A 72,089-nucleotide genomic window follows, 5' to 3' on the forward strand; every position below is an offset into this window, starting at 1 on the left:
TTGTGGCCCACTTCCTGCAGAATCTGGTCCGACAACTCCGGCTTTGAGATCCTAATTGGGAGAAAGAAGAGTCTTCTTTTACTGAGGTTTTACAAGTTAAGGCTATGTGAGGGACTCTCATGGGTCTTCATTCATAGGAAACAGAGTTTGTTGGTCAAACCTTGATTATTAGTGACTGGTTTACCGCCCCAGGCTTCAGGTCTCCCTGCTGACCTCTAAAGTTATAAAGATTTAACTATCCAACATCTTAAGGCTGGTTTACCTTTTAAGTATCATTGTGAGGCCATCGTGAAATCAGAGACGTGTGTGTCAGTAGGAACAGTCGGAGATGAGTTGGTAATTCCTCGGTTTATAGAATAAGGGCCCCAATGATTTGCTGTAGGAGATCAGGCACGCTAGCTCTGTTTCCCCTTACAAATCTCTCTTAAAATCACAGTTGTTCAGAATAAATTCCTTCAAGTCCGTTTTTCTCTGTTTAAAACAAAAACATTTCAGTATTTCACACTCTTTTTCATTAAAACTGTATAAATTCTGGTTTTGTTTTATTTGTTTGTCTTCTCAACATGTTTTGCATTGAGCAAATGATTTACATCTGGCTGAGTGATTGGACAGCTGTTTATGCACTACATATTCCCATACAGTCAAACCTCACACGTAGGGATGTTGACAGTGTCTCAGCGCTCTGTCAACACCCCTACTGGCTGCTGTAAATATTCACAAAGCCTCCTTGATAATCAAACAGATTGCTGATAAGACCAGAAAGAAGACAAAGATAATTACCCGATAAATGTTTTAAAAATCCTGCAAAGACAGTAGACCTCACACACATACAGTTATTATACATTATACTTAGTATACAATAAATATAATGTTGCATTGCTGCAGAAATGTAATAAGCTAAATATGTAAGAGGCACAAACTTGCAAAGGTTTATTAAGTTCATAACTACAGTATGTGACAAAGGAATGTCGTTATATCTTTGTATTAACTCATAACTACAGGGCGTAAAAGATAACTCTGGTTCCCAAATATGCAAGTGTGTTATACAAGATAAACTATGCAAGTACACTAAGTTAAGAAAATCGTATCTTTCCTCTGTGACCAGACGTCTGTTAATGTGATACTTATGTTTTATTGCTAGTTTTATATTGCATTATGATTTTGATTGGAGAATCACTATATTGTGGATGAATGTGTTTTGGTATTATCACACAGTATAAAAGGATGGTACGGAAACCCTTAGACGCAAGCTAGAAAATAACATGTTGTTTTCTATTGTGTTAATGACTTAATGAAAAAGCCTATAATATTTCTAAGTTACTTAAAGGGGGGGTATGTAATTCATTTCGGAAACACTTTTTGTTATATTCCATGGAATGCTCTTAACATCCCGATAGCAATGAATAAATGAAATGCTTTGACAATAAATACATACAAAAATGTCATCTGTGGAAGCCGTAGTACTATAAAAACCACGACCAATCATCTGAGCCGGCCCGGCTAAAGTAACTGGATGGCCTACCTGCCTGTCAGCCTTCCATCTGTGCACAAACTTATCTCATGCCCTCATTGGTCATGTGCGTGTTCGTGTGTGTTGGAGGAGAGGCTCTGTAAGGAAGTCTGAAGGAAGAGGCAGATTTTTTCCGATTGTGTTTTTCCAAATTCTACTGGTTTCTCTTACCTACCCTACCTTTAAGGAAAGGAATGTATCTGTGAAGCAGGTGTTTGTTGTTGTAATACTAATTTCGGCCACAACTTGCAGAACTTTATGTCTTAGTTATGACAGTCATGTAACGTAATTTGCACACAATATATGATGTGTATAATTCATGGAGAAATTAATATTCACCTGAAATAAAACATTGTTTTAGAGATATTTATATTTAGGGCAGCTGTGGCTAAGTGGATAGAGTGCTGGACTTCAAATCAGGGGGTAGCAAGTTCGAGTCCCACCGCAGTCAGCATGTTGTAATCTAAGTTAATAGACCATCAACATATGATTATTCTCTTAACAAGTGACAGTTTGACATGTAGAGCTAACATGAGGATTAATTCCTAGGTGTGAGAAAAATAAATAGAAACAAAGCAGAATAAACACAGACAGAGACAGACAAATACACACACACACACACTGACTCACTGCAGAAGCCTCATGCCAGCTGTGGCTCCCAGGTACACAGGTGTGCATGGGTGTCTCTCTTCGGGGATGTCCTCCACCGCCTGGTCTAGACATGCTTCTAGGCTCCGCCCTGCTGCTCCCTGTCGGCCTGCATAGCTGGAGATACCTTCACCTGAGCGACAACAAAACCCGAAAAGCAGCTGATTACATTATCGACGTGCAGAATCTTGTTCCTATGTTTCATTTTGTAACCTCATGTGCATCATGACGTAACTCGATCACACCCAGGTGACTCAAGATTTTCAGGGGAAAAAACGGCACGGCAATATGTTAACAACTCTTGACATGTAACGTTCAAAGTTCATTTCTGATTGAAATTTCAATTATGGAAGATGGCAGTTGAAACACCAAGACCATGACTAATCGGAGAAACAAGCATTTGTTTATAAAAGACACATTAAGACCCTTTGACAGCACAGGAGTGGCAGAGCACAGAGCTCAACTCTGACTCATTCCTGATTCATGATCGCCCGGTAACAAACATTGGCCTCACTTGTAATTACATCATCCAGCTGGCACTCCTCCAGTTCCTCCCACCCACAGGGCAATAAACAAGAAAAATCTCTCCCGATATACTCTCAAGAGAAGATTAAAGGTATATTCAACGAAAACCTGTGTTTTGAATATAAAAAGTTCACGTTTAGGGTTTAAAAGAAGTCTGGAACATTCACATTCAACTTGACACTCGTGGTTATAATATGTAAGGGTTCAAAATACTATGCATGGTAGATATAGCCCTATTAAATGCTTTATATTGAACCATCGACTTGAATTGCCCTCATTATGATTTGAGGTTGGATCACCTTTACAACTTTCACAGGCAGTGAGTGTGGCATTACAGTAACAAAGGAGTCCAAAGTCCATTCAAACTTTTCAAACCACTCCCACAACGTATTCTACTCCTTGCCCATCTCTGTATAGTTTGAATCCTTGCATTTTCATCATAATAGAGGAACATTTGGAAAGATATACAGCTTTTCTTTCAGTCTAGAGCAGAATCCTGTGCAAAGAAAGTGCTAATAAATGTTGAACCCCTCCTACAGCATATATATATATATATATTATTATTCTCTGTTTATATTGCTGTATCTTTCATAAAACATGCAGCCCAAAGTGATTCACATTTAAAAAAAGGAATGATAAGATAAGAAAGAGTTACAAGGATAAATGGCTAGTAATACAATATGAGAATTTGAGCAGCTTTCTGAGAAAAACAGATTAGACTGCGAAGATATTGTCAAACAAATAGGAACATGGGGAAAAAAGGTATATTTCTCTTGCTGCTTTGAGTCATATTGAAAGCATTTCGTTTTTTTCCTTATTTAGCTTTAAACAGTTTCAAAAGATCCATACAATAACGACAGTGAGACAAACAATGACGTTATGCAGGGCCTTAGGGGTGATTCTGTTCAATTGTGTATCATCAGTGCAGGATTAAAACGTTAATCAAATTGGTTACTTCCCAATTTTGTAGCTATGTGTTTAGCTTTAGCCTAAGGTGTATGACTCTGTGATGAAATAGAGTCATACACTTTTCAGATCCAACACTCAATTGTACGAGTTGGAGTATTGGTACCATTTGATTTGTGGTTATTGGTGGAGAAAGTGATCATTCTTACCTCTTACATGGCATTCAGTGTGCTGGGTGACCACGCCTGTTCCATTCAGCTTGTCTGCGGGCCACTTGTAAATATACAGAGCTGTGTGCGAAGATCCAGCATCCAAGACAATCCCATACTACAGAGAGAAACAGGCAGAAAAGAAACATCAAGAGAGGTATTTGTGCTGAAGGCCTTGAGAAGGGGAGTCTAAAGACATGTACGCTTCATGTTGGCATCTGGAAGCCATTTGACTGCAGACTAAGTTCACTAGTCACGTTGATCTTCAAAGACACCCCTAGGAGGGATACTTTGGACAGAAACGGATGCATACCATTTCTACTTCACCTATACAGTATAAACACTACAAAGCATTTAAGTATTTGACATCACCAACTTTGCGTGACAGAAAAGGTTTGATGGCTTTGCTTTCACTGATCATCACCAAGGGAAAAGTTAAGTAAATGTAGACGAAGGTTTTACTTTGAAATACAAATGTTAACCTTACTGATTTACTCACATGACATTACAAATTGCACCTTTCTCACAACACTAATTATGATTTAGGGACTGAGATGTGAAACTTTGGTATTGTTTTAGAGGATTAGCAAAAAGAGTAGTCTTCTTTAAAATGCACGTCTCACATCTAGTCATTTGAAAGGGATAACCAACAAGTGTGTGTGTACTCATGAGGCCTGTTTGTGCATTGAGGGCAAATATCAGGGCATAAATTAATTCCATAAACTTCATGATCTGAAACTTTTAAACTCTTACAATCGTTTTATATTAAAGAACAGGTCACAGCAATGAAATCCTGGATAAGTGCTTTATTTCTCACCCTGCCACTGATCTGTCCCGATAATCCTGTGAGCGTACTTAATGTCCAATTTCACATAAATAAAAGGAATTCAGTGGAGTACTGGTTGTACCAATCAGGCACATCAATGCAAGAGAAACAATTGTAATAATAATAATAATAATAATATATAATATTTGTATAGCGCCTTTCAGGAAACCCAAGGTCGCTTTACAAGTCGGGTAGGGGGGGGGGGAGTAGGGAAAAAAAAGGCAGACAGGTTAAGGGGGTGGGGAGGAAGTAGCGGAAAAATAAACCTATTAAACTAACTATACAGTGGGGAAAGCCTTGGTAAAAAGGTGCGTAAATATCAATCAACAATTCTAAACCTTCAGTTTGTTCTGTTGGGTGTCTAACCATGTATCAGAGGTTAGGGTTAGGGTTTAGGCATTGTAGAGGTAATTACTACTTACAAACTCTGTAAGTTAGTTCTGACTTTCCCACTTGTTTAGCCCTACATCTTCCCTAAAATACCATGGTCTACTTACTGGGATGGAAACTCTGTTGCCCTGACTTTCACTACCACGTAGAATATCAAGAAACTTTAATCTCTGCTCAACTGAAAGCACAAACACACACAGGCGAGAATCCGCATGCAAAAGTAGATACACTTTCAAATTCTATACTCAGGCATTTGCCAAACACTCAATATTTCAAATCAGTGCAACAGGTGAGTAGCACAATTGCGTTCCTCCTAATTTTGTCAAAAAAAGATCTCATTATCGCTGTGCAGTGAGTTGTAAGGACTCGCTCTAACACTGCCAAAAACAGAGAGCAGCTCCAAATGATCTGCTTTGTCCTTTAGTTTGATAAACTATGGGAACTCTTGTACTTACTCTCCCTGCAAAACCCCACTGTATCTTTTTTTGGGACTGTTCCACCACATTGATACAGAGTGAAAGGGCGGCTACATTATACTAAAAAAAGGAACCATGGGATATTTAGACGGTAACACAAAAAGAGGTAGCAAGGGGAGCAGAGGGAACAGAAGCTCCAGCTGACCTGTGGAGCAATCCCCCTCTGAATGCCAAAGCAATTAAAGCTTGATTCCCATTCCAAATGTATATTGCAGTCTCTTAAATCTTTCATTACAATGAGGCTACCAACGGTGTATCAGTGTTTCAGCCATGAGATCATCTGTGCCGATGGCCTCTTCCTAGGCAAGACAAAACATATTTTATTTCACAAAGTTTCTTCAGGAACAAGTTTTCCCTCCATAATCCTCAAATACTGCCGCTTTGTTAACAACCCCCTGGAGAGTGGAGACACATCAATAGACTTTACTTTGCTGAGGTTGGGGCGTAAAAACGACTTGGTTGGGGTCTGGGAAATGTCAAGGTTTGGGTTAAGCACATGACTTTGGTTAGGTATATCAGGTAAGTTAAGTTATGTACATAAGTTAGAGTAAGTTAACTTTGCCTTTTGGTTTCACAGAGACCCTTCCATCCAAATAAACCTCCTGCCTACCCAGACTCTGTCGCCCTTTATACTACGTCACCTGACTTGCTCTTTTACTCCAATCATAAGAACTGCATTGGAGGGTAAAACTAAAACAATGGTTGTTTCATGCTATTGTCATTAAAATTGCTATATTTCAATATGAATGTGGTCCTACTAATGGTGCGTTCACACCGGACGCGATGCGATCTTTCGGGGCAGCACGATTACATGTAAAGTCAATGCAGAGCCGCGGACAGATGCAAATTCGCTCCGCCAGCGCGCATGAAGCGGCTGATGCGAATGCCGCGTCGCGATTGAACGGGGCCACGATAACCACTCCAGTCTATTCAAAGCTCAAATTCCCGTGACGCGATCTCGCGGTAGCCAATCAGCGGTGAGGATCTCAGCCAGCCGTCAGTGACATTGAACCAGAAAACCAAAATATCAGCCGTTAGCTGTTAGCACTCAGGGCTCACAGCTCCTCATACACTGAACACAAATATAAACGCAACACTTTTGTCTTTGCTCCCATTTTTTATGAGATGAACTCAAAGATCTAAAACATTTTCTATATACACAAAATAACCATTTCTCTCAAATATTGTTCACAAATCTGAAAAAAATCTGTGATAGTGAGCACTTCTCCTTTGCCGAGATAATCCATCCCACCTCACAGGTGTGGCATATCAAGATGCTGATTAGACAGCATGATTATTGCACAGGTGTGCCTTAGGCTGGCCACAATAAAAAGTCACTCGGAAACGTACAGTTTTGCTTTATTGGGGGGGTCTGGGGGGGGTTCGAAAACCAGTCAGTATCTGATGTGACCACCATTTGCCTCACGCAGTGCAACACATCTCCTTCGCATAGAGTTGATCAGGTTGTTGATCGTGGCCTGTGGAATGTTGGTCCACTCCTCTTCAATGGCTGTGCAAAGTTGCTGGATATTGGCAGGAACTGGAACACGCTGTCGTATACGCCGATCCAGAGCATCCCAAACATGCTCAATGGGTGACATGCTGTGAGTATGCTGGCCATGCAAGAACTGGGATGTTTTCAGCCTCCAGGAATTGTGTACAGATCCTTGCAACATGGGACCGTGCATTATCATGCTGCAACATGAGGTGATGGTCGTGGATGAATGGCACAACCATGGGCCTCAGGATCTCGTCACGGTATCTCTGTGCATTCACAATGCCATCAATAAAATGCACCTGTGTTCGTCGTCCATAACATACGCCTGCCCATACCATAACCACACCACCACCACCATGGGCCACTCGATTCACAACATTGACATCAGAAAACCGCTCACCCACACGACGCCACACACGCTGTCTGCCATCTGCCCTGAACAGTGAAAACCGGGATTCATCCGTGAAGAGAACACCTCTCCAACGTGCCAGACGCCATCGAATGTGAGCATTTGCCCACTCAAGTCGGTTACGACGACGAAGAAGAGTCAGGTCGAGACCCCGATGAGGACGACGAGCATGCAGATGAGCTTCCCTGAGACGGTTTCTGACAGTTTGTGCAGAAATTCTTTGGTTATGTAAACCAATTGTTGCAGCAGCAGTCCGAGTGGCTGGTCTCAGACGATCTTGGAGGTGAACATGCTGGATGTGGAGGTCCTGGGCTGGTGTGGTTACACATGGTCTGCGGTTGTGAGGCCGGTTGGATGTACTGCCAAATTCTCTGAAACGCCTTTGGAGACGGCTTATGGTAGAGAAATGAACATTCAATTCACGGGCAACAGCTCTGGTGGACATTCCTGCTGTCAGCATGCCAATTGCACGCTCCCTCAAAACTTGCGACATCTGTGGCATTGTGCTGTGTGATAAAACTGAACATTTTAGAGTGACTTTTTATTGTGGCCAGCCTAAGACACACCTGTGCAATAATCATGCTGTCTAATCAGCATCTTGATATGCCACACCTGTGAGGTGGGATGGATTATCTCGGCAAAGGAGAAGTGCTCCCTATCACAGATTTTTTTCAGATTTGTGAACAATACTTGAGAGAAATGGTTATTTTGTGTTTATAGAAAATGTTTTAGATCTTTGAGTTCATCTCATGAAAAATGGGAGCAAAAGCAAAAGTGTTGCATTTATATTTTTGTTCAGTGTATCTGTTCAGAAACTAGACAAAAGTTAAAGATGTACAAATGACATACTGTCTGTGTCATGGCGAATACAGTCGCTGGTTTATTTACGTCTGTAGGCCATTGTTGTGAGCGTGGACGGAGCATATACAACGTTAGCTTAGCCTGATCGATCCGATCTCCATTCAGAAAACACGCATTTCAAAAGATTTTTCGCCTGCCGTCTTGTCTGCAGACTTGTCAAAGCATTAATTCATGGTTTTTACTAAACGGTATCAGTAGGTTATTACTTCGGCATCATTTTGAAACGTGTATTACAATTAAATCACGGTACAATAGGTTCATTTTGTTGTAGTTGTAGCCCCCTGGCCAACGCTTCTTGTTTGAATAATGCGAGTAAACACAGCTGACAGCCGCGGTGAAACTCGAGCATTTAGAGCGATACGATAAGAGGAGGAATCATGGAAGGGAAACCTAATTATTTTAATAACAGCAACCGCCTTTGGCTTGAGCCATTCATTTACCAACGTTTAACAGAGACAACAGAGACATTTAGGAGGAACTCCAGTGCCCTGAAGCTAGGTTTACATAAACTGGATGACATTTGCACAATTGTCAAAGGTTAGGTCAGAAATAACACAGTAATAAATCAATGTGAGCCATACTGAGAATGTGAATATGGAAGACAAAATGGAATACAAAGGGATACGTTTTACTAAATTAGACCATTAATTATATAATCGTGAGAAATAATTATGACATTTAAGGCACATTTTTGGTGTTTTTTTTAGAATTCAAATATAAATATACATTTAAACCGTTTGGAAAGTAAGGACATTTACTTACTTAAAGTGCCAGTGAAGTGCATTTTTTTGCGCCAAAATGAAATGGCAGTTTCATTCCTTACATATCATTGTGCCTGTTCATGGCTAAAATAATTTTAATTATTGATTAATTCATTATGAAAAATTAAAAAATATTTTTTAATAATAACGGCCGTCTGAGCCTACCGGAAGTTGCAGACGATAGCGGCGGTGACGTCACAAGATGGGCCCAGTTGTGATTGTAAACATGGCGGAGACTTTGGAAAGTGATACAAGTGTGAGAGAAATGATTGATTTTGACAGTTTTTCTCAATTTAATTCCATTTCCTGCCTTTCTACAAATATATTAGGGACTATAGTGTTAACAAATCCAAGAAAAATGTGTAATGTACATAATGAGTGTGCACACTTATCTAGTATCCTATCCATGTGAACCTGTTTTATTTGTGATGACCTCACACCCTCACCCGGGAAGATGTTTTTCTTTAAATTGAAGTTAAAGGCATCAATCTGGTGCACTTTGAGGGCAACATTAAGAGATTTATGGATACAGCTCTCAACACTCATATCAAACATATATTTCAATAATCAAAAAACATTGGAAGGATTTCTTAACCTATTTTATACAACTAACATAGATGGAAATATTTGTTTACATAGATGACCAAACCAACTGAGATAACTTAGGCTACAGTTTACAATCTAATCACTCAGAGTCCTTTACCTCCCTGAGCTGACATTATCTCTCTCAGTCCAACAGGAGAGGACTCTCCCTCTTGAAACAGCTAATCTCCGTTAGCTCCGAGCTAGCACTAGATGCTAACAACAACCCTGTAACTCTCTCAGTCTCTCTTTCTCTCTCTCTCTCTCTCTCTCGAATCGACCAGTGGCCTTTATTTGTCATGAACAATCAACGAATCTACGAAACAATGACACCAGCCAGACTCACCTTCATCTTTTGGGAACAGAAACATCGCCACTTCGGCAGACTTGACATTACTACAGCCAGCTGCAATGCATCGCTTCCCGTGTGTTTTTCCTCCCTTTTTCTTCACTGTCGCCTCCATTGTCAGGTTTTCTCGATTGGCAATCACTTCCAGTCGACTCCGACACACTTTCCAGTAAAATACTCGCTCAAAAACTTTGATAAATTCGACTTTGAAACAGAGAAACAATACACTGTGATGAATGTAAACACTTCGGAGGCGACCATCTCGTGACGTCACGCAGTAGATCGCAAGCCACGCCCACGAAGGCGGAGGTCAACTGCGGATTTCACGGCAGCAAATTCAAAACTCATCAAATTAGTTGCTATTCCAACATCTTTTGATATGGGTTTCAATGGACAATTTTGGTCATTACTATATGTATTAGCATAACAGATCATGCACATGCACACACTTCACGGGGTCTTTAAGTAAATATCTGTATACCTTCTAGCAGTATGCTTGGTCTTAGTATGTCTACACTGATGTATTTCTACTTTTTATTAATTTATATTACTCCAGCTGAGCAGAAATAGGGCTGCAATAGCAAACTTAAAAAAAATTATAATAATTGAACAACAAACATACAGGTAGCCTTTTAATGTCCAGGGGCAGACTTGACCTATAGGCACGACAAGCAACTGCCTGGGGCCCCCAGCCAAAAGAAACAGCCAGAACATTTATTATGATAAGATATAAATCAAATATTGGATTATATTAATGTTCTAGCTTGTGCATTATCATTGTACAACTGAAAGCCTGTAAAGGCGACTCTTAACCTCTTCAAGTTTTTAGTACTTACTTTTTCTTCTACCACTGCCAAAACCAACACTCCCAGTTAGAGAGATGGTGAAAAGTAAACAAGATGATGTTTGCCTGGGGCTCCCAAATCACTAGATCCGCCCCTGCTAATGTGACAGAATCCACAACTAGCACCCTGTCTGCACCCTGGCCGGAACAGTTTGGGTTACCGTCTCCAAATAACTCTTACTAACAGGAATACAAAAATACCCCAAAATATCACAAAAGACTTCAAAGCACTTTGAAATAAATTATGCAACTCAACTTAATTAACTATTGTGATTCAGAAAGATAATCCATAATACCAGAATGAGCCCTAACATATTTAACAATTAAAAAATGCAAGCTTTAAATGGAACACATGTTAAGTACATGTTGTAACATTAGGCTGTTATGGAAGTATTTTATTAATAAGATATTAGTTTTACTTCAAAAAGAGTTTTTAGTATGCATACTTATAGGTTCCACCTTGAACAGACGTAAAGTACATTAAAGTACATCGCCCTGATAAGGCTTCTTTTCCACTCTTCACTTGAAGTAAACACAATACTTTATCTTTGAGGAAATACTACTTTTAATTCAGAAACTTTTGAGTATGCCCATCTGGCCCCCGAATCACTAGATCCGCCCCTGCTAATGTGACAGAATCTACTACTAACACCTTCTTTACCTCTCTACACCTTGGCCAGCACAGCTTGGGTTACTCTACCCCGACAACTTATACCCTGAGTCCAGAAATACCCAACCTTACCATGAACCCCGGCGGCTCCTGGACGTCTTCAGTGGGGATAGTCAGGAGCAGGATGGCAACAAGTCCGAACACCAGCAGCGCGATGGGCACCGCGGGGTGAGCGGAGCGATGAGCCATGAAGAAGATAAGGGGCCACGCGCAGCTCCTCTCTGCGCCTGCTGGAAATGTGAGAGTTGACTTAACAGTGGCCACGTGGGAGTTGTGGTTGACTGGCCGGTGTTATCTGCTGCCTGCCTGCCTCCTGCTTTACATTTCACTTGAGATAGCAAAGTCTTACCGGAATTTATGTTTCCACCGCTGTCAAACCCTCCTCCATGTGCCCCCTCGATCAGTGAATGAAAGCAGCACCAAGGCTACTGGTGCCATGGTGGGAAAAATGTTTGTATCATGGTGAGAGCTGGTAGAGAAGGTGCTGCACATTCACCGGCTGTAGCTGTATGGCTATACACTTCCTTGTTTCTAGAAATTAACACATGAATCATATTTATTCAAACAACAATGGGGAAATAAGGGGTGGCTTCTCCTGGCAGGAGTCTACATTTGCTGCACTTGAGGAGCTGCAGAGCTAGTTGTTGTGTTAGTCCAGTATTTGCATGTCAATGGGTGCAGTTTAAACCTGACTTGCAAATTGTACCCCTCATTTGAATATCTAAGTAAAGCATGGGAATTACTGAGGCATACACTTCTTTGTGCATGTACTTTTTGTGCAAGGCTATTTTTTGATGAAACCCTTTTGTGACAGTGTCTAACATGTTTTGAAGAAGCTTCTGAATATTGCACTTGAGTTATTCTTCAAGTCTCACTTTTATCAGTGTATGCTTTGCAATATGCTAGATGCTGAAAAATATAGGCTAATGTTGTAACTATCAATATTACATCTGATTTTATAAATCTTCTGGGATATAAATGCCAGAATAGATTAGAATAGCTCAAGCTCTTTTATTATGGATGTTTTAAACACAGCTGAATTGCTGCCTCAAGTCTCATGTCTGAAGTTTGGGTGATGATAACTGATGTCCTGTGTCCAAATAACATAGGCTACTTTCAATTCATGGACATGTAAATGTTTGACATCATTCCATTTTTGGCTTTATCAGGTCTTACACAAATGTAGTGAACACGACAACACATACGTTAAAGGTGGGGTAGGTAAGTTTGAGAAACCGGCTCGAGATACACTTTTTGTTATATTCCATGGAATGCTCTTAACATCCCGATAGCAATGAATATCTGAAGTGCTTTGACAAAAAAATCCATGACAAAAATGTCATCTGTGGAAGCCGTAGTACTGTAAAAAGCACGACCAATCATTTTAGCCGGCCCGGCTAAAATAACTTGATGGCCTACCTGCCTGTCAGCCTTCCATCATTGGTCATGTGCGCGTTCATGTGTGTTGAAATTCTAGCGCACTCGAGCTGGTTTCACCAAAATTACCTACTTTAAGGGAAGCTCAGACGACAGAAATAATAAAGAATGATCCTGTCATAAATAGTAGTTTAGTCACAGTTGACTTGCATATTCTGACTTTTAGCCTCGAGAAAAATTACAATATACAGTATATATATATATATATATATATATAATATACTGTATGATAGTAAACACATCCTACATACTTCCCATAATGCAACTCAATAGCGCGTTTCGTTGTGACACAGGCATTCTGTTAAAATTACAATTTTATTCTGATGTTTTGCAGTAAAAAAATGAGGACGATTGTCACAGAGCGCTTCACCCCCAAAGTTTCCATTATTTCAATTGTGACCCTGTTTATTGCTGACCATTTGATGCAACCAATCAAATGACAGCTGTATATGCTAATGCTAGCAGGTGATGTAAGCAGTGGCGACTGGTCATTAGGGGCAGGTGGGGCACAGCCCCACCTAGTGTCAGCAGAAAGTATTAAAATAATGATTACAACAAAATGCAAAAAATAAATTAAAAAATATATAAAATATATTTTAAGATCATGTTTAATCATCTGATTCGTCTGTACATTGCTGTTTTAGTCTGTGCTCTTCTAATTAGTGTCTACAGTGTGTGCCTATTGAGCTGTTTAGAGCCATGTGGGACAAAACCTGATCCTGCCCCTCCCTCTGACTGTCTAAGTGAACGGTGACTGCAAAAACTACACTGCGCATGCTCAGAGTATTTTCCTATTTAATGTGTGTGGCAAAAAATAATGACCATAGGGGCAAAGTGCTGCCATCCCCACCATACGTCATCTCACATAATTCAGAGCTGATTGGCTGTAAATACGTGTGCCGCGAAAAGTGTGGTGTGTGAAGAGGAGGAGAGAGAGCTGCAGTGAGGCGTCCTAAAACCAGGAAGTAAGCTGCGCATGGCTTTCCTCCACAAAAAAGCAACCAGATTTCTCCATAGGATTTTAGAAAATAGCTCAAAATAAGATCTGTGGGAAACGTAGCTGTTAGATAAATGCACGTTTTGTTCAGCCGGATAATATCCACATGTCTACCCTACTTTTATCATTTTCGAATCAAACATCTATTGATTAGATTAGATTTATGATAGACTTTTGAAACTACAAGAAGATAAGGAGGACTTTTACAAACAAGTAATAGAGATTGTTGTCCAGAAGGATAGGCAAATGGACTTCATCTTCAAGTCAAGGTAAGACTGCAATTTTATTGAAAATGGGATCTTACTAAGAGAGAACAATTCAATATTTAAATGATAAAATTACATTTTTTTTGGGTATCCTTCTGTTGAACTGTCTGTTTAAAAGTTATTGAAGCATCAGACAAAAAAAGCTTTTGAAAATAATATTATATTTTGATTTAATATATTTGTAAACCTGAAGAGTCAGTGCCAGTGCCTCACCAGCCATGAACCTCTCTGCAGAAGCTTATATATAGACATCTGAGTTTTTTGTGCCCCACCACTTTTGTACATATAGAAACGCCACTGGATGTAAGTAACCACAGACACTGGGGTTACGTAATGTAACCCAGCTTCTATGAGTATATGCGCAGCCCTCTAAGGCTATCGCTATTGGGTTAATCCCCACTGCACGTGTGCAGCACTGACAGATTTATTCCACGCCCATCCACTTATACTTCCGTATAAATACAATCCACTCCAACAGCTTTTCTTCAGCTATTCACGGAGTCAATGGGGCCCGAACCTTAGAGGGCTGCGCCTATACTCATAGAAGCTGGGTTACATTACGTAACCCCAGTCTATATCGTATAACGCTTCGCCCTCTAAGGCTATCGCTATTGGGTTAAGGGCGAAGCAGGATGTAGTCTACGCCCCACTGGTTCCGTCCGTTACCAGAAGCACAAAACACACCTACTCAGTTAATAACCCATGTCCATTTCGCCGTGCGTAAATGGAGCATCCCATTCCCATGGAATATAGCATTAAAAAATGAATATTTCTCCATCAGGGAACGAAGGTAGGCTTACTCGGGCTACCTGTCGTTTATAAAAAGTAGAGATCGAGTCTCACTTGTTAAAAACCATCAAGAGAGGGGAACAAAAGGCCGCTCTCTAAGTGCAGACAGGCAGGAGAGAGGGCATGCAATTGACAACCCCCGACATTACTCATTCTGGCAGGCTATTCAGTACTGAATGTGTCAGAGAGCAATGGGAGACATCCCTCAAATAAAAACGAATAAAAGAACAGGGTGAAGACCAAGATGCAGCAATGCAAATGTCTTCCACTGTCATTCCTCCGTGCAACGCCGCAGAAGTTGATATTCTCCTGGTGCTGTGCGCTTTAATGTTTTCTGGGGGACCCACCCCAGAGGAGACATACGCCTGTGACACCGCCTCACACAGCCAGTGTGACAGGCGCTGTGCAGATAGAGGCTGCCCATAGAGCGCTCTCTGTAATGCACAAACAGACGCTGGGATTTGCGTAAAGCAGCCGTGCGTGCAACATAGCATGCCAGCGCGCGCACGGGACAGAGGAGATGAGATGTGGCTTCCTCCTCTGTGTGAGGAGGAGGAAAGAAGCCCTCCAAGGTTATCACTCTCGATCTAAACGAGCTTCTGATCACCTTTGGCATAAAAACCGGGTTAGGGCGCAAAACAGCTGAGCTGCCATCTCCTTGGATCCGGAGACATGACGGAGCCACAGAGAGCAGACACATCACTCACCCTTTAGCTGACGTCAGAGCCAGGAGCAGAGCTACTTTGGCTGACAAGACCTTCAGGGGAACCTGATCTAAAGGTTCAAATGGAGCTTTACTCAGTGCGCTCTCCACTGTCTGTGGGCCAGAGGGAGACGGACACAATGTGTGCACGACACCTGGGGAGTGAGAGCCGCGTTTGCGTGCTCTAATCCCCGGCAAAACTCTGTCTAAGGACAGAGGGTGTCGTGTTGTCATACTGATGTTCTGTACAAACTGTGAAGACCACTGAGACAAATGTAACATTTGTGATATTGGGCTATATAAATAAACATTGATTGATTGACACCGTGAGCTCCGGTCGTAACTCATATGTCGGGTTGACACTGGGCCCCCACCCTGTTTCCCCCATCCGGAGGAGAGGGAGGATGGGCCCAGGGGAACCAGGAATGTTTGCTCTTTTAGTAAGTAGCTCTTAAAAGAACTTGTTTTGCCTGTCAATGCTTCTGCAACAGAGTGCTGAAGAAAGGTAGGAGTGGATTGTAGGGCCTACTTCCTATTTATACGGAAGTGAGCCTGGAGGTGGGGCCCACGTCGTAGGTGGGCGTGGAATAAGTCTGTCAGTGCTGCACACGTGCAGTGGGGATTACCCCAATAGCGATAGCCTTAGAGGGCGAAGCCTTATACGATATAGAACTATACTTAACCTGTTTGTTTTTTTTATCGGAAAGCTCTGTTCCCAACCTTGCTTTGAACAAAGAGCAAATGACGTATCGTGAATGCAGATTAATAACCAGTTGAGCCCCAAGTCTGTTTTTCATGCCTCAGGCTCGACATCTTCACTTCTAAAAGGGGTACATTAATAATCTTTTTTCTCAAAGCAATGATAAACCTGTGAGTTGGATGTAGAAAAGTCAGAATCAATATAGAATATTTTTATTTTAAAGTAAATTCAGATTGAACATGGTAAAAAAATGTATAGTGTCCGTCCAAAAAAACCACATTACTTATAGTGAAAACCACCCTTGAATGATGGGATAGTACTAAAAGCTTGGAATCCAAACTATAACATATAATAAGTATCAAGATTGATGCAAAACAAGTGACATTTGACCCCTCTAGAGAGATTTAGAAAAAGAAACCCATTTCTGGGGTCATTTGGGTGCATTTTCCATATCTATGACCCCCTTGGTCGGTTTTGATGATTGACACCTCTTTTTAACCGTTAGAGCCAATATAATCAAGGGGAAGTTCCTAAAATCCATCTAAATATTACCCATTGGTGAATGAGTGATGCGCAGCCAGAATGCCCAAACCCGGAAGCTGTCATACACTCTCGTAGCAGCTAATATGAAATCTCCGTGATTGACATAAATATGAAGATGGATTATCAGTAATCATTTCAAAGTGACACAGACACATTGGATTAACCTATGGATTAACCTTCAGCAGCGTTGTTATCGTTTTAATGCCATTAAACACAACTTTTGATCAGAACAACAGTAAGAATTTCTCCCGTGTTTCCTCCGTGAAGCTACGTGTTGTGATGTTCGCTCAGTGATGATACTTATATCTCAATCTCAATCTTTATTTATTTATATAGCACATTTAAAACAACCTTCGGCTGACCAAAGTGCTGTACAGGGCAGGCAGTAACTACAATAGTGAATAACCCAATGGGAGTACGATAATAAAAACAATAATTAAAAACATAATAAAAAGCACAATAACTAGAAACATATAAAAAATAAATAAATAAAAAACACATACAAATATAAAAATGTAATGCTCAACTAGTATTAAAAGCCAGTGCAAAGAGGTGAGTTTTTAGCTGGGATTTAAAAAGTTCAATAGACTCAACAGTCCGGATATGTGCTGGGAGGCTGTTCCACAGTCTGGGAGCTGCAACACTGAAGGCCCTGTCACCTCTGGTTTTTTTCCTGCTCCGAGGAACCACCAACATATTCTGCTGAGCTGAGCGCAATGCTCTAGCAGGAGCATGGCGGTGCAACAACTCAGACAGGTAATGTGGTGCCAGTCCATGCAATGATTTAAAAACAACAAGTAAGTACTTGAACTGGATCCTGTAACTGACAGGAAGCCAATGAAGGTCTGCCAGAACGGGTGTGATGTGGTCATAACGTCTCTTCCCAGTAAGAAGGCGTGCAGCCGCATTTTGGACCAGCTGCAGGCGACGGATCAAGCACTTGTCAACACCAATATAGAGGGAGTTACAGTAGTCTAAACGAGACGTGATAAATAAGTGGATTAGCTGTTCAAATTCCTTACTAGGAAGATAGGCTTTTACCTTCCCCAGAAGCCGCAGCTGGAAGAAGCTTGTCTTGACAACTGAGCTTATCTGTTTGTCAAATTTAAAACAGTTGTCAAAGATGACTCCAAGATTTCTGACAGAGGGACGGCTGTAGGAGGCTAAGGGGCCGAGTACACTATTAAAGCCATCCAGGAGTTCAGACTGTCCAAATATTATAATCTCTGTCTTCTTTTCATTAAGAGTCAAGAAGTTGATTTCCATCCATGATTTTATGTCTTTCAGACAGCTAAGCAAGGCAATCCTAGATTCCTTATTTGCTGTTATAGGCAGGTATACCTGCAGATCATCTGCAAAGCAATGGTAAGAAATGTTGTGCTTTTTAAAAATTGACCCCAGAGGTAGTAAATACAGACTGAACAAAATGGGGCCCAGGACAGAGCCTTGTGGGACCCCATATGCTAGTGGGGCTGCAGCTGAAGAATACTGGCCAAGATGCACAGAAAAGGTCCTTTCTGACAGATAGGATTTAAACCATTTTAGGACGTTACCTTTAATACCGACACACAGTTCAAGGCGTGATAACAAAATGTGGTGGTCAATGGTGTCAAAAGCAGCAGACAAATCTAAAAGCACAAGCACAGCAGAATTCCCAGAATCAGCAGTTAAAAGAAGATCATTCAAAACTCTTAGAAGAGCAGTTTCCGTGCTGTGGCGTGATTTAAAACCAGACTGAAACTTCTCTGATATGCAGTTTAAAACAAGGTGTGACTGCAGTTGTGCTAAAACCAATTTCTCTAGGACTTTAGACAGGAAGGGAAGCTTAGAGATAGGTCTAAAGTTGGAGAGAACAGAATGATCAAGGTTTTGTTTTTTGATAAGAGGCTGCACTACAGCATGTTTAAAAAAGGTTGGAACGTAGCCTGAGGTGAGAGAGATATTTATCAAAGTTAAAATATATGACCCAAATAGTATTAAAAACGTCTTTCAGTAGTCTGGGAGGAATACTGTCAAAGGGGTATTGTGAAGGTTTCAATTTTCTAACCACCTCAGATAACTCGGACAGTGAAACCAGGTCAAACTGCTCGAAGATAGCTGAGCACACAGGAGACACTGCTGGGTCTAAGGTGAGAGGAGGAGGTGAAGATCTGATGGCCAAGACTTTATCATTAAAGAATGAAAGAAACTGTTCACATAGAGTAGGTGATGGCACAACACAGGGAGAGTTACAGGGATTTAAAAGAGAATTAAGAGTGGTAAAAAGGAACTGGGGCCTATTTCTGTTTTTGAAATAAAATGAGTTTTTGCACATTTAACAGCCTCTCTCTTGTATGTCTCTCTTAAGAGAGAGATACAATCTTTTAGGGTCTTTACTGTTCTTATGTTACTAGAGTCTGTTCAGTCCTAAAAACTTGGTAACAAGAAAATAATTTCAAACTCCAACTCTCAATCCCTCTGCGTCTTCCTATGGGTTCAAACCATGGTTCAAACCAGTAATTACCCTCAGGTTGTTATCCACATGCAGGACAGAGTCACATTAATCTCTCTGACAGAGGGTGACAGTGTCAGCTGTGATCATGGCAGAAGATAAATGGACCCGAGCAGATGATTCACCTGACAATACCCTGTGACACAACTCGGTTTCATCAAAGTCTGTCATTAATTACCAAAGACAGCCGTGATCTTATTAACTTCTCAGTCATAATTTAATTAAAGATTATACCAACTGTGACTGTGACTGGGTCCCTATGGTACCAGGTTTAACCTTCACATGCTATGGCTGTTTTAAAAAACGGTTTTTGGGTGTTTCTTCTAGTTTTTCTTTCATCATTTGTGTATGATGCTTGATGCAAACACATTTCCGAAACACTATTAGCTGCGTTTAGTTTAAATATCTTTATAAACATTCACCTGACAAAGCGCTATAATGATCCTATTGGAGAGGGTTTGTGTCCCCATGATTAATGTCCAGTATCCACTCTGGTTTTGATTTAACTCCTGAGAGGAACATGGACTTTCAGCTTCTCCACAAGTTTCTCATGTTTTCTCTGTGACTCTCTGCTGCCTCCTGCTGGACAGGTGTTGCTTACTTACAGGTTAAAAACACTCAGCAGGTAATCGCTTATAGTTTCACAGTATATACTATATTACTTTACCATTTAGGAGTCAACCATACTGTCTAAAGGCGGACCAAATTCAGCTTTACAGGAAGAGAAAAATAGTTACTAAATGCTCTCTAGTTTCTCTGATATTCAAATTATCTCTTAGTACCTGCTTACCTTACAATCTTTCATTTTTAACTTTGAAACCCCCAAGAAAGCAGTTGTAGAAGTGCAAACATTTGACTAACTCCATCATTTGTAAACAATTCGTAATCCATTAGTCATTCCATGGAAAAGTAATTGACAATAATTGAAGGCTGTCTACTTTTTTGATTTCTCATATGCAACCATGATTTGTTCCTTTTTTTCCCATTGTTAATTAAATAGGTCCATTTTGTAATGTTGTTTTTGAAGTTATCATTATGCATTGTGAGTTTTTGATGGACATTTCTCAGAATTCCTTCATGTGACAATATCATACATGGATTGACCCAAAAATAAATGTAACAGATGTATTTATAATGTTGTTGCGAGCCATTAAACAACTATAACATCATAGGATTGGGTAGACTTGGCAATGCAAGTATATTTTATTTACAGTTGTATAAACAAGATGATTCAATGCAAGATCATTACTTGAAAAGGTAAGAAAAACAAGTGATGGTGTGTGTTGGTGTGTGTTTGTGTATGTGTGTGTTTGTTTCATGCCATTGAATCACAACTGTTGTTGATGTGTGTTACTAGACATTCTCAGCTGCAGTCGTAATACAAGCGGTACAATCTCCTCAAACCTATCTACACCACATCTATTTACAGGGAGTGCTCCACACAGCTGACTGTACACGGCAACAACACGCATCCAAAAACAAACCCAAGCACTGTTAGTAACACGTAAGCATGCAAAGGCCGGAATGAGAACATGATCAGAAAACAAACTCCTGGTTCGAGTTAGAAAACCAAATTCTGATTTGCACTTTGTGAAGTTGTTTCAATGGTCATTAGTAATCTTCTAAAGGCTGTGTAGATACTGTATCTGAAGTTAATATGTCTGACTGATGTTACTCTGTTGTAGTTTCTCGACTAATCGATATTCTTATTTGACTGTTTGGGAGACGCCTCGGCATAAAGTGCTATGCAGTGCCAGAGAGCAGACACGAGGTGATTCAACAAACAGCAGTGGTTTCTCAGCTCCAGAAAATGGGAAACGGCCTGTTTTTACGCCTAACCAAGACCATGCTTTGAATTCACTCGGGGTTCCTTCGTGAAAAACTGTCCGGCGTTACGCCTGGACGAGGTTTTGCATGAAAGACCGAGTGGCGGTTAAGTTAAAAATCTGGCCCTTTGATGCAGCCCCTTAGAGACTGGAAATGAGAAAGACTGCTGCGGCAGGAGAGAGGACGAGAGAGGGCGCCCCCAAAAGCAACATGGCTCACGAATGAGAACATGTTACATACATAAGAACACCAGTCTTAACGGTTTGATCAGATCTCCAAATATTCAGTGCGTTCAGCTTGCACCTTGCTTTGAATGGCAGTTAAGCTTAACAGAATGTCTTTGAGTTCTTAGAAGAACACAAAAACATGCATTTGGTTGATAAGTGCACGATTAAAGGGGAAAACAACTATAGAATCTGGTATACAGCCTTCAAAATAAAAATGTCATCATTCAGATACATAAAGCTCTTATTCATATACAAGCGCTCACATGCTCCCATCATCTTCACAAGTTCCTTATCCTTAGTGCCATTAATAGTGCTTCTCAAAGAAAGCAACATCTTCTAAAAACCTTTAAAGTGTAGATAAAAACATAGGTAGTTTGCATTAAAAAAATAATTGATATCGATTGAAGCTTACAGTACGTCTTGTATTGCGGTATATGCTGTTTGTGTATCACTATGGTATTTAAGCCCTAATTAAAGTGATATGTTAAGTACAGTACTTCCTTAAACTTAACTAACTAAACCTGGCTTGCTAAACTTATACAGCGGGTCAGGAACTTTGAACATCAAACATTAAGTCTCTGTGAGTGAGCAAAATGACAAAAAACAAGGTTAAATAAGTTTGCTAATAATATACAGAAGGAAAAGATTGTATATGTGAGTCAGATGGGTTCTTCTGTGCATGCTCAGGGACCCTACAGATATCTAACGCCAGGTAATCCTGACTATCAAAAAGGTGCAAGTTCAGTCAGACACTTCTTCAGCAAGCAAGTTTCCTCCGAAGCTTCCCTCGACTGGCGGTGAAATGAAAGCCTCAACTTGAGTGGTGAAGGGAACGAGGAGATGGCTTCTCTCTTCTCCTTCTCCCCGTCCACTTCTTCCTCTCCTTTTCTTTCCCTCGTCTCGTTTCCTCTCTCCTCTGGGAGCGGACCTCGGCGTCTCCCCTCTCTTTAAACCACGGTGCTGACAGACGGGTCAGACAAGTTGAGCTGGCCCGTGATGTCAGTAGGTGGGTACTGCTGCAGAGACGAAGAGAAATGGGGAGGGAGGAAGAAGACAGACAGTCATTTCTAGACAAAAGCAGCATTTGCCAGAACGTTGGCATACTTATCTAGACATTCATATCTTATTTTAAGAACACCGGTGCTTCATTTCGGCAGAAATAAGGAAGCATGAGGGTTCTCTAACCCCTCTCGGGCAAACCACAGTTTTGTCGTTTTATTTTGTTGGATCAGTTTGGATTTTTTGCTAAGGTTGTGCCTGAGGTGGGCTAGTTGGGAGAAGACGTAAAGTCCGGAGTCTCGAGACAACAGCACATTTGAATCAGGCATCATTTTTTTTCCGGGTGATAATCTCCTGCCAAGGGAAAACAGGCAGGTCATTTATCTCCCCAGTCATTTGTACGCATGCAGACAGGCGGCCCATTCTAATTTTAGCTCATGGACAAGAAGATGAATCTCTGAATTTCAAAGTGCTGTTGTGCCGGACTTTTACGTCCATTCCCGGCTCCAATGTGCTTCTTATAAAGCAGAGTGCGTTGAATTGTTAGGCGTCTACAGTGCTGAGAGGGGGAAACAAGATCCCGTTTTCATGCAGGTGCTTAGTTTCTATGGCAACTGTGATTCTGTCTTGAGTATTTTGAGAGTGTGTGGTCTGACAGCCGTAAGCCATATTTTGCAGTGCTGAGGCTGCTTCTCCTGCTAACAAGTGCACATATAGAAACAATCTCTGGTTATCATTGTGAGTGTAGTCGATTGCATCATACTTAGAGCTTGTAACATGCATTTCTTTAAAGAATAGGCTCATGTTTTGGAACACGGATTGGGTCCAATGTGCCAGCATAATCCTGACTCACTGACTCACGGCACTATGTTGGAAAATCCTGTTTCAATAATCCAGTGTGCAAGAGAGCATCTTTTGTTTACTTAATGCATTACTAATGAATAGTTGACATTGCGTAACCAAAACACTGAAGAGTCTTCAGTGTACCCATCTTAAATGTACTTTTTGTTTGTCATTCTCAATTGAGCAAGATTTTAGGATTAACGTGCCTCTCTTTTTAAGCCGATAGAGCCAATACATTCAAGCATACGAGCTTAAGAAGCTGTTATGATGCAACCAACATGCTGACAGACGGAGCGACATCCATTCTGAATTGAGAAACGTCATGTTTTCTGAGAGTCAGAGTGAATGTCCCTCATCTCCTTGACCCGCAGGTTGCATCATCATCATATGGCTTACAGCCCCCATGTGGGTCTCCTCATGTCTTGTACCTTGAGGGCCTGCTAACAGCGCACCCTGCTGGGGTCAAGTGGACCAGCAAACTACAGGTAATGGTTGTAAAGCTATGTATGCAACACAGCTATGGTGATTCTTCTTAGGATATAACTACAGAGGTTATTTCTGTTGCTACAGCTAGGACAGGTACAGTCGTCGGCATGCTTGCAGAGGGAGAGAGGAGCAGTGTGGCATGTGGGTGAGGGACACTGACACTCAAGTCCATTGATATCCATTAATATAAAAGAAGAACATTTATATAAAATCAAAATAATGGTCAAAGACTGGGAATGGGACATCTTGCGATTGGAGCATCTACACTGTTGGATTTGACCGCTTTGAGCCCTTTCTCCAGCTATACGGCTCTCAAGCAGGCATCAGAAACCTTCTCCTAAAGACGACGTTCCCATACAATGAAACCAGATTGTCAATTTGGTTTCGAGGGAAACATTTATTGTGTTCGAAACTTTGACCGTAATACAACGGGAGAAAACACCCACGGAACGTTATTGAGAATGTGGTTTAGTTGTGTGGGAACATGACTTTGTAGGAGACAAACATAGTAACAATGGCGATCCCACTCTTCTTCTCTTCATATGTGACCAATGCTATTGAGAAAGCTCCAGGGGAGAGTAAAGGTGGTTCGATTCAAGGCAGAAAACATCGATTTGAAATAAAAGACAGTTAAAACAAGAGAAAGAGAGAAAGACATGAGATCAAATAAAAACACACAATAATAATTTGTTGTAGTTTAGCTGACGTAGGATACGTCTCCCCTGGGAAGAAGCTTTTCCTTGAAGATGTCTGTGCTATCTCCAGAGATAATTCTGCTTTTTAATCTCATGCCAGATTTGGACCAGCTATATGTGGCGGAGCAGCTGGGCACAAATGAGTGCGGTTCAATGGTTTGTCAGAGTACTCCAAGCGTATGGAGTACAGTCTCCCAACCGCAACGAGCAGGACCTTTCAACTCAAGTGTAAATGAGCGGAGAAAACCTGACACTCTCAATGTGCTGCAACAAAGGAGGCAAGCAAAGGTAAAGAGATGGTGGTTTAAAAATAAAGACAGCATAGCTCATATTTGTAACACAGTGAGAGTCTAAGGCTTTGCAGTTTGGAAAACAAAACAAAAATATAATTAAAGCATAAAAGAAGGCCGTCATCAACACCTGAAATACACCCTGAATAAGGCATGCACAGTTCGGATCACAAGGACACTGAAAAATAAACAAGAATTATGACAAAGAAAGTATGATCAAACCAAAAGTAAATTGATCAATAGAAATCCATGAGTGTAATCCTGAAATAGACATGTTGATAAAAAAAGAATAAGACATTAGTTCTCTTCCACACGAGCACCGGCCATCGCGACAACCTTGAAAATGGATTGTTTGGAGGGAAAAAAATGACAAGACACCAGCGCATGCTTTTTCGAACCAAAAGCAAAGACAGCGGTTGAAACCCAAACAGAGGAAGTGGGAGGTGCAAAGAAACAATGGATATACGAAGGATCAAGCAAGTCAAAAAGACAGGACACGGACAAAGATATATATAACTTGTACGTAAAGTACAGTACACACACACACACACACACACCACCAATACAGCACACAATCGCCAGAATCCACGTCCAGACCATAGGCGGAGAGTAAGAGCAGCGCAAAACAAAACACCACTGGCAGACTGCTTGCTTTGTCCCCCCCCCCCCCTTAAGCCCTAAAAGACCCTGGCTTGCTCGCCATATTCAGAGCCCAGCTCCTGGCCTGACCTGAGTTCCTGCCCTGATGCCCTCCAGCCTGTAAGAGGATCTACAGATGCTAAATGGTGATGGCTGATCGATGGTGAACGGACAGACACGTGGCAGAGGCCGCGGAGCCGTGTGGAAATGGTGGGTGAGGACATGGGACTCCCTCGCGGTCGGTATGGAGATGTAGGCAGAGAGGACAGAGGAGGAGAAAGGAGAGAAGTAGAGACAGAGGAAGAGGAGGAGGAGTAAAGAGGGGGAAGATGTTGCTTCTTCGTCTCCTTACCGTGTCTTTGGAGGACCTACGTCTCTTGATGCTGGAAGCCAGGTTGGTACTGATGGACCTAAAAGAGGCTTTCTTTTGGGGGTCGGGCTCTGCTCTACCACTTTTCCTATCCTAAAATGAATATATGTAGAAACATTATTCATGTCCTTTGGCCAGGGTGAGAACCGTGGTTTCACCCGTTCTGTTTTTCCCACCAACACCAACACCACCCGAGTCAATGACCTTATTGTATGTGGTCTAAATAGAGAGAGGGTCCTTATGAGAAAGACTACAGCATTTGGAAATATCAAATGCGCAAAGAGGGAGAAAGAAAGGGATAAAGCCTGTTAGATGTGAGAGTGGAAGTAGTCTTTTCAGTCTGAATGAGGGCATTGGTCTACATTATTACACTGGGCCGGCACAAGATGGCCCGGTGGCCTTCCAGAAATGTGCTGACACACTCACTCGACCCCCTTCAAATGCATTGGAATGAGTGATGACTAGTAAAGATGTCAGTGGGTGTGATACCTACGTTACACTTCTAAATAAATTCTGCCTGAACACAAAGATTCCACTTTCTCATCTCAACAAACAAGCAAATTTAAAATTGGATCAACTAAACAAATACAACTAAATGCAGTTCTTTCAAAACAGAGATAGAAATGAGAAGAGAGAAGCATTTTTAACCGTATCCTTAAAAGATGGCCCTCATACCATCAGAGAGCCCAATAGCTATTCTTAACTGAATAAATAATAGTGTTTGTGTGCAAAATAAAAACTCATATTAAGGTATTCTTACATCCTGAGTCTCTAGAGAGGAAGAGGGCTGCATAGGGGGAGAAAAGGAAAATAAAATAAATTTCCATCCACTTGATCGTTATTACTTTAAAAAAGATCCTTAAGCAAAAGCCAAGGGAACCAAAAAGAGCGAGGTGTTTAAAGAAGACTTAGCAAAGCAAACATCCACATCCAAAGCCAGGCAAGTATAAAAACGTCGAGCTATAGTATCGGAGGCCATAAAATGCATATCAAGAAGGAGAACAGCAGCGACAAAAAGTCAGTAAGTTAAGCCCATTTAAAGTCATTATACCTCAAAGCGGTATAATGGAAATTCACCCCACACGCAAGGGAATGGAATGGAGAATGGAGAAAAGTGCATTTGAAATAAATGTATAAAGAAATGATCACGCTACTACAGCTGCAAAATATATTCTTTATCCGAGTTAAAGTGCAAAAAACAAAATATTTTCTATTCTCTATTTCTTAAAAATAAAAAAAGCGTTCTAGGATGGATGTTAGTAAAGTATAGGTGGAGGATGGGTGAGTAGTTGCAGGGGGGGAGGCCCTTCAGCCGGGCGGGGCAGTGTGGTGTGAATTTCAACATGCCAGAACGTTTAATGGATGGAGAGAGGGGAAAAAGGAGGAAAACATAGAATAATTAAACATAAAACAAATAGCATGACAAATCAATCCTGGCCAGCATGGCCCCCGCAGTTCATCCTTTTTCATCAGGTCACATGACTAGGCTCTTTTAGGGCACCGTTATATCACCCCGCCATTTTCTAATGACATGGTGGCGGGGAGGATAGATGAGCGCCGGCAGAGGAGTGATTGGTGCACGACATCACTCGATTTTATTGCAGGTATATAAAATAAAAGTACTTTCCTGTTGAAAGATGACATCTCATGTTAGTAAATGGAGGAAGTGCCACTAACTGTATGACTCTTGGTTCAGGAAGAAACGGCCAAGGTGACGTCTCTTCTTGTAATCTTTACTTTCCTTCATATTTCACACATATGTGAGGCGGCAGGAGCTCAGAGCCCTGATGAGGAGCTGCGTGTGCACAGTCCGTACATGCACTGCATGCTGGACCATCGGATGGAGAGCGGCATGGTGACTCGTACAGATGAAGCCGCTGCAGGGCTTCATCATTAAATACCATATTCATCATCATGAGTTTTTTGATTTCATCCCAAACTGACTTCAGTTTCCGTCTCCTTCAGACGGTGCACTTCTGAGTAACCTCTGTTGTTAAAGGGAAGACTGGAAGGCAGACCTGTATCCTCGTAGTGATGTAGTGGTCGGCAAAACCTTCTGCACCAGTGATCACGCTGAGATCAGTAAATCTATATGATGTATATTTATAGAACAGCCTATACATCTTTTTTTACCAATGTAATGCATCATTTGTGATCGAAAGAAACATACAGAGTGCTTTTATGTGTAATTGTAAAATGATTTTTTTTCAACTAACTCAATTTTCAATTTAGATACAAGACTGCAGCGTTGGGCTGTAGGAATGCCTTCACTCATTTAGACAGAAGACACGTTGTAAGTGTTACCAACGTGTTTATGAGACCTAGCCAGATTGCTTTAGTGAGTTTAATATCTGTATTCACTGATTTCTTGTCCACTTTACGGGAAAGGAAAAAAGCCGTGACACATTATCCCCTTGTTGATAATGCAAAGTAGTTAGTAATCGATTGCATAATGCATGCACAGCAGATACAGAGCGTGTATTGGATGAACGTAAATCCAAACTTCACTGTTCTTTTTGATTTGCATGGATTACTGAACGAGCCTATCGAGCATACATAATGTCCCTCGAAAAGAAACGTTCCAACCAAGAGATCCAACACTACAAACCGGAAGGATAAACAAAATGACAATAAAGAGACACTAAATGATGACGTAGAGATACAGAGCAACTACACAGAGACATTAATGACTACACGGAGACATTAATGACTACACGGAGACATTACTGACTACACAGAGACATTACTGACTACACAGAGACATTAAATGACTACACAGAGACATTAATGACTACACGGAGACATTAAATGACTACAAAGAGACATTACTGACTACACAGAGACATTAAATGACTACAAAGAGACATTAAATGACTACACAGAGACAATAAATGACTACAAAGAGACATTACATGACTACACAGAGACATTAAATGACTACAAAGAGACATTAATGACTACACAGAGACATTACATGACTACACGGAGACATTAAATGACTACAAAGAGACATTAAATGACTACAAAGAGACATTAATGACCACAAAGAGACATTAAATGACTACAAAGAGACATTAATGACTACACAGAGACATTAAATGACTACACGGAGACATTACATGACTACACGGAGACATTAAATGACTACAAAGAGACATTAAATGACTACAAAGAGACATTAATGACCACAAAGAGACATTAAATGACTACAAAGAGACATTAAATGACTACACAGAGACATTAATGACTACAAAGAGACATTAAATGACTACACAGAGACATTAATGACTACAAAGAGACATTAAATGACTACAAAGAGACATTACATGACTACACAGAGACATTAAATGACTACACGGAGACATTAATGACTACAAAGAGACATGAAATGACTACAAAGAGACATTAAATGACTACAAAGAGACATTAATGACTACAAAGAGACATTAATGACTACACGGAGACATTAAATGACTACACAGAGACATTCAATGACTACACAGAGACATTACATGACTACACAGAGACATTAAATGACTACACAGAGACATTACATGACTACACAGAGACATTACATGACTACACAGAGACATTACATGACTACAAAGAGACATTAAATGACTACACAGAGACATTAAATGACTACAAAGAGACATTAAATGACTACACAGAGACATTAATGACTACAAAGAGACATTAAATGACTACAAAGAGACATTAAATGACTACAAAGAGACATTAATGACTACAAAGAGACATTAATGACTACACAGAGACATTACATGACTACACAGAGACATTAAATTACTACACAGAGACATTACATGACTACACAGAGACATTACATGACTACAAAGAGACATTAAATGACTACACAGAGACATTACATGACTACAAAGAGACATTAAATGACTACACAGAGACATTACATGACTACAAAGAGACATTAATGACTACACGGAGACATTAAATGACTACAAAGAGACATTAAATGACTACACAGAGACATTAATGACTACACAGAGACATTAATGACTACAAAGAGACATTACATGACTACACAGAGACATTAATGACTACAAAGAGACATTAATGACTACACGGAGACATTAAATGACTACAAAGAGACATTAAATGACTACACAGAGACATTACATGACTACAAAGAGACATTAAATGACTACACAGAGACATTAAATGACTACACAGAGACATTAATGACTACAAAGAGACATTAAATGACTACACAGAGACATTAATGACTACAAAGAGACATTAATGACTACACGGAGACATTAAATGACTACAAAGAGACATTAAATGACTACACAGAGACATTACATGACTACACAGAGACACTAATGACTACACGGAGACATTAATGACTACACGGAGACATTAAATTACTACAAAGAGACATTAATGACTACAAAGAGACATGAAATGACTACAAAGAGACATTAATGACTACAAAGAGACATGAAATGACTACACAGAGACATTAAATGACTACACAGAGACATTAAATGACTACAAAGAGACATTAAATGACTACAAAGAGACATTACATGACTACACAGAGACATTACATGACTACAAAGAGACATTACATGACTACACAGAGACATTAAATGACAACAAGAAGAGGCAAAGCAAATGTAAAGTCTGTGTGTCTGGCCCGTATGTAGGAGAGGTGTGTGGGTCTGTTGTATGTCTGTTTCCAGGTTCTCATAATCTCGCAACGTTTGTACAGAACATCCGTTACATGTCGTAAATTAGACACAAGTAGATTTCATGTTAGATTTTAAAATAGCTTAAAAAGGCTGTATTCATTATCAGAATATAAAAAGGTGCTCAACGAAGGTAAATTAGACTACCCCCACTACATCTCTGTGCCTACAGCTGCTTAAAGAATGCTTTGGGCATGCCATTATTACCATGCATGCACCTTTATATGTTTTGTAAACTTATTTGACGAGGGCTTTTAAGCAGTATCAGCATATAGAGGAGATGTAGTGCATACACAGATAGTTAGTCAGAAGTGCACGTTCTCTCAGGTCACGCCTCAGTTGTTTAAAGTGGTACACCCACCTGAGGCAGGAGAAGCACACCATGGCATTCAAACACACACATGATGTCAACTATGGACTCCAGGTGTCAGTGCTTGCTGCACTAAGGAAGGGAGAGGGCCACATCAACCGTGAAACATGACCAAGTTGTCGTTTTAAATGTGTGGGAATTAGATCACGGTGAATAATCTAATCTGCGCACCCAAACATTATGAGTAATATTCTGAATAGAACATATTGTCTGAGCTCAACTTGACTTTGTAGACTCCATGTGTGCTCCTTGCATCAGACTCAATCCATTACCGTTGTGTATTCTGGCTCCAGGGCTCACGGTGCCGCTCGATAAGCAAGATGAGCACGCATGAGCCACCTTTGTTCAGGGATGCATAGAAATCGACATGATCATCGCTGACAGGAGTCTGAAGCGCGAGGTCTACGGGCAGTTGCCCCTCTCCTTTCCCACCCTGCAACTTCTAAGCTATCCAATCAGGGAGCGAACGTGTCAAAGAGAGGAGGAGGGGGTGCTCCAACTCTCCACAGCCCCATTTGATTGCATTAGGAAACGGGGGCACATCATGTTCTTTGCCGGCTGAGTGGAGGACCTTACTGATTGATTGTTGCTTCAAGGGTTGGCTCACTCAAATTCCGAAACAGAAACTGATTGCAGAAGATTTTCTTTAGGAGGGTTGGTATGAGTAACAGCACAGAAGCTAAGGAATGTGGGAGGAGGCAGCGGCACACTTATTTTTAGCCAACTGAAAAAGGCCAAACTATGCTACTATGCTGAGAATGTGTGTACTTTACTTGACAGCCTTGAGGCGGTGGCCCCAAGGCTTTGGAACAAACTCCCCCAAATAATAAAAACCGCGGCCTCAATAGAGATTTTTAAGGGGCGGTTAAAGACCCACCTCTTCCGACAGGCCTTTGGGTCGTCGGAGGAGGTGAGTTAGTGGCTGTCTTCTTTTTTTCTTTTTTTATTATGGGTGTTTTGTCGTATGTTTTATCCTATGTATTACCTGCTGCCGTTTTATGCCTTTTATTCTACATTTTATAGTTGTACTGTGAATTGTGTCCTGTGTACTGTACTGTAAAGCACTTTGTACATCCGTGTTGAGAAGGGTGCTATATAAATAAAGTTTTACTTACTTACTTACTTACTTACAGCCATTTATGAAAAGTGGCTAATGCTGTTACTTATGCTCTCTTCAATGCCAACAGACTCTATTGAGAAATAATACATGTTCCCTCGCTGAACACAAACGTTACTGGTCTACTTCTGCCTTGATTGGTTCATTCGTTTGGTTATGGTTTGACAATTTACCCAAACTCTCCCTTTCAGACACCAAAGGGGGTGCGTGACTGTGATTAGCTACAAGTATTACACTCACTAGCCTCATACAAGCCCACTTCAGAACATCTAAGCTATCTCTTTAAATCAAAGCTATCTGCATGGCCAGACACAGTTGGACAAGTAGAACGTTATATATATTTAAAGATGTGGGTGAGCTGACCCTTTAAATTGAAGCCTGCTTCTGCTTACATGAAGCCCCCGTCATGCAGGATAAGTTCCGAGGCGTATTTGGTGTCTGCATAACGCACACTGCAGTTACTAAAGAGACACACGGTCACATTTACAGTTCTGAAAATACCGGACGTGGCAAAGCAGCGTGATTGAGTGTGGGCATTGATTTGAATCGTTATGCTCTATTTGCATTGTGAGCTCCTGGCTGCTGTCAGTATGGCCTTCAGAGTGAAGGCAATCAATGAGGACACAATCAAAGTGCATCAACCGGACTGTAATCACTGTTTTTAGGATGTCTCTGGCTGGACATGTGCTTGTTACGGTAGGCTGTCCATGTCCACGTCATCTGACCTTATGAAGTGTGTAAGCGCCACAGCAGCAGCTTGGGAAATACCATATAGCTCATGCAATGGACGCATAGGAGGTGAAGTTTTAGTCGGGTGGCCTTCATGTTAGAAGGTCGCGATGCTAATTATATTACTGTTAATCTAACAGCCAGAGATGGCATGGGGGTGGAGATGGTTCTGCTAGTTAGTTACATACTAATGAGGGGGTCCCTCCCATCGCTTGACTTCCAGAGACCTCCTTACTGTCCTGCAGGCAAACACAAGAGACACGTTGGCCTCTAGGAACTGTGATCTACACGGTGGCCACTGAGGATGCTTTACAGTGCATGAAGGCATCCGAGATCACAGTTTCTCAGACGGTCATCTGGCAATCTGACCACCACTCAAGTGCAAAAGGAAAAGCTTCGAAAGAGGCTGAGAGTCCAATCGACCCCCCATTAGTAGGGGGCTCTGTTGGCTCTCTTGCAGCCAAGTCTCAGCCTTTCCACCCTGGGTGTGAGCGAGCGGAGGGGATCGATCTTACCTGCAGGTTCTTCCTCCAAACATTGACCGCCGCAAAGGCCAGCTGCATCTGCTTCCTGCGGGCGTCTTTATGGCGCTTATAGGCGATTTCAATGAAGATTAGGAAGATACCTGCTGCAATCCCACCGGCCACCAGCATGAATACCCCTGTTAGGACGGACACACAAACAGAGCAGAGAAAGATATACGTCAGATGCTGATCAGCGGTCGCCCCTTCCTTTTCAACCAGCTCCTTTTGATGGAGGCAGCTGCAACCCACACAATATTAATTGAAGTCCACAACCACACACGTCACAGCACAAGATACTATACGGCACACTTCCACAAGGCAACCACGCCGACACTAACACAACGATATTGTAAAGGTATTGGACAAAAAAGGGCTCCAGTACCTTACCACTGCAGTTTTTGTCCAATCACCTTTAACGCTTTTCCTATGCCTTATGGACCATACCTGCCATGTTTTCAAAGGTGAGTGTGGCTGGGGCATTGCTCCTTGAGTCACACTCCTGGTATCTCACCCAGGTTTTATCTAGGTCTTCCATGAAGCCATTCTCATGAGAACTGCAAGGGGTTGGTGGAGAGAGAGGTAACAAAGTTAATACACCCTGTGATTGGTGCAATACCTGAGTTGCCTACTCCCAGATAGCTAAACAAATGAGACAGAGACAGCAGGACAGGAGCACAGACAAACATAGACAAACAGACAGATAGGGAAGGGAAGGGGAGATACAGAGATATAAGATGTGACATAAGGCAATGTATTAAATGGTTAATAAAAAAGGTCAATACCTGACCATGAAATCATACTGATAAGAAACAAAAACAAAAAGTCATACGAGTAATGCAGCTTCGGCTGGGACAGACCTGAGAATGGCCAGGGACACATTCTGTTTCCAGGGGCTGTCCTTGCGCATGCCTATGCCAAAGCCCGAACGGAAAAACAGCTCTCCCGTGGTCACCAGGTCGCACTTCTGCGAAGCTTCAAACTCCAGCACCGCAGAGTCCCAGATGAAAGCATGCAGCTTGCTGTGGGGGAGGGGAAGGGAGGAGGAATAGGAGGGGAAGGAGGGGGTTACGGCGCAACAGTACAATGATTTACATACACATTTACGGCTCCCACCCCTCTCTCTCTCTCGCACACCAGATCGTGTGTGTCATACAGCGATTACCAGCAATCTCTACCGCTCTTATGGCCCAAATGAAATCCAATGCCAGATGGGTGAGGGCACGTCCCCCATTGGATTCCCCCCATCTGAAAGATGTTCGTCTTGGTACAACCTGAAAAAGGGTGCTTCTTGACTCAATGTTAGCTTAACCTCACACTTGTGCCAATGCTGTGGACACGTGTCTCGCTCCTGTCCCTGCATCTGTCTTGGCTGGGCAATGGGCCCGGATCAGAGGGAGCGCTGCAGTAAGTCCCGCCACCTCCGTCTGATCCAAAGGTCCATGTCCCCCCCCCTGAGCTGACTGGACTGACCCTGGTCTGTGTGTCTGATAAATGGAGCAGCCGGCCGACACTAGCTGTTGTCGGCCCGGCCTGGCCGAGACTCACTTGTCACGCACAGCCTGGATAGCCTCGGCGGCACTCTCATAGTTGTGCTTCTCCATGTGGCGGTACATGGTGCTAAGCTCCACCTGCCGCCGGAAGTAGATGTCCACGGAGCTCTGCTTCACCGTGGCGTAGATGAACTTGTCCGATGGGTTTCTCAGCTGGATTCAGAGACCGGGACAAGACACAAACAGTCGAGTCATGATTACTAATTGTGAATAACAAATGTAATTTGAAAAGAAAGAGAAACAAATGGAGCAAGATACAATCTGGGACCCCATCTGCTCATATCTGGGAAGTACATGTTTTGGTTGTTTAAAATCAGCTTGTTAACTGGCTTCGACCTGGTCTTTCTGCATCAACTCCATTATTGCGTTTCGAGATGCAAATCGTACAGTCAACAATTAATCAGCACACTGGAGAGGAGGTCTTGGCGGAGATATCCACTGTGTCACCAGTAGGCCTAACTGTTACATTGGTCCTAATACCGCCCGTTACACACCCTTGGGTCATTGATGCCGGTGATGCGCTCCTCAGGTCGGTCCAACACCAGGAAGGCAGCCAGGTTGGCAGTATAGGATGCCACAATTATCATGGCAAATCCGGCCCACACCATACCTAGGATTCTCGCTGAGAAGCTGCGCGGTGCACCTGTTTGGTGAGTTAACAAACAAAAGGATAAGAGCTTTTACTACTTTAACAACTACTACTGCAAATAATGAACCGTCTACCTTAATATAAAAACGTGCATAACTTTACATAGAAATACAAATATAGCCCTCTAAAAATACCAGACATTAAAAGGAAACTGGAAGACACATGAAACAAATCATTAGAGCAGGTGTAAGCTGTTTAAAGATGGGATCTGTCACTTTCTTTCTCCACAAAATTTTATTTGAAAGTTACTACTTTGTCATCCTCAAAGAAAAACATGACAGCAAGACATCGCCTGGAACCACAAATGCCTTCATTATTCCAACTGCGAAACTGTGTAAGACCAAAGTACTCAACAGCATAACAGTGCTCTGGCAGAAAGGCTACATGTACTTGCGATTACATGAGGGTTTAGAGATTTTCAGGAATGACTTTCCTTTATAATCTTACCTTCTCCAATACCGGAGTTCAGCAACACTCCCCAGGAGAACCACATAGCAGATGATAAGGTGAGGGCATCTTCTTCTTCTTCTTCACTGTTTACTTTAAATCTTCCAAACGGGCTAGAGGGAAGAAATTGGGAGGGTTGCAGGAGATACAATGAGAAATCGCAGAGAACCTGTAGGGAGGAAACCCCTGGCGACCCCAGGCAGGGAAGGGAACTGAACATGAGCGGGCAAAGCAAGTAGGAAGACGAACTGGGAAAGAAAACAGACAAAGACAGGGAGAGAGCAGTGGGATGGTTGGAGCCGATCTTCACCTCTTTCTGCCTCCGTGTCCATACCGAGGTAAGATCTACAGCGCTCAGGAGTGCATGTACACACATTTCTCACACACACATTCACCCATTCAGTTGTGATTACACGTAAACACACACATGGGCACACGCATACACACAGATGTCCCCCTTGTACCTGAACCGGTCTAGTAGGTAAAGCATCACCGCCACCACATGCACCGAAAGACCCACCAGCAGCCACAGCGTGCTTTGGAACGGCTGCATGAACGAGTCCAGTGTACTGCGAGGTATTTCCTGAAAACACACATGGCAATTGTCATTAAAAATTGGACCTACAACTTTAATTACATTTGCATATTATTGTCACAGTGAACTTCAAGGTGGCATTTAATCAAAGAAACATGGTCATTGCAAGTGTTGACAGTAGATAGATACACAAGGGATACAAATCTTTTCACAATAGAGCTATACATTTGGCCTAATCAAATGGACTAAATGAAGACACTTACCTTTTTAACAAGGATGGTGAGACCTTGATATTTAAAGGGCTTGGAGAATTCGATGTACTGGGCTCGTTCGTTGTTAATAGTCAGCGGGGCTACAATCATGTCAGCCAGGCCCCCCAGGAGCTCTCCCATCATGCCATTCCACTCTTTCTTGTTACTGTTGTTCACCTGAAGCCCCAAAAGGAAAGCGTTAAAATGAGAATCAGATCCTGCTGTCGTCTAGACCACAGAATGTTTGCAGACTTTAAGGATTTAGGATAGGCCAAGTGGGGATAGAAGTTCTTAAGGCGTGCTTCAAAACTTCGAAACTGGCTCTGGGGATCATAACAGAGCTTGCTTATTTTCAGGAATCAATAAGATCATGCATTGAAGGACACGAGAATTGTAGAGTATTGTGCTCATGCGTACGGTTTCTCTGGGCTAAAGATGAATGCTTCCACAGAAAGCCTGTTTAGATTCAATATAAGTGGAAACTCAGGTGATTACTCTTTGTAGGTTCATCGCTACGAGCGACCCCTTTCAAGTTTGTCAAATTGATTTTCATTTGAATGATAGCCCTTTTAAGGCGTTGTGCAAATTGATTTAAGTAGAGGACTATTACGTTTTATTGCTAACCCGTCCACATTAAGATTCTCTAACATAAGTTATAAAACAATATTTATTCAGGGGTAATATTGAAGCAAAGCATATTGTAAAACATGACTTATTGTCAACACCTTACCTGAATGAACAAGCCCTAACCAATGGGCAAACCCATAGATCGACTACATTTGTGATTTAACAAACCAATAAATAGTGTATGTATAATTCTTCCGTGTTGATGCTAGTCAACTGTTGAGGCTCAAATCCTCAATTTACCTAGAGAATATCCAACCTTTATTCCTTCTATTGTTAGCCAATGTTAGCTAAGCTATCGTTAGCTCAAAAACGTGAGCTAAACATAATGTGCTAGCTAATAACTGCAAATATAAGTTAGCAAACTGTTGAGGGGAAAATGTCTGTCAATATTTGTGCATACATAAGATGAAGTATTTCGCCAAAGAAAACCTATCTGCACATCCTAGTGACTAAAACACATCCTAGTGACTAAAACACTCATGGTGATGGCTGCTCAGTGTTTAAAGCTGACACCAGTAGACCTGCTGGACTTTTGATACCTGGGGTCTCCGTTTTATGACCGCCTATTGCTTCAGCTCTGAATAGTTGTTAGATCACTACTGTTAGTGGAATAGAATAGGGAGATTAAAAAGAAGTTAGGTATTGAATGTGAGGATTTGCGTGCAATATGTGCCTCATGCAAACATACAACAAAGAGCGCTGGAAAGGTAAAACTAACCCGCTCCTGTGTTCCAAATTTCCCATCAGCCACCAGGTGCACCTCATAGGTGAAGTTCATGGTCATAGCCAACTTGATGAGCAGATCAACACAGAATCCGTAACAACATTGGGGAACAATTGGGCGTCCTGTAATAAAACCAGCAACAGTTCAAAGTTACAATCACTCTTAAGGCAACACGTACGTTTGTTAATCTAAAGGCGGCGAACGAAGACGGAACGAAATGTATGACACTGCTGACGACCACACACAGTCATACTGTTGCCAGAAACACAAACACCAAGCATGTCCTAGCATCCCCACAAACACACATTCTGAATGGCACACTCAGCTACATGCATACATATATAGATACCTACTGCATATATATGTATGCATCTCCAGTGGGTGTTTGGCGGGTGCAGTAAAAGCACAGAGATAATATAAACGTCCCTGATAGGTTACCTGGGATGGTCTCATTGGGCCCAGTGCAGATAACCTTTTTTATTAAGACTCCATTTAATGTCATTTCCTCGTGGCATGTTCCATCCGGTTGAGTTGGTTTCACATACACAAATGGCTCCTGGTGAATCGTCACTATCTACAACAGATGGGACAGAAAGCTGTTTATCACATAGACAGATATGGATCTGTTCAGATCCTGAGGGACTTTGGCGAGAGAGAGAGAGAGAGAGAGAGAGAGAGAGAGAGAGAGAGAGAGAGAGAGAGAGAGAGAGAGAGAAAAAACATGCATGGAAAACCCCAGCAGATACACAAATACCCATGTACAAACTCCCAGATACACATGGACGCACACAGACGGATGAATGTAAAAATAAGAGACAAGGATACAGATGAGAGGTTCTTTGGACGCCTAAGACAAATTTGAAGAGATCAGAAGTCATGGCAAATATATCACAGCATTTCTTCACTCCCCTCGGAGAAACAAGTGCAGGCGAGCTGTCCAACACGAGTATATCAGCTCAGGTCTGGATCTGTGTAGACAAGAATGTCAGATTTCAGCAGCAAAGCAAAGGCGCCCTACCTTTAGTCGAGTGGACATCTGGAAGCCCTGTGGTTTCTCCGTCTCTCCTCCAGGCCAGATGATCTTCCGCTGATTGTTCATTACCACCTGCGGATGCCACACACAGTACAGTAGCATCGGTGAGTGCTGACAGAGGCGTGGTGCTGATGAGGCTCCAGCACTGGGGGGTGAGCACCACTAATGAGTCAGATTTATATAAGTGCAGCTCAGCGGCTTCTTTATTTACTTCATAAACCTCTGACTTATACCGGAGGGTTTCAGGAACTTATATTAATCACCCCGATGAGCAGCAGAGTGAAGTGCTGATCCTCGCAGTGCGTGCTTTCGCTGTGTTTGGATATGCAACATCGACTACAAATGAGTTTCATTTCATTTGACAGATTAATCTCAAGACAAGGTCAACAAGCTTGTCTTCCTCAGCAGATTGAGCCAGCTCAGTTGTCATGGAGTTACTTCTCTGTTTCTGAGGTCAAGAATAGATTATAGCCGATGTAGTTAAAAAAAAAAAAAAAAAAAATTAAAAGCTGGGTAATATTTCGGAGAAAAAGCACAGATTAAACCCAGATATTCTATGTGAAAGACACTGAATATTCTCTATGATTATAGTGTCATAGACTTGCAAGAAAAAACTAAAATAATAGTACTCATTTAAACAAAAACAAAAACGAATTAAATCAAATGAATTGTGTTTTGACAAAAATTGGAGTGAAGCACACTTTTTATATAATAACAAGTTGCTATGGGGATACCGCAGTTGATGAGTCTTAATATGCAAATATATTTCACGCTTTCATTATTAATGCACGCCTGTTCTGAAGGCATTCAATGCTTGTTTAAACTTGCATGATAGGTGATGCAATCCAGGGAACATTGTGTACTTGTTCCTTTGTTTCTCATATTACAGTTATAGGGTTAAATAAATTCACATACAGGATATTTATGTTCTTCCACTGATTAAAAGTTAATTTGTTTTTGTTGTTAAGTCAAACTCCAAACATGATTAATATTTGCAATATGGCTGTTTCTTACATTGTTCCTTTCCAAAAGGCGCTCAAATCTTGAATGTTGTCGTCAAGCCCTTTGATTTATGTACACCAATATCAGAAATCACAAATGTGCCTTGTGGGGGCTTGTTGGCACCTTGGTTTTTATATTGAAACAAATGGAAAACAGCGGCTGCCTGCAAGGTAACACCTTCGTGTGAAAAATGAGGTTGTGCTTTGTGAAATGCTCGGCAATAAAAACGACATTCTATACCTACTTAAGGACTCATGAAGTCAATTGTTAGGCTTCATTTTCAGTAACATGCAGCTCCTGCTCGCCATCGAGGTTTGATTCAAGACAACAAAACCACTTCATTTCATACGTTTGCAGTCATTACTTTACACACCCTAATGTTGGTGGTACTGACATCTTCCAGCAGGCAGCTGAGACACACTTTAGAAAGGGTAGTATGTTTAACTTGTACGGTCGTTTTCAAACATGTAGCAATAAAAAAAACATGTCATATTTGCAATAGCTTTCACGAATCCACTGCGACACACTGCTGCATCTTGCGTGGGCTCTGGCTGAACTGCAATGTTTGTCCTAAATTAACTGTGGTGTACTAAAGATAGAGAACTGGAGCTGCATGTCCAGAACAAATGTTAAAAAAGACCAGATATGACCTAATTCTCAATAAGAATAAACTAGGGAATAAACTTAGAAAAGGCTTTTCCTTAATCATCGACTAAATGGTAAACCTAACTTTGCTTCACCGTCCATCACCTGTGTTCCGTTGTAAATGCCGACTTGAACGAGTCGAGTCTTCTGGTAGTTGAGGATGCTGTAATGGGCGTACTTCCTGTCCCCGTCGTCATTGAACTCCACGCGACCTGTGAGGCCCTCGGGGTATTTAGACGACATCAGCACCCTGGAGAGAGCAAATGAAAATGGTTATCTGTGTGAATGAGCACATGTGTCCATACATCGGTGTAGTGTGTCACATATTAGTTACGCTGCAGTCCATTTTATTGCGATTGGTTCGGCACAAGGCTCTCAGGCTAGTGCATGTGGTAAAATGACTGAATATGATGAGTTGATATAAGCGATGATGTCTGCTGCTCTATTTTCCTTATTTATTTAACTTCTGAGAAACTGACCTAAGTGCGTCAGCCTAGATTTAATAAATTGTTGCAAGGAAGTGACAAATATAGAGTTTCTAGCTCATTCTGGAAAACATGATGACCTGACACTCTCCTGTTAAAATTGCTAAAAATCTGGAAACACTTTGTGCCCAACACAACACCACAGAAACTCCTTCAGAATCCAAATCTGTTCAATTGTTATCAGAAATGAATTGTTAATTGCAGCTTTAAGGTAATTGACGTGAAATTCAACAGAAACTGAGAAAACATATTTTATCATTTTAAAAACAGCAGTTTTTCATCGGGATTTAATGCGTCTGGCGAAATCTGAGTTTACGTTATATATGTTTTTTTTCTGCCACTTTTCCAAAAACATTGTCCTGGTTTAATAATTCTGAAATACAATTAAATGTCAAGAAATTAAATCAAAACTCAAACGACAACAAACGATACATTTGAAATACGATCATGCCTTTTACATCAGTAAAGAAAAATAAATGACCTAATTCCTCACGGCTGTATTCTTACCGTTTAAAGAGCGGCCCTGTTTTCCAGATGTTGGTGTTGCCCACACATCCTTTCGGGGGTTCAGTGATGTTCTCCTTCTCAAAGAGCTCCTGGATGGACTGAGCCACCACAGCCACCGCATCATTGATATGCGCCGACTCATTCTTCCCGTTGATGAGCTGGAGGCCGATCAGACCTGAGACCAGGCCAACAACAACAACAACAACAACAACAACACATAATCACTGACCAGAGCACAGACGGCCTCTCTGGATCCTTTTGCAATGCACAAAGTGTAAAAACTTATAGGGCCGCCGGTTTAGACATCCTGAATAAAGGTCATCAGCTGCATGATCCATCTTCGTTGCCCGTTAATCTAAAAACCTGTCAACATCTTGTCATTTACGAAACGAGGCAGCTGAAAACATGGATCAATTTGACGATGTTGCCACTGATGACCTTTTCACAGCATGTGTAAAGAGTCCCTTGAAGTTGGATCTTTATTTTTGTATTAACGCCCTACCAAATAAGGTTTGGGATTCAGCACAGGCAAAGCATTATTTGTGTTAAGGGCAAAAAGAACAAAAGGAACTTAATGTAATCCAACAACAATCCAACTTCAGCTAAGTTTTCTGATTGCAAGCAGGCCTTGCAGACTCCCGGAAGAAGCTGCAGTGGAGGTGGAAGAGACGGGACATGGACGGGACAACAAACGCTCTGCAGGGGTTGGTTGTGTTAAGAGTGCCCGGGGGGGGAAGACGCTGGACGTTTGTGACCACAAAGTGATAAAATATTGTGAGTTACGAAAAAAAATCCAGGGAGTAGAGACAAGAAAGGCTGAGCTTACCATTATATCAGTTATGTGTTGAAAAAACTTTGTAGTTTGTTAGAAACCAGGGCATTAATATGTCACAAATAGCACAATGACCTGACTTATCCGCAACTAAAAGTGCACCGTCGATACACGGCTCATTTAAACCTTTAAACACAAAGTGCTTAAACATTTAAATGTTTAACACACAACAGGCAGTTATACAGATAATCATGAAAAGCATCCATTGTTAATCCCTCTAATCCTTATGTGTTATGATCGGCCTCTGAGAAGAGTCCAGGGTTAACTGGTGCATTCCCGCTGATCTCTCTGGATGAACATACCGTCTGGCGCCTCGCTCAGGGCTTTACCCGACATCTCCCGCTCGCCCACCAGCCACACGTACCCCGAGCCCGTCATGTTGAGGAAGCGGGCAGCCTTGTACACTGCAGCAGCGTCCTCCTCACTGGAGTTTGACAAAAGATTGTTTCTTTGTTTGGTTGACATCACAGTACGTGGAATGAAAGTGGAAATGTTGTGTTCATTTCTATGTGGGGGTTGATTAATGCATGTCCAACCAATTATAGCTGCATTTCATGACATTTTTGGTGAGGGCTCTGTTTTTGTTTAGTATTTTTTAACTCCTTTATTGCTGACAGGAAATGATAGGAGAGATAGTGGGACATTAGTCTTCTCTGCTGGAATTGAACCAGGAGCGTTCACCTGCTTCCAATTTTATCAGACGATTAAATCTGTTTTTATCGGGAACATAAATCTAAGGCTTTAGGTCTCTACTCTACCTCTTAGTTTGCTCAGTAGGCAGTTATCGTCCACTGATATGATGGATCACCACGGGAAGATTAAAAATGTTTAGGTGCAAGCTCTAGGGTTCATATTAATAACGACATGAGCAAAACAGGAAGTCAGGTGACCTATAAAAGAGGGACGAAGGAGGTTGGATGTCAGGTTGATTGATTGGTCATACAAGAAGACCACTGTTCGTGTTTCAAAACTCACCACGTGGATTTATTTAATTTTACTGGATTTAAGGTATGTAACAAACGCCTTTTTTATGAAAGAAGATCATATGATGATAATGAACATTTATAGGTAGGTAAGTTTCAGAAACCGGCTCGAGATACACTTTTTGTTATATTCCATGGAATGCTCTTAACATCCCGATAGCAATGAATATCTGAAGTGCTTTGACAAAAAATCCATAAAAAAATGTCATCTGTAGAAGCCGTAATACTGTAAAAAGTACAACCGATTGGATGGCCTACCTGCCTGTCAGCCTTCCATCGGGGCACAAACTTATCTCGTGCCCTCATTGGTCATGTGCGCGTTCGTGTGTGTTGGAGGAGGGGCTCTATAAGGAAGTGGCAGATTTTCTCCGGTTGTGTATTTTCAAATTCTAGCGATCTCGAGCCGGTTTCTCAAACGTACCTACCCCACCTTTAAGACCTTGAATTTCTATTTAAGAAAATGTAAACATTAGAATGATTCGTGTTTTAACAAAATAATTGGTGGTTTATGTAAATTATCAAGCACAAATACTAAAATATCCTCGGCTCCAACAATTTGTTCTATATCTTATGTTAAAACTAACATACTTTTTAAGACATTCACTTTAAATGATCCAGCTTGCATTTGTTTTACCCAATTATTTTTTCTTGAATGTTATATATTGTTTTAATCAGGTGTGAGGTACCTATGCTACCTTCCCCAATGCTCCGTTGGGAGGAACGTATGCGTAGTTTGGGACAAAGCTCACCTGGCGGACAGGATGATGACGCGGGCCTCCAGCTCTTTGGCCTCCAGCAGCAGGGCAGTTAAGTTAGTGTCCTGGCTGAACTGGAGGACTTTCTCTGCCTGTGATCGGGGCATAAGAAAGGTCAAGCCAGCTACTTTCCCCTACCTTAGACACCATGCTGCCTCTTTACCTGTTTGCTTTCGAGCTTGGCCGATTTTGATTGAAAACGGGAGACAGATATAAAAAGGAAAGCGATCCAGGGGAACCGGCTCAACTACAAAAAAAAAAAGCTTGGAGGGAAAAAAAACTTTTGCATTTGTCTGCATGCAAACTGAGGGTTATCAAGGCTCCAAAGAAGGACGTGCATGTGTTAGGTAGGGGGAAGAAGAAGGTCAATGCAACCATTAACTAAAAACGGGTGAAGGGGGGGGGGGTGAGGGGGACGTTTTCCCTCAACAAAAAAATTGCTGAAAACTAGGGAAGTGCTACAGAACAGGAGGAAGTAGCATCTGGGAAACGGTTTTGTCCCACACTACCGGTTCTCCACAAAGGAATTGACTTGCAAACTCTTTTTGTGTGTGAGTATGTGTGTTCTGAGTTCATGCATTCCTTTATTGAAGGAGAAAATGAAAATGATAAAAGCGGGGCGCAGTTCACTGACTCTTTTTATTTTTCTTTAATGACCGAAAATTATAGATTTTTCATAACAAAATCATTCTTCATTTAAATCATAGGGAAATGTCTCAAAGTAAAAAATTAAAGAAAACACGTGCTACCAAGAGAGGAACATTTCTGGGTCGGCTGGTGACTGGATTGGGCTGGTTTCTAGTTGCTACGTTTGGAAAGTTGGTGGGCGGCGTGCATTGACCATGCAAATATACCTTAGGTCCTCGCTTGTTGTCATAGGACAGTTGGTCGAGGTTTTCATAGTTCCTTTTTTTATTCTGATGAGTAATGTGCACAGAGAAAATATGCAGACACAGAAAAATATTATAAACAGTTGAAAATGGAGGGCAGTAAAGCATTCCAACAAATCTCCACTTTTCTGCTTCAAATTAGGAGCTTTAACGGTGGGGCTTGCAAAACATCAGAGACGACCGCTGGATGGAAATGCTCTGGTTCAAACAACAGTCAATACACAAAACAGCATTAACATAGAACTTCGTACACACAAACGTTGGTGGTCAACACAGGCCATAGGATTCTCTACACCAGTGTTTCTCAAACATTTTCACACCAAGGACCACTTAACCAATAAAAAAACACTCGTGGACCACCTAACTCCATAAATATCCAAAAACACATCATTTTTCTAGAACAGATTACAAATCGCCTGAAAAGGGTACAAACAAGTGGCAACGTGTGTGATGAAGTTGTTGCGCTGGGCTATATCCAAGGCCGGATTAACCATATGGGCAACCTGGGCAAGTGCCCAGGGGCCCTTGAGCAAAGAGGGCCCTCAGTGACAAGATTTAAAAAAATTTTTTAAAAAGTATATTTTTTTTTATTATTTTTTTTTTTTTTCGGGCAGTGGGCACAACCTCACTCATCATAGATTGTTTTAAATTACACTCACTCTTCGCTATAAATAACACAGCTTTTCTATAGGGTCAAATTAATATATTTTCTAAACCGTCTCTGTACTGTAGGTCTCACTATGTATGCGCTCAACTTTATTACTACGCGGTGGCGGTGTATAGCCGACTCACAGCCCCACCCTCACTCATGTCACATTTTGTCACGTGAGCAGAAATCATGGATGGTGCCGGTAGCCAAACGCCCAGCGGGGCTGCGAAAAGAAAGAAAAAGAAGAGAGAGTGGCGGCTGCATTAAAACATTTGCCAACAATAAATTGCTTTTTCAAAAAAGCAAAAAGTGACGAAATAGTCCAGCAACAACCACAAGGAACAGTGGCGGCGGTCATGGAGGATGTTGTTGAGCTAGCGAGCAATGTTAGCCTTGAACCTAGCATGCTAACGCAGCAGCGGGTAGAAGAGGAGGAAAAAGATGAAGACGAGCCTGACGAGGACGTCACAGAGCAGGGTGAAGGTTCGAGTTCATCGGAAGTTCCCTGTGTCTCTCAGGACCCTGCTTTTGACAAATAGGTGTGCGATTTGACATGCCAGATTGACTGAAAATCTAAATATTGGTCATGTTGGTAGGATTGGGTAGGCGTGGTGTTACTTGTTGGTACGTGGGTTGGGGGGGGGCCCATGAGCGCTCATTGCCCAGGGGCCCCTGGAGGTACTAATCCGGCCTTGGCTATATCATGCAATCAAAAGTGAAACTTAACATCGCTCCATTGCGGAGATATTCCCGCGAGAGTGCGGAAAACTCAAATGTATTTATTTATTTCAAATGTGAAATGTTACCAATATACTCACGGACCACTAGGGGGCGCTCACGGACCACCAGTGGTCCGCGGACCACACTTTGAGAAGCACTGCTCTACACCAAGAGAAGTATCTAGTATCTAAGAATGACTAGCTCATTAATGCTTTAACGGTATATGTAAACTATCAATAGGCTCTTCTATACAATTATCTCTGTAGGTGACAACATTTTTACCATCCGTGTAACACATCCTACAGTAGATCCTAGCTGAAGACGCACACACAAGCTAATGATTCTCAACAAAAATGTATATTAGTGAATTCATTGAAAATAATTAAAAATAAATTAGGTTTTTGGTCTCAGGTCTTCTCCCTGGTCAAATGTAATTGGCAGTGACGATGAGTTTGATGGAGGTCAATACACATGCTATATAATCTCCTGTTGGAATTAAGAAGTAGGGATGGGGGAAAATCAAAACATCGTCACTAAGTATCGTCATAATATCGTAACGTGGGCCCCTGCTGAGTGACACCCCTATTATGTTGACATCCAATATACTATATTGTTCCCATCAGGTAGATAATATACTGTATTATACTATAAAGTCAAGATGTTATAGTACATACTGTGAGCAATTAGTATGTATGGTATCTAGTCACAGCACACAAAGTTCTGACACTCAGGTCGGACTATATTCTGTCTCCATAGTTGTCATCATTTTGGATTCCAGTCACCGTTCTGACGGAGGAGACACTGGGGTCCTGCCTGAGACTGGCAGCCATTTTGCAGGAAAACACATAATCTTTCTGCTTCGTGGGGTTCTTATGCAGCAGCCTGGCTCCACAGCTCACACCCCAGTGCGCCCTCTTCACAAAGGTGACTAAAGCAGACAAGCTGACACATCAAACGCCATCCAGGAAGAACTCAAAAATAAACAGGTAATTGTTAAAACCTCAAAGATGATAACAGAAAAGCAATCATGAGACTTTAACATGTAATTACCGAGTAAAACAATTTGATCATAAAACATGCTTTTTTATTAATCTTCAGCATTTTATCTCCTTTCCACAAGTACCATCCAGCAGCACTGCGGACACAAATAAAACACTTTGTCCTTTTCTCTTTACCCAAGAGTGTTGCTGGCGCTCTATTTTAGTATCCTCACAGGCTTTAATATTTCATCTTCTGTTGGTCATGTTTGCACTCTAAACTCTCCTGTGTCCAGAGCCTGTGCTGGTTGTGACTGCGATCCCCCCGTGACGCTGTGACCTCACTAACGACTTGCCACAAGGATAAAAATAACGCTTCAATTGAACAACTTTATGCAGCACAACAAGGTGATTAGAGAGAACACCACTTCTCATTAAAGCATAATGTGAAAACACTGACGTCTGCCACATCCTAACTAACATCCGTCACCAAAAACCATCAAAGCTGTCGATGCATTTACAGTTCAGCTGTTTAGCTTATTGTCTTACAAACACACGTCCAAGGAAAGAGCTAGTACAGGTTTCATTATCCAGCTCATGTGGTGACATGGCATGTCAGAGCTAAGCCGAAAAAATAGCTACGTAGCTACGCAGGGATGTGTCCGAAATTGTCCGAAATGTTTGGTTCCTCTGCTTGTTTTCTTGTCAGTTTTGATATCTACAGGTACTATAATAATAATAATAATAATAACTTGAATTTATATAGCGCCTTTCATAACCTCAAGGTCTATAGGCCTACTATATTATTTTATAAGATTTAGGTTCAAGGTTGTTATATTCGTTTTTCTAACGATATAAATATAACTGTATATTTATTTCTAATAGCATGACACTTAGACAGATATTTGTATTTTCTTACTGTGAACTTATCCCATATAAAGACCAAAGAAAACGTTATTTTTTATTCTTCTATCCAGACTTTTCAAATTCAGAGTTTGGCACTAGCTAAAATGGGTTCTTATTTAAGAGGCTAATCTTTTAAAACTTGTCAAACATATACTGTATAGTTTATTTTAAATAAAAAAGCTCATTCCTTTCCTAGCTGGGCTTTGTAGTTTTTAACAAATACCACTTAAAATAGGAGGAAATTGACATTTATTGAGGACTATTTTCAGCTGCGGATTAATACACGTTTGGTGCTCTCGTGTGAATTTAACGGCAGCAGCACATTCCATGTGGGTTCAACTCTATATGAATACAGTGTGTGCTCTCTGTAATTAAGGAACACAGTTTGACTTCCTGTTATGTTGTAAATGGAGATCTATGGAATAAGATATAATATCAAATACAAAGGAATAGGAATCATTAGGCTTTGAAAGCAGGACAATAGGATCAGTATGAGATATTTATATGGGATTGCTTTATAGCACAACAAAATATAATAGCCCTCTGAGTTTGACCAGGCTTTTAGTGTAATTATAGCTGCACACTTTTGGCAGAAATTCTTACAATAAATCCTTCTTATGGAGCCAAATGAGCTTGAGCTGGTCCTGCAGTAATGACTAAATAGATGTCTAATTGAATACAAGTAGTAGAGAGAGTTCCCGAAGTAATATGAGTTTGAATGGGACGTACAGATGGGTTCATTTTGAGATCCAAACTCATCAAAAGCAATCAAAGGAACTTCCTGGATTGTCGTCAAGGGCTTTTAGTACACAGATTGAATCTCAATAGTGCAGGATGTGAGTATCATCTGGGATTTGGTTGTACACGCCAACTTAACATTTGAAACCTTTTCCTATTGGTGAATCTATCAATCACTTCATTTAAGTAGCTGTCGCTTTGGCTGTGGTTGCTTCTGTGAATAACCCCGGGTGTCATTTCCAGCGTCTCTTCAGCTTCTGATTTAATTAAATCTCAGAATCAGGACTCATTTCATTCTGAACACACAATTACAGCAATGTGCCCCAGAGAGGGACAGGCATCAGAGAGTGAAAAGAGGAAAAAAAACGTCCCACGGTACTTTCGTCTTATTAAAAGGATGAAATAGATGACATATGTTTTTTCCCTTCTTTCGCTATCGTTCTATGTTCCTAAAGGGCACACATCATCGCGGTCTCAAGTCTGTTTTGGCTCAAAGACGATGATCAGTATTTCAGTGACCCACATACACAGCTCTGAGATACACTTAAAATGGATGCATCAGCGCTATCTGAAAAGGCGAGAACAATCCCCCGTATCATGTGAACACGAGCTAACAGGGTGCAATAAACAAAAAGCCTCTGTGTACAATAATGAAGCCGGCCATTCATCACGCTCCGAGAGGAAACACCTGACTTCCGCCACGGCCCCCGATTACACACTTCAGTCTGTGATGGTTTGCAAGGCCCCACGTTAAAGTCCACTATTTGGCTTCCAAATGTGGATAGACACAGCATAATTTGGACTATGACGAAAAGCAACGTGAAGATGAGCAAATAAACGTACAAACTTTTGTCAGATTAGACCACATTAGACGCTGTTGATGTCTCTAGGAATGTTAGCCAATGTTTACACAATGGTGAGAAAGAGATATGGCCACATAACAGAAAGGAAAACAGTTACATAGAAGACCTCTTGAGGTTTAAAAACCTTAAACACTCGCGCGCCCACACACTCTCAGGGAGCCTGGGAGCCGGAGCATCTCACCTTTGTTTCTCTCTCCTCCAGCAGGGTCTCCAGCCTCTTTTGAGCAGCGCGCCCCTCGTGGTCATCGCTCACTATCAGGATGATGTGGTTCCAGTTGAACTCTCGCATCAAGTCGAACCACACGTGCGCCTGGTGGGAGTAAGGAGGGACTGTCCGCAGAAAGGACAGGTGGATACTCTGTGGAGCAGGGAGGGGAGATTAACATTGTGGAGTTTTACACAACAGCTTTTAACGCATGACTCATCGTTAAGAACATGCCAAAAGAAGTTGACTCATGGGTGTCCTCCTGCTCTTTTAAAAAGGTCATTTATATGCATGAATTTATTTAGTGGGACATTTGAGCCAGGACCGTGGTGTTCCAATCTAGTAATCATAATGCTACAACATTAATATATATAACACAAATTGGACCAGCAGTTTAAGAAGGCCCGTTCCTGTTACAACATGAAAACGACTCATGTCCATTTGGAGAAAAATAAGTTGGTGATGTTTTTATAGAGGCACGGTTCTGTCTAGATCAGGGGTGTCAAACTCAATTTCATCGCGGGCCACATTAGCATTATGGTTGCACTCACTCATTAGCATTATGGTTGTAACTATATAAATATACATAAATATATAAAATAATTAGGGCTGTCAGTCGATTAAAATAGTTAATCGCGATTAATCGCAAATTAATCGACAAATATGCTTTATGCTAATGTTTATTATCATTTGAACAATGACAAATATTCTAATGAATATTAAACACAACAACCTCTGAACATTACAAATATTCGCCTCAATTCAACCTGGAACCTCTCTCATACAATACAAAGTGTGTGTGTGTGTGTGTGTGTGTGTGTGTGTGTGTGTGTGTGTGTGTGTGTGTGTGTGTGTGTGTGACGTGTGTGTGTGTGTGTGTGTGTGTGTGTGTGTGTGTGTGTGTGTGTGTGTGTGTGTGTGTGTGTGTGTGTGTGTGTGTGTGTGTGTGTGTGTGTGTGTGTGTGTGTGTGTGTGTGTGTGTGTGTGTGTGTGTGTGTGTGTGTGTGTGTGTGTGTGTGTGTGTGTGTGTGTGTGTGTGTGTGTGTGTGTGTGTGTGTGTGTGTGTGTGCGCGCGTGCGTGCGTGCGTGTGGATCGTTGGAGCTATGTGCAGCTCAAGGCATATGCTCGAACGGGAGCTGCCTGGACGCTGCAATCATGTTGCGCACTATCCGAGCTGAGTGTGCTGACTGTTCGTCCAATGTCCCACTGTCTGGCTTCCTGCATAAAGTCAAGTGCTCGGCGCAGTTGTGGCGAAATGTCGCTCCTCTGTTTTCATTGAAACAGCTCCTTATATCCGTTAGCGCAGCTAGCTAGCACCAGATGCTAACAACAACAATGCACGTAAGGTCTCTCTCTCGCTGACTCGGGCCACACATACACACACCCTCCCGGTCCTCCCGATGGCCAGTCGGTGCCTGCCGGTGAGCGTGGAAGTGTGGTCTGCCTCAAGCGGGCAGCAGGAGCGGGGCTGTCAGCATCAGCTTGTAGATGGTTTAAACTCGATGCGCTCTGAAACTACGGGGCGGCCGAGGAAAAAAAATACACATGCGTTAATCGCGTTAAAATAATTAGTGGCGTTAATTTGTTTTTGCGTTAACGCGTTATTAACGCGTTAAATTGACAGCCCTAAAAATAATGCATTATATTACATTATTGCCTCTGAATTGGATTATTATCGGATAGGGTAATAACTAACTACGTTTGAAAGCAGAAGTCCAGGGCAAATAATTGCAAGTCTCTTCAGTGCGCATGTCACAAAACGAGATGCATTGTGGGACAGGTAGTTTATGGGCAACCTGCTTCTGTAAAGTGGCATGTAACCGTATAATAAACGTATTATATTCTTTGCAAGCTCTTGCAGGGCCACATTAAATGAAGTCGCGGGCCGGATTTGGCCCCCGAGCCTTGAGTTTGACACCCCTGGTCTAGATGGTAAAAAAGACTCACAGAAAGAGGACCCTTTTCTAATGGTAAACATCTAAGGTCAATGCCTGACCCAAACCATCGCCCAAGAGTTTCTCAAATCCATCCTACCATCTTGTCAGGACCAAGAAAAATAAAGACTATAGAGCAAAAGGATAAGGGCGAATGGTTGGGCCTTTAAGATATCAGACTCAACTACATGCATGGGAGTCTTATTGTTCGTCTTTTGGTCAAAGTTTGTCTCTTCATACCATGACCATTAGTCATTCCCTAACATTCGAGAAACCGTCATTTAAATCCAAACCTGATAACCCTAAACGCCAACCCTAGTCCTGAACACGCCAGTCTTTATTTGGAGTTGCTACGACCAATAAGATGCAGACTTGGTAAAGGGGAACTGAATTTGGTTTGAATCCACTTATACCAGTCATAACCAAGTCATTTTGTGCCTAGGCCTTACCAAACCTCAACCATAGCATTGTAACGTCATATCATGTCATGTCGTCAAACCATGTCCATCACTTGGTGGAAGACTTAACACGCAGACTAAGAGTCTTATCAGGTTGGACCTAACTAATGCTATGGCTGACATATGGGTGTCCACATAATGTTGGGAATGTGGTGTACTTTAATTACTGTACACTAACAAAACAGAGACATACAATACGTTGGAAGTTTAAATTCCTGCGGCTGCTTTTTTTTTTTTCTAGAAAAAGGGATACTATGCATCAATATTAAAGACAGTAAAATAAAAAACTGAATTTAATGCCTTTGATATCATTTAACCTACAAGAGTAGCAGAGATGTCAATCAAATTAAATTGAGTTATTAAAGTCCTCGACGTCTTTCTCATAACTCATAACACTGTTTCATTTCAGTGGCATGTGCTCCATAAAAACATAACTCAGGTGAAGCACATTATTAATGGCGCTTGTTCAATTTTCAGCAGGAAATCCATTTAATCACAGCTCCCCTAATGGACAGTGATGGGACGTTTAATCTAGAAGGCTTTTGAAGCTGCCCCACGGGAGCTCCTCACTCGCTCACTCTGCGTTCACTCCCCGTCTGTTTTCCTCTCCCTCTATCTCCCTTCAGATCTCATCCATCACTCACCTTGTCGGAGTAGATGGACATGCGGGTGGTGAGCCCCACCACGGGGATGCGGTAGAAGCCCGCAGTGTAGGAGACAGGCGTTGGAGTGAGGTGGTCATTGGACTGGGGAGGGTGACTCACCAGGATAGCGTAGACCTGCAGAGGCACAGAAGAAGAACACTGTTATTTAGAGCAAATGGTAGCACCACTACTCTTACTCGAAATAAAAGGAATCCGATTCAGACTTTTCTTTCTTTTTTCTCTTGCTTTTATGGTTTCCCATGTTTGCCGACAATAACATGAACATCTTATCATATTTAAAGATTCTTCAAACACAACCTGTACAAGAACACACATATGGGAAGTACAACATGTCTCTTCTTGGTAAATTAACATTCCCGGCATGAAACCACTGTAAAGAATCCACGCTAAATTCATGACCCTTTTTGTTGGAGGCTGTACCAACACAATGCACACAAGAAGCCATGTGTTTGATTAACCTGACAGTATTTGCTATGCACACTTGGAGCATGACTGTATAATAATAACCTTATTAAAAGTTCCTTTCTGAGCCACTGAATTTTAATTTGGTTAGAAGTGGAATGAATATCAAATATTTCAAGAAATACACATGTGTAAGAAATGAATTTGTTAAGGCAGTGCCTCGAGATTAAGTACATAGAGTCACTTTAATTATTTAGTCAAAATATCACACACTGATTGCCGTGCTGAATGTGGGGCATCCGGGGCCACTCAGCATCTGTCCGCCTTGCATGGTCTGTAATCCAGTTTTGGCAAAAAACATCTGTCCTTCTACTTCAAGTTTGATTACATGTGTGGTGCGCACTTTGAATACAATATCGTCATCTTTAATTTAGTAGGTGCGACTGCTTCTCCGTAGAGTTATAGGTTAAAAATAAAATTTGAATAAATTGTAGAGGAGCAAATAAATAAGGTCTGAGAGCTCAACCTTGAGAAATGCTTCGGAGATGGAAGAAAGAGGAATAAAGTTGGCTTGTTTGTGCGCAGGCATGGATTTCTGGATATGAGCAGCCCGTATGGTTGGGTCAAAAATGAGGTCTGTCTTCCAAAGACTGCTCGCAGGCATCTACTCCTCCATCTGCCACAGACTTCCCTTCTCAGTAACTGCAAGCGCCCACAAGCCAAAAGCTCTTATGATGAAACCTTCCATTGACCTTCTGTCTTATTATTGTGACTACTGTAGATTACAAGAGAGGCGTGTTGCACAACTGAAGCATCGTTGGTGCAATTTGTTCAGCCTTACGTGTGCTTATAGTTTGGAGACTAAGTGGGACAGTATTATTCCACAAGCCTGTATCAATTAGAGGCATTACACTGAGTGGAGAAGCACAAGGACATGAAAGCAGCACTGAAGCTGTGGGTGTTTTTTTTCTTGTTGTTAAGCCTCATTATGTGTGTGGGAGAAACAAGAGCGAGAGCGAGTGGGACTTGATGCCCCAACGTGCTGTGACATAACGCAGGCGCTTTTTAAGAGCCATGTTGAACATCACTCATACATTATGATGAGTTGTTTGTTAGATCTGCAGCACACAAAGTATGACTCTTTGCTGCTTGGGTGTACTTTTTTAAACGGGAATCACATAGTCCAAGAATAAAAGAACATTTGTTCATATCATACAGCTGGAGACAAACGTATAGAAAGTGTCAGCCTCCCCCTGCAAGAGCGATGCTATGGAGCACATAGTGGAGTGGTTCATTGTAATATGACGTACTGCACATTTTCACTCGGTTCCTTTGCAGTTCAGTAGATCTGCAGCTGTGTGTGCGGGAAACATACACTTGCCCTCTCATCCGAGATATGCCCCGCACCCAAAGCCTATTTCTGGATGTCTGTGTGGAGACTTCACTGTAGCACTAAACACAAAGAGGACTCATGTGTGCGTATGAGTGCCAAATTGGATAAATGACAGGCCTGTGGTAATATGGATGATTTTTGCGCTGATGCTGAATGGACATCTAGTCTGCTACTTTAAGGATGAATAGAAAGCTGGTTCAGAGCTCTAAACTGATTATGACAAACAATCTTTTTTTGTTGGAGTAGCCCTTACTTGAATAAACAATAGCAACTTTCTTCAAGGTTTGGTTCTTCCAAAACAATAAACAAATAACCAGATTTGCAGTTGTGTGGAGGTGTGCATGGATCATATGTAACCTATGACTCAGAGATGATTTGCCTAAGCACCCATGCGTGCAGAGGTGGCAGTGAGAGTACCTGACTGGAGATGAGGTCCTCGCACACGGACAGAGCCATCTGGATGGCGTTGGGCTTGTGCGTGACGGAGATGGCAGTCAGCTTGAATTTATCTCTTCCATAAACCTGGTTGGCCTGGGTCACGGCATCTTTGAAGACCTGCTCGTATCTCTTCTGGCTCAGCACGGCCCCGATGTTCACGATCTTCGGCTCACAGCCGGCCCGCGCGCAGGAGCACCAGAAGAGCACCGCCAACAGAAACAGACGCATCGTGTGGACCACCAGCGAATAGCCTTTCAGCGCAGCCCGGTCGCTTTTCTCCCCGGTGGCGGGTCGGCTCCACCAGCTTCTGGACGGAGGCACGGCTCACCCCGTTCAATGCACGATCCAGGTGGGCGGTGAGAGCGAGGGGTGGGGTGGGGGAGGGCCAGAAGAGTAGGAGAAGACAACAAAAATAAAAGATGGATTTATGTGCAATGCGGAGGAATGTGCATGCTCATTTTAAGAGCAGCCTGTCAACTGTGGACATCCAAACCGCATTGTCCATCTTTCTTTTTTGTGTGCTCTCCTCTGCAGAATCGTTTTTTTTTTTTTGCAGAAATGTTTCAATCATCCTCCACGCGGCTTCTCCTCCGGGGCGTGAGTCTCTCCGGTGCGCTGTGTGCGGACTGATCAGCGCGATGCGTCGCTGGCTGCTCGCTCCGAACTGAGCAGGCTGCTGTCCTTGGTGCTATACTGCGCGCTCCCGTCGTATCTCCAGCACTCCTGGTTTTTGCGCGTTGGCGTGCTACTGCTGCTGTTGCTGCTGAAGATGATGATGACGATGATGATGATGATGATGCGGGAGTAGAAGCTGATCGTAAGAAAAATAAATGAACATAGGCTACTTGTAGCTATAAAAACCACTTGACCACGAAGCTAGTCATAACAAGACATGGGAGGTGATAATAATGTTTCATGTCTGCAGGGCGTGGATTGCCTGCTAAATTAACTCATTCATTTGTGGGCTTTGTTAATGCGGCTGATTTTTAAAGACTTGATAACCGGATCACACTAGAGCAGATGTAGGGAGGAGGGAGGGGTGTTAATACCAATCTAGCAGGTTTCAGGTTAGATGTAAGCAGGGCTTTTATTAGTTATTTGTTCATCCAAACTGGAAGCAGAGTCGGATTTGTCGCGTAGCTCTCTCTGCGTAAAGTGGACCGCATGCACTCGTTCCCGGAAGGCTCATACGCAGCATGTCAGGGACAGCTGTCACATGTAATCAGTCTGGAGTCAAATCAGCCTGTGTTGTGTAATCAATATCCATATCTGCGTTTTTGGAGTGTGTCAGTTTGGAGCATCCCTGCAGAGAGACAGAGCTTGCATGAGCAGAATCAACCTCCTGGTTACCTAGGAAACAAGATTTCGCACACGCGCACACGCACAAAGGGGGTCTTTACACGGAGGAAACATTCCCTGACAAGCCGACAGAGAGTTTATTCATCACAGCAGGAGACGTTAAAAAACATGAAAAAACAAACGAGCACAGCCAGAGTCATTCCGTGAACTACTCTAACAGCAGTTTATATCATTTGTATTAATAGTCGAGAATCTGGACATTTATCCTCAAGGGATTTTGTAGTGTGTGTTTATTTCGACTGATCTCAAATCATTAGAGGAAGGTGTTTAAGAAATGAGGACACTGTAAAGACATCGAACAGTGTTCTGAATTATGTGTGTGTGTGTGTGTGCGTGCGTGCGTGCGTGCGTGTGTGTGTGTGTGTGTGTGTGTGTGTGTGTGTGTGTGTGTGTGTGTGTGTGTTAGGGCTGCTCGATTATGGCAAAAATCATAATCTCGATTATTTGGGTCAATAATTGATATCACGATTATCAAAAACGATTATCCATTTACTTTGAAAACATCAATTTATTGAAGAAAAAAATGTTGAACAGTATGTTTTTAACAGTTGATTACCCTGAACTTTAAGTATAACTCAACTGAAAAACCAAAAAAAAATAAAAAAAAATAATAAGAAATAAATAATCGTTATATTTAGATTACGTTGTTTTCATAATCGTTGCAAGCCATAATCGTAATTGCGATTAAAATACGATTAATTGAGCAGCCCTAGTGTGTGTGTGTGTGTGTGTGTGTGTGTGTGTGTGTGTGTGTGTGTGTGTGTGTGTGTGTGTGTGTGTGTTTGTTTGTTTGTTTGTGTGGCACTGAGCTGATAAATTAATCACAAGGATGAGGGACTCAACAGTCGTCAGCTGCTGGCTGTGTGCTCCCATAATGAGCCTGTCTCTGTGATTAACTGAGCTTTTTTGACTTGAAACAACGGAAGTGTGATTTATGTGCACTATTAAGTACATAAGTCTAGCTGGTAAATAAAACCTCACTTTTCTTTTAATATTCTTCAACATTTCCCCTCCATGACAGGAACTTAACACGACATTTCTTTAAACACCCATGTACAAGTAAAAACAAAACAGGCTCTAAATACGTGAATGGACACAAATGCTTGTATGTCAACATGATCCACCTTAAAGCAGCACTGTGATGTCATCTCAACATAACATTTTCCTTTTCAAATTAAATTGTGTTTACTTGACCTGATTTCCAGATTCATCATAGAAAACATATGCTCTGTATTGGTCATGTTGATCCCTATTTGACAAAAGTATACATTTAAGTCAGGTATAACACTATGAATTCTGCTTGGTTAGGTCTGTGTATGCGTGACATGTCTCCATGCTTTAATGTACAAAAGCACCCTCTGTCTGAAACCAGAGCCCAGTCTGCTCTGATTGGTTAGCTGGCCGGCTTTGTTGTAATTGTTGAATAGTTTAGAGATGTCCCGCCCCTTAGCCTATCACTTACAATGTGCTGGAGCGCTGGCCAATAGAAGTGAAGTGCTACATAGTGATGTAAGTATATTACAGAAATGATATAATGATATAATGATACATTTGCAGACAACAAATGTATACAAACTATTGCTGTCTAATGAATGTATCTAGAATTCTCTAAAATGAAAACATTTCATGACAGAAGAAAGTGATAAAACCAACAAGAACAGCAAGAACAGGGAATTGCCAACATCACTGCGCCAACTCTCAAAATCAACAAATACAAAACGAATGAAAGCAAAGGAGAAAAAAACCCTGAAGGCAACACAACACTATTATACTTTTAAAAGGGAATAAACATTTCAAAGCCATTATGTAACAGCGCCAAAGCAATGTGCTAGCACTGACAGTAAGTATGCATCTGGGACAAACTGAGGCTGGTTGGATATAGGGTTTTAATACGCAGTGTCCCCTCTGGAGCCTGCTTTCAAAGGCTTGTTTTCTCATGGAAGTGAATGGGCAAAAGTTAAGACATTCAGAAGCCAAAAAACACACTGCCTTTCAAAATGCCAGACAGGAGGAAACAAGGCCCTGCCACTATTAAAACACTGAATATAAAGGAAAAAAGATAATGGTGTTGAACAGAGCATCTAATGATTTCCCTCCCGGCCTCTGCATGACTGCCACAGCCAGTTTGTTAACTCACCACTTATTGGATGGCCCTGGCGGCACGCTGGCCTCTTATTAAATGAGGTTATGAAGCCCTCCTCTCCTCCTGCACATCTCCTCCACCACTCACACATCAATAAAGCTACACCAATCTGCTCTGCAGCCATTATATAATATGTTCGTTGGAGCAACACAATATTGTATGTATGAAGAATCTCCAGTTCAGTAGGAATGACACACAGAAATAATTAAAGGCAGTCCAGTACACATTGAAGGCTGTTTTGCATGCACACATATTCCACAAAGAAGCACACACAAGGACACACTCTTGAGTTCACACTTCAATCCGCCCGCCCACACACACACATTCATACTCATACACCACCCACACAGTCTTCTGCAAGGCTAGGAGAAGGACATTGTGTGTGTGTGTATGTAATGCTTTAGTTTATATTGAATAAGATGTGAGCACAAATTGAAATGAAGGTGCCTTGGTGTATGGAGTCCCGAAACTGACAACATGTAGCTAACCTTTAACCAACAATACACCAATAAATAATATTCAAATCATTGAAATGGATTGCAAAACCACATATAAAGTTATGTTATTGTCCCTAACAACAGTCATTGGAAGATGTTATGGAGGGAAGGGAAACATCATTCATTCGCACATACCAGCCACGATGCAACGATACGAAGTTGGCTGAAATATCAAAAAAATGAATGGTTTTGACATTTTGCCAAGCTAGCATAGGAAGAAAGTTAAGGTAAACCAAACATAAATATCCATTTGGAATTATACTACAGAAAAGTCGTTTAATAATCCCCCAGACAAATATATTTTGTAACAGAAATGGTAGTATCCAAGTATATTTGGACCCAAAAGCACAACAAACAGGGGGCAGAGAGTGGGTTAACTTTTGGTGAATGTAAAGCTGGCTAGGAAAGGTAAACACAGGACTGGGGTAGAAAGCTAAGCTGATACAAAATGAAGGAAAGGCAGCTAAAACAAATCAGGGAACATACCTGGAAGACGACAGGAACATAGTCAGACAATCCAAGGAATAATCCAGGGAGGAACACATGCAGACAATCTGGAATAACATTGACAACCAACTGACAAGAACACTGGGTGAAACAGGCATAAATACCCTGAACTGATCACATAAACAAGGCACATCTGCAGAGACACAGAGGGTGTTTCTCAATCGCGAGTAAAGCTGCTCCAGAGCCACTATTTCAAGCATACTATGTCATCGAGTGCCGCCGAAGTACTGTTCCAATGTCCAGCATACTTGGAATTCTACGGAGCCCGGTGTACTTCGTTTGGAGAAATTTCGACGCTGCACATGTTTGGGCTGCAGTCGAATAGTCCATTTAGCTTAGGAACCTTCCTAACGGAGTGAAATGACCCGGAAGTCCCTCAGTGGCAGCCATGATAAGTGCCGTTCAAATTCTAGATGATAGGAAAGGAGGTTTCAAACTTCCTTTATAACCTCCTTTAGCTTAGGAACCACTGGACCTCCCTAACCGAAAGGAGAGGAGAAAATGCTGCCCCACAATGCCTTGCAGCCGCAGCATTTGCCGTCACACAACAGTCGGCCGTTCACGGAAACAACCGATTATCACCGATAAATGATATCATGAAAGTTACGGTGCTTATTAAGCATTTTAAAACGTATGTGGTAAGTTGCCAAAGTGCTTTGTTTTGATCGTTCATCAGTATTATAATCAAAAAGAGAAATATGAACGTTAGTTTTTACTGAAATTATCAAATAAAGTCAACATTTCACAGTCTTTAATGAGCTGTGTGGAGTTTGTTCAACTTTTAAAAGATGTTTGAATGGTGATACACAGTGATAGATGTTAAGGACTAACGTTTATAATAAATACATTTGTATTGATTTTAAGATATTTTCATAGTTCATACAATCATACGTATTGGGATCATTGGTATTAATGTGGACCGGAGGGAGAGGGGGACGAGCATACGTTTCACTTTCCTTTTTTAATTCAATTCCAACTTTGGTCCTGAAGAATATGTTTCTCTGTTGTCCACGTTCATAAAGCAAAGCAACAGCATCAGAGCATGGTGCAGAGTCTCTAGATGAGTTTACAGCAGTCCCTCGTTCTTATTAAACATCCATGTTGTAGTCCGCTGTATAGAAAACTGTAGTTTCCATAGTTTCCCCACAGCAGCAGACGCACATTCATGACGTCCGCTGGCGCATCATAAACACGTGGGATAGTGAAAGTGCATTCGGATTCTCTAAAGTACCGCAGTCTCTTCTCCTAAGTCCTTTTGAATTCTCCTATCCACTATCCCTTAACCCCGTGACGTTTCACTCAGAGGTCAAGGAATAGACGATAGGGTTAGAATTTAGGAGCTGATTTTTGGATTATCCGACCGTAGACTCCGCGGTCTTAAAATCCCCACAATGCTTTGCGCACGGACCAATTTCCTCAAATCTGTGGCGGAAAATGTAAGGCGGGCCTCTCATATGACGCACACCTGCACACTTGCTCGCCTGTTTGACTCTTCGTTTTACGAATGCCAGGAAGTATTCTTGCCTAGCTTCTGAAGCAAGACGCTCGGAATAATGTGCTACCAAGCAAGCGTACTCGACATTGAGAAACACCCAGAGTAGCAGGGTGTTAGACACAGGTGCATCAAATCAGGGCGGGGCCAGCAATCCCAAAAAGGAGGGAAAAACCCAGAGACAGGAAGTGAAACCAGACATGACATTAGGAGTGGGTTTTTTACAAAATAAAACACAGTGATGCAAACACAGGTATGGTGAAAAAAGAGAGAACTATTTGAAGCAGAAAAAAAACAGCGTAATATACCATCTGACAAAGGCCTGTGCTATAATGCTTCAATTAACTGGCTATTCTTTATAATATACTCAAATCAATAGGAGACAGAGATGTTAAGTTATAAATCAAGGGTTTTTATTATTATTTACAGCAGGGGTGGGGAACCTTTTTCCTTTCAATTTTTACAACATCCTCCGAGGGCCGTACAAATGATTGAACTCAACCTCTGCTTAAAAAAACTAAAATCACAGCCCATTAATTTTGCCTTTCTTTCAAAGAAAAAGCAACCTCTTAATCCAGATATCTCACCATGACTCGCACATGCATGCATGTGCACGGTGTGGCGTGACTACCAAAACAGAAATATATGGACACATGATGTGTGCAAATGCATTTAGTATCCTATCCATGTGAACATGATTTTACTGGGGGGGGGACCTAACCTCCTCTAGGGGGGGTCCGGGGGCATGCTCCCCCGGGAAGATTTTTTTTTTTTTTTTTTTTTAAATATTGAAGTTAAAATCATCAATCTGGTGCACTTTGAGAGCAACATTAGGAGATCTATGGATATATCTCAACACCCATATGAAACAGAACAGTAAGCAGATTCTTCTTTTTGGATATTGTACCAATCACTCCCCTTTTAAACTCTATTCTTGTTATTTTTAACAACTTTTTTGTTACTGTCATATAGTATTTTATACCTGTTTTTCATTTAGTCTCATTAATAACTATAATGATCATATCAAGGTGTGCCTTAACCTCACTGAGCTGAGGTTATTTGAGCCTCTCAGGAGAGAGCTCTCTTCCATCTGGTTGTAGAAAAGCTCTTTAAATTCGTTAGCATAGCTAGCAAACCAGATGCTAATAACAACAGATTGCCACTGTGCTTACAACTAAAGACACAGCCACCAGGGTATACTGGGTACAGCCATACCAAGAAATGGCTTAGCCCACCATAAATTGCACAGACAGCAGTTAGTAAGATTGATTTCAGTAGTCACTTGTCTGGAAATACCGAAGACGAGAAACGGTTTTGAAAACACGGCACGGAGTGATCGTCTTCTCAATAGAACATCTTTGATAATGTCTTCTGGCCAATCAGAATAAATGCGTGATGTTGTTGCAGGAAGTCCCGACGGAGAATACTTTTGCTGTAGTATATCTCTATATACATCGATACAACATTACGTGTTGATAGAAAACACGTAATGAAATAAGACCCCACGGTTTGATGATTGATAGGTGTGTGGGCTGTCTTTCATTTTGACACACAGAACAATGGGGGCTATCCACCCTTATCCACAAAGTAAAGTAATTCACTGCCTCTTCCCTCTTCAGTGAGGAGCAGCAGGTTCAGCTTTCAGAACAAAGTAACAGAAAACTAAAATGGCATTCATTTTTTTAAATATGTCGTGTAGTAGCTAATAGATTTATTTATTTTTCTTCTCAAGAGAGTACCAGAATGTGTATTTTATGTTAGTATTTCAAAAAATCTCCTGTGGGACAATCCCCTCGAGCAATTCAGATTTCCAGGGAAATGTAAGTTTCGGGGTGGGCCCGCCCTGGTAAATCAAATGCCCGCCCAGATACGTATGTCTGCCGCCGGGTCTGACAGCCACGCAAACACTGCGGTGTGTACGGCTCCTTATGGGTACTGCAATATTTGAAGAGCTGGAGCGGCGTTCCGGTGCTCTCCGTCAGCACTCCTTTCAGACGAGACATAAACCACGTGAAGACACGTTACACTCGTGTTGTGTTCAAGTCACCTGTCCTTGGCCAGGAAAAACAGGCACTCGCTTGTTTAATTATTTTGCGGTCTAGATTGCTTCTTCTTTTTTGAAGTGAGAAGTTGTCCGTCAGTCGGACTGACGGACGGACACCCCCCCCCCCCCCAAAACGAAAACTCTTCAGTTCTCCACGAATTATACAAGTCACCCAAATCAGCGTTAAAAAATCAGGAGGCGCCGAAAAGCGACTAATTTGCATCACTGATAACAGGATAGCCTACAAAAATAAAGTGTTAAGTAGGGGGGTTTGTGGATGTCTTCAGAGCAACATCAATACATGTTTTAAGACCCCGTTGCTTAACACAAAAATGGTGAAAAACTATTTTAATGCTTTAACTCCACAATTGACGTACTATAAAGTTTAGATCATTTTCATATGTTTTCAGCAATTTACTTCAAACTAGCAACAAATCTAAGATTTAACTTTTTCTGGATTTTTAAATGTCCACATATTCTTGAATGGGATCAAACCTGTTTCTCAGGACTCATTTTGAATGTATTAAAGAGGACAAATTATTCTCATTTATAGGTTCATATTAGTATTGTGTTCCTCTACTGTGACATGTTTACATGCTTTAATGTTCAAAAAGCTCTTTATTTTTCTCAGACTGCCTGTGCTGCAGCACCTCTTTTCCCCCTCCGTCTGAAACCAGAGCCCAGTCTGCTCTGTTGTGGCCAATAAAAGAGTGAGTGTTACGTAGTGATCTCATTATGTTTTGCAGACCATTTACATGCAAAACAACCTATATAACACACTACATGAAAGAGAACCCCCCCCCCAAAAAACATCAAAGGGCCTCTTTAAGAAAAACAGACTTGGTAAAACTGGAGGAGAAGAACTTGTTTATTTTAGAAGCACCCATGTATGAAACACAAAGTGAAAGCGATATGGAGGAAAGAACAGACAGAGCGTGGCACACTTTAACTTTTACATGCAATAGTGCTTAGCATGACACCCGCACATTTGTCTGCAAACTGCGTGTCTTCAGCTCTTCGTGTTGCCCTGTGTGTCAGATGAGAGCGTTTTTCAGAACACATTTCGCTCTAACTTAAACATGTCCAAGTTGAATGGTGTGAAGAATAGGCTCGCCATGTATATATATGTATACACAGTATTTGATGCTTCAGGCAGCATTTGGCATGGAGCTGATGTCCGTGGCGGTTGGACGCCCACACTATCTGATCGGAGCCGGAAGAAAACAGGTCATACTCTGCCAGTGTGGAGACACTAACACAGTCTTGGAGATGGGTGGCCTCAGTGAGTCATGTGCAGATGGATGCCTGCCTATCTGATGTGTTTCTCATGTAGTGTGAAGTATTCGCATACATTTTAGATGAGTGAACCCCCTCGGTGCTCGCTTGTCCCGCTGCTGAAGTATTCATGCAGAGAACACAAAGAATCTCCCGGATTTTATAACCCGGCCAACATGCTGCAAAGCCTTGTGGGGGAGAGGCAATCCAGATCAATATGGATCAATGTTTAGTTTCACATTAGAGGGGCCTGTCAGCTTCAAATTCTTGCTCCAGTAAATGATACAGTGCCCAAAGTCAAAGATTGCATGTAAAGACACCATGATCCTGTTCCTCTCTTTAATGACACACTATTGATCTGTGGAATACAAACGTATGGGTTAGACTTGACTTTGTACCTTATTTGAGAATTGTGCAAATAGGTGTAGCCTCTACATCAGAGTGCCTGAGGCAAAACTGTGCATTATCAATTCTTATAGTACTTTGTAGTATTACTTTATAAGGATACATTGTGTTTCAGCTGTGACCTTTACTTCGACATTAGACTTTAAAGCCAATGAACCAAGAATACTGGGAACCTTCGTCTTGAATATCTGAGGGAAATAAATACTAAGATTAGGATACTAAGGCAAGAAGAAGAAAACAAATTAAGTCCAACATACAAATATAAATGTTAGATTTGACTTTATGAGTCAAATTATTTTAACTGTATATTTGACATCAATTTATTTTTAAATTTTTAAAGCCCATATTCACCTTAGAAATCCCTACAGATGTGCTTTGGGGTTGCTTATCTTGCCCAAGGACACTGCCGAAGTTATGTAATGTGTTTATTGTCATGTATTAATTTCTTTCTTTTTTTTTAAATATTGAAGTTAAAAGCATCAATCTGGTGCACTTTTTGAGAGCAACATTAACCCTACCTTAATAATACCTTAAAGTGGACAAAAGGCACTGGAGAACACTTATTCATTAACACCCTTTAATGAAGCAAACTAATGCCTTAACTCACTCAAATACAGTTGTTTACTTATTTCGGTGAAACGAATGTGCATAGAGTTTTAAACGATGCGGATAGTCTCACCTTGATTCTGGCGCATTGCTTATCGTTTTATAGATCTATTCTCGTCCACCATCTTTGTTTGTGACGTAAAGTTATGTGTACTGAAGCGAGAGCCGGTATAATTCCACGCGCGAAAACAAAATAAAAATTGGAATACGTTATTTTAGTGTCTTAAAAGTAGACTGATATGAGGTATGAAGGGTTAACGTTACATCTTAGGATAATTTTTAGTCATGTTCTGCATACATACTAACATATAAGGGTATACTTAGTGTGGTTACTCCATGTTTACTAGCTATAACATTAACGTTACATCACTCTTTTTTACTTCTTACTCAGTCAGCCAGAGCGCAGATATCACCATTAGATTCACAAACCTGAAACATCATCCATGTCTTCACTGCTGGTGATGACATTGTTGTCAGCTGCTGATACTGCTGCTGCTGCAGCTTGTGGCGCCTGCTTTGATGACAATAACTTTCTAATATCCATAACTGTATAGGCTATTAGCTTAAAACACGTCAGGCACAAGGAAGGATCACTTCTTCTTCAGGGCAGGCTACGCAGTACACAGCCTAATGTCCCGCAGCGGCTGCCTCTCTGGTGAATTCCGGTACTGCACATTACTCCCGAGACGTTTTCAAAAAAAAAAGTTTTAATTTTTTGTTTTCAAGTAAACATCCGGGGCTTTTCAGAAAACATCCGGGGCTTGAGCCCAAGTAGCCACCCCCTAGCGCCGCCACTGACAGACAATCTAATCAAAAGCCAAAATGGAAAGAGAGGCTCTGAGCCAGTGGTCAGTCATTTGTTTGGATTGTCACTATGAGTGACTCCTTTCATATTTCACATTTAAGTGCCAGATGCTAACAACTCATGGCACATTTCTGCAATGTCCAGGCTTCAACCAGCCTTGGGACCTTTGTAACTCTCCATAGTATTTTTCTCTACATTGTCAAATAGTCAAATAAAGGAAAACATTGTTTTTATTTATTTTATTTTTTAAAAGCAATACAAATGTTTGGTGATATAACAGATTCCGTGCAGGATTCATACTGTTCATGTGGCTAAGTTATCCCCTTAAAGGTGGGGTAGGTAATTTTGGAGAAACCTGGGGGGTATACTACGAAGCAGGATTTTCGCTTAGCCGGCTAAATTCAAGGAAAACTCCGGCTTTCCGGTCCTACGAAGCTGGTTCTCTTTTTAGCAGGCTAGATCTCCATGGTAATTTATGCTTAGCGGCTAACCTGGTCGGGACCAGGTTAGGTTGCAGGCTAAGAGCTCAACTCAGTGAAAGCACCGCCTGCTGACCAATCAGAGCTCAGTGTGCGGAGTTTAAAGCGATCAAGTCATATTACAGGAGAAAGGAAATACAGAAAAGCTGCCGTTGCAGGAAAGACGGCCGGCAAAAATCACCGACTGTGTGAACGTGAACATTAATAGAATATCACCTCCCATCTTCAGAGCAATCTGACTATTATAACATTAGCGTTAAGAAAGCTTACTTAAATATCTGCCACAACATAAGTAACCGGATCAGAGTACATTAAGTACAGTCCGCGGCATATCACTTCATAATGTATCATATATTTTCTTATCTGAGTCAGCTGAGCCGTATCTGGCCGTGCAACACTCACAGTGTCACATACTGTATGCAGAAGTATTATTTTAAGCAACACATTAAGTTGACGAAACACTCGAGACAAATGTAATTAAAGTCAGATCGTGTTTTAGACGGGGCAGTGATATCATAAACCTGTTAATGTACGCATTAAAACACTTTTTCTGTTACCAGCTGTATTCACCTTGCAGGTGCAGCTGTGGCTTTTATCCTGGATAAAGTGTTTAAGTTATGGATGTTTAAAGTTTAACTTCTTCATATGTCTAATATTATAGTTGACTTTTCATTCAGGAAGTATGACGCTGCGCTGTCAGTGCGCTTCTCCATGTTTGTGATTGGTCGAATGCTCCAAATACCACCCCTTTCATGTGAACGCGCACCTAACTCGATAGGACACGGCTGGCTTGAGCGATCCACTTGATAACCCGCGTCGTAGTACCGTTTAGCGAGAGCGCGTATGTTTTGGATTAGGCTAACCGGCTAACTCAAAATATCCAGTTTAGGTTGAACCAGCTTCGTAGTACAGGCCCCTGCTCGAGTGCGCTAGCATTTGAAAATACACAGCCGGAAGAAATCTGCCACTTCCTTACAGAGCCCCTCCTCCAACACACACGAACGCGCACATGACCAATGAGGGCACGAGATAAGCACAGATGGAAGGCTGACAGGTATGGGATTAGTTTTGTATCATAAAGATAAAGCAACACTTTCTCAGAATAAAGCAAAACTATGAGTTTAAAAGAAAAAAAAACTGAGTCAAGCAAAATAAAATAAATTTCAAAAATAAAACTAAGTTGCAAACAAATCATTTGTGTAATCATGTAAACTATAAGTCTTTTTTCTTTGTTTTAACATAGGTTTTTGTTTGCAGTTCTTGTTTCTTCTTTCTCAATGATCAGACTTTTGCTCTCGCTGCAGCTTTCTCTTTTGTGCTCCCTGATTTTTTGTTTGAGATTCTGACACAAACCTCCCAGGTGGGCGGGACTTTCAGGGGTGCGTCCCCATTGGCTACTCAGTTTTTGAGTGACAGCCCAGTCCTCCAACGATTGTACAGGACGCTGCGGTGCGGTAGCTGAGCGTGGATAGAACACCCCCAGAATAACCAGCATTTCAATTATTATAATATTACAAGTGAAAATATATGCAAGTATTGATCATTTGTGTTGTTTGTGCTGTACTATATGGTCTGTTTCTTTATTGTGGTAAATGAGAAGTAAAGCTGTGCTATGAAAGTTAGCTTTTGCTACCTTTAGATCCATAACAATGCAAGCTAAGTAGCCTACAGTTAGCTACATAGCTAACAATGAGTGAATGTTCAGACACTGGTGCACACACTCAAACTGACTCCCTGACTCTACACAGGGTTGCCAACTCTCACGCATCTGGCGCGTGACACACGCTTTCACTCTCAATCTCACGCTCTCACGCTGCCCAAAAGATGAACGGCGATCGTTTTTGGTTGGTTATTTACAATGTTGAGTTGACAGCTGCTCAAGCTGTCGATCCGCTCCCTCCCCGCCCCCACCACTCTTAACAACGTTAACAGACAGCAGAGCAGTGGGAGCCGGTTGGTCAATCCCCGACCCGTATTGCGCATGCGTAGATCTAAGATCCATGATAACAAGTAAAAGTCTGCTGCTTATTGTTCTACTTGGCCAAAATAGAGTCAAAGAGTATAAGAGTGAGAGTGTGTTAATTAATATATTTGGCAGTTTGGAGTAAGTCTGTAGATGTGTTTGTGTGTGTGTGTGTGTGTTTCATGTAGGCCTCACGATAATTAATTTTGTTGGATTCATTTTCCCGGAAATTATTGTGATAAACGATAATATTGTCGGCACCATTGTATGACCATTTTAGACCACTGACATAATGATAATATATAATAATAATTCAAGTACATCCTTTCAAGCTAGTCACATCCTCATGTAAATGGGAATGTATCAAGTTCATTTTTATTTATTGTACGATAAGTCAATTAATTGCTTATCGCGACAGGCACACAATAAAACAGTGTGTTTGACTTTCATTAGTGAATGAAACTTTGTGCCCTTTATAGTCTGTGTCCAATATTGTGTATTTGTATATATTGTATATATATCCTATATATATGCTAAGGTCCCACTGCTGACACGATAGCAGTCATTTAGTGCGCATATTTGTAATTAAACCCATGATATCAAAATCTCACTCCAGCCAGGTGCCCAAAGTTGGCAACCCTGCTCTACCAACAGGCTTTCATGATTCTGTTTAGATATGCAAGTATAAGCCATGATAGCTTATTTTATTAACACGCTAATTTGATATGAAAATCAATGGAGGCTGAGTTTTTGTAGGAAAACCATGACTGCCCCTGAGCTGTGTTTTATTTGTTAACTTCATATTTTTCATTTCCTAAAACATTTATTTTCCTCTCATATTAACAGCGTGGATCATTGAGACAGCGTGGTGTCCATAGGTCTTATCCTCCGTTTTCCCACTTCCTCTGAGGGGACAGCACGGAGGGGGGGCATGAAGAAAGACCTGTACCATCTTCATCCACGCTGGGCGTTGTTGTTATCCCTGGCTCAGTGTCATTTCATTTGACCAAATGTCTATACATTTAATAGATGTTATTATTATCCACCTTTTTGTTTTATGTCCTTTTATTTAAAACGTTCTTTGAGAGTTCATCTTCCGGTTCAAATTTCAATAAATGTAATTTGTATAATCACTCTTTTGTCTTTATTCTACATGAAAATGTTAGAGATTCCATTCAAATCTGTTAATTATTCAGATCTTCCTCAGGCTAGGAATAGTATGTTGTGTTTTTTATGCTAAATGTATATCATTTTCTCACAGGATATAGAATGAGACAACACAGTTTGTATCCATTGTGTATGAATGCTTCAGCTCTTCAGACCAACATAGTAAGATGTGAGCATGTTCCTAATTGTGTTGACATGCAGCCTAGGTCTGGTCTGTTTAATAAAGCAAATCTGCCACTTTTATATTGTAGAATTTGTTAAATTAAAGCAGTCTTTAATTGTTTGTCCTAAACATAGCAATATATGCTTTTGAAATGTAACATGTCTTTGAAAAATAATAGTATACAGTTTATATTGTGCATCACCATTAGCTTGAAAATACATAGATGTGTTTTTTAATCTATAAAATAAATAAATAGACACTTTATCAATCCCAAATTGGGAAATTATTTAACAGCAGCAGTGTCTTCAGGTATTAAAATATCTAAAGTTGGAATAAAGTATAAACTACACAACACACGTGTAATGCACAGCAATCCATAAGAGAAGTCCGATATGTTCATGAAACTCCCCAGGAGGCACCAACACTAACGTGGCCGAGTGGACTCCGGAGTTTGCTGCATGAGTTGCACTGTATGATCTGTGGTGTAGTGGGCTGTCACTCTAAAGCTGAGTAGCCAATGGAGACGCACTCCTGAAAGTCCCGCCCACCTGGGATGTTTGTGTCAAAATCTCAAACAAAAAATGAAGGAGGGCAAAAGAGAAAGCTGCAGTGGGAGCAAAAGTCTGATCATTGAGAAAGAAGAAACAAGAACTGCAAACAAAAACATATGTTAAAACAAAGAAAAAATACTCATAGTTTACATGATTACACAAATGATTTGTTTGCAACTTATAGTTTTATTTTTGAAAATTATTTTATTTTGCTTGACTCAGTTTTTTTTTTTTTTTAAACTCATAGTTTTGCTTTATTCTGAGATAGTGTTGCTTTATCTTTATGATACAAAACTAATCCCATAATTAGACAGCATGATTATTGCACAGGTGTGCCTAAGGCTGGCCACAATAAAAGGCCACTCTGGGGGGGTCTTTTATTGTGGCCTAATGAATTATGAATGACTATGGATGAATTTTTTTTCAAAAAATGTGTATCTGGAGCCGGTTTCTCAAACTTACCTACCCCACCTTTAATGACTTTTCAAATTCGTCACAAAACCTAAAACTCATATAGCACTCGTATAGAAACAAATACATAGAAACACATTTAGTGCCCATGCATCACTAACAAAACCCTAAAAGTAGAAAGTAGAAAAAGGAGCTTAAAAACCAGCTTTCATCATTGCTCTGTTTCTTTATCTCTTTGAGTGAGTAAGATGGATATAAAGGATTAAATTGTAGGGCCATGTCCGCATGTGCACTATAAAGGAGATCAAGCTGGAGTTGTGTTGCTAAGAATATGCAGCCGTCACAGCTGAGAGCATCCAAACTGTTCTGATAAGAAGTAGGTCAGTACTAGACCCAGAAAGAGATGTAGAGTTTTGTTCCAAAGTCAAACCTCCATTTATCTGTGGCACAAAACTCTACAGTACAAAGCTGCAGCACTCTTCAAAGAAATATCAGAGGTTGACAAACTGATAAGCAGTGTTGGGAAAGTTCACTTTCTACATGAACTAGTTCAGTTCACAGTTCACATATTTTAAAATGAACTAGTTCAGTTCATAGTTCATAATTCAAAATGTTGAACTAAAGTTCATGGTTTCAAAAATGAACTAATTTATAGTTCATAGTTATTTTTTCAATACGTTGCTGCGAACTATTATTTGTCTCCTGTACGATGTTAATGGGCC

At 41.3% G+C, this 72,089-nt stretch overlaps 2 protein-coding genes across 7 annotated transcripts in view; both read right to left on the bottom strand.

The window, feature by feature from the left end:
* Positions 1-11,955, bottom strand: part of entpd2b (ectonucleoside triphosphate diphosphohydrolase 2b) — an 18,874-nt gene extending 6,919 nt beyond the window's left edge. Inside the window, exons 1-5 of one of the 3 annotated variants that reach the window (XM_034095315.2) lie at positions 11,814-11,955; positions 11,537-11,691; positions 3,799-3,916; positions 2,141-2,291; positions 1-51 (exon numbers count right to left, since the gene is read on the bottom strand). The exon at positions 1-51 is cut by the window's left edge and continues 109 nt beyond it. In XM_034095315.2, the coding sequence (XP_033951206.1) occupies positions 1-51; positions 2,141-2,291; positions 3,799-3,916; positions 11,537-11,653 (437 nt within the window). In that variant the 5' untranslated portion in view covers positions 11,654-11,691; positions 11,814-11,955. Of the gene's footprint in view, positions 52-2,140; positions 2,292-3,798; positions 3,917-11,536 lie in introns of all 3 variants that reach the window. The other 2 variants (XM_034095314.2, XM_034095313.2) reach the window with 2 other exon arrangements.
* An 8,607-nt stretch (positions 11,956-20,562) lies between these two features.
* Positions 20,563-56,315, bottom strand: grin1a (glutamate receptor, ionotropic, N-methyl D-aspartate 1a). Of its 4 annotated transcripts, XM_071204951.1 has the most exons (23): positions 55,480-56,315; positions 53,247-53,381; positions 50,186-50,362; positions 45,116-45,178; positions 44,256-44,353; positions 42,826-42,947; positions 41,692-41,866; positions 40,805-40,949; positions 39,038-39,124; positions 38,458-38,593; positions 38,014-38,141; positions 36,681-36,845; positions 36,347-36,465; positions 35,883-35,995; positions 35,281-35,429; positions 34,782-34,939; positions 34,094-34,255; positions 33,681-33,790; positions 33,228-33,373; positions 32,901-32,951; positions 26,527-26,553; positions 25,749-25,859; positions 20,563-22,460 (listed from the first exon to the last, which is right to left on the bottom strand). In XM_071204951.1, exons 1-23 carry the CDS (start codon positions 55,726-55,728, stop codon positions 22,392-22,394), a joined length of 2,895 nt encoding a protein of 964 aa, XP_071061052.1. In that variant the 5' UTR covers positions 55,729-56,315; the 3' UTR covers positions 20,563-22,391. The 4 variants fall into 4 exon arrangements, with proteins under 4 accessions (XP_071061052.1, XP_071061053.1, XP_033951564.1 ...); XM_071204952.1 differs by lacking the exon at positions 45,116-45,178 and having other exon boundaries at positions 55,480-56,313; XM_034095673.2 differs by lacking the exons at positions 25,749-25,859; positions 26,527-26,553; positions 32,901-32,951 and having other exon boundaries at positions 55,480-56,311.
* Positions 56,316-72,089: the final 15,774 nt, after the last annotated feature.

The sequence above is a fragment of the Pseudochaenichthys georgianus genome, chromosome 12, assembly GCF_902827115.2.
Source record: "Pseudochaenichthys georgianus chromosome 12, fPseGeo1.2, whole genome shotgun sequence".
In the NCBI taxonomy this organism is placed as follows: Eukaryota; Metazoa; Chordata; class Actinopteri; order Perciformes; family Channichthyidae; genus Pseudochaenichthys; species Pseudochaenichthys georgianus.

Coding starts and splice junctions, on each gene's coding strand:
- grin1a (XM_071204951.1), bottom strand. CDS start 55,728: ATGCGTCTGTTTCTGTTGGCGGTGCTCTTCTGGTGCTCCTGCGCGCGG. Junction 34,940..35,280: donor CCGGCATCAATGACCCAAGG/GTGTGTAACGGG, acceptor CTCTGAATCCAG/CTGAGAAACCCATCGGACAA. Junction 33,791..34,093: donor GTGTCCCTGGCCATTCTCAG/GTCTGTCCCAGC, acceptor AACCCCTTGCAG/TTCTCATGAGAATGGCTTCA.